This window comes from Crotalus tigris, unplaced genomic scaffold, assembly GCF_016545835.1.
Source record: "Crotalus tigris isolate CLP2741 ecotype Arizona unplaced genomic scaffold, ASM1654583v1 scf7180000020968.1038771, whole genome shotgun sequence".
Classification (NCBI taxonomy): domain Eukaryota; kingdom Metazoa; phylum Chordata; class Lepidosauria; order Squamata; family Viperidae; genus Crotalus; species Crotalus tigris.
Window position 1 is genome coordinate 473319 of NW_024098284.1, and position 70925 is coordinate 544243.

General features: G+C 46.3%; 2 protein-coding genes across 2 annotated transcripts in view; one reads left to right on the forward strand and one right to left on the reverse strand.

Moving 5' to 3' along the window:
• Positions 1–7928: 7928 nt before the first annotated feature.
• Positions 7929–39759, reverse strand: CLDN1 (claudin 1). The gene is made up of 4 exons (XM_039369098.1): positions 39309–39759; positions 15678–15842; positions 14866–14950; positions 7929–9795 (listed from the first exon to the last, which is right to left on the reverse strand). The coding sequence occupies exons 1-4, from the start codon at positions 39529–39531 to the stop codon at positions 9633–9635; spliced, it is 636 nt and encodes a 211-aa protein (XP_039225032.1). The 5' UTR covers positions 39532–39759; the 3' UTR covers positions 7929–9632.
• A 21297-nt stretch (positions 39760–61056) lies between these two features.
• The window catches only part of CLDN16 (claudin 16), a 14717-nt gene continuing 4848 nt past the window's right edge, over positions 61057–70925 (forward strand). Inside the window, exons 1-3 of the mRNA XM_039369106.1 lie at positions 61057–61179; positions 66257–66359; positions 67839–68003. Of these exons, the coding sequence (XP_039225040.1) occupies positions 61066–61179; positions 66257–66359; positions 67839–68003 (382 nt within the window). The 5' untranslated portion in view covers positions 61057–61065. The remainder of the gene's footprint in view (positions 61180–66256; positions 66360–67838; positions 68004–70925) is intronic.

Here is a 70925-nt window from a genome sequence, read left to right on the forward strand (position 1 = left end):
GACAGATACATAAATGGGATGGATGGATGGAAGGATGGATGGATGGATGGGATGGACAGACAGCCATAAATGAGATGGCTAGCTGGATAGATGGACGGATGGACAGACAGACAGATACATAAATGAGATGGATGGATGGATGGATGAATACATAAATGGGATGGATGGATAGATGGATTGATGGATGGACGGACAGACGGACGGACGGACAGACAGACAGACAGATAGATATAGACAAGTAGCTAGCCAGATGGGTAGATGGACGGATGGATACATGATAGATGAATTCAACAGCCATGAGGGATGCCAACCAGGCCAATCCAAGCACCCTCATCAAATGCAAGAGTCGGGGTGGTGGGGGTGCCCTTCCAGCCATCCCTGGGGGAAGGGGCTGGGCGTGCATTTGGCCCAGAGAAGGGTGCCCCATCCCATCTCACCAGGGAGGGAGGAGGTGCTTAGAAGGGAGGGGTCTGCAACATTCCTCAGCCCTCCCACAGCGATGCTGGGGGGGGCGTTAACAGGTTTCCTGGATTTTATTTTCTGGGGGTGTCTGGACGCAACCCAGTTGCCAGCTTCTCCGCTCACTCCAGTTTGGTCCCGCTTGTGTGCCTTTCCCAGGGAGGGGAGGGGAACCCCTCTGACAGACAGAGTCCTGCACCTGTCCCCCCCCACCCATTACACAATTTCCCCCCCCCACCTCTCTGCTGGCTTAACAAGGATGAAACTCTCATTAAACCCGTTTAATGTTGCCAGCCCTGGCTTTGAACCCCAGCAAACGGCCACTCGGCCAGCTCTTGACAAGAGCCCAGATGGCGGGTCCTTAAATCCCCAGTGAAGCCCCCTTTGACGATCCCCCTGCCTCCCCCGTCCTTACATTTCCACCTGCTGCCTCTGTGTGTGTGCATGTGTGTGTGTGTGTGTGTTTGCGCGCGCCCACATGCATGTGGCGGGTCCCCTGCTGCCTTTTGCAAGCTGGCGGAAACCAAGGGCTGCAGCTTCCCTGCTTGCTGAGCAGACCAGGACACGCAGATTCGACAAAGTGTGTGTGTGTGTGTGTGTGTGTGTGCCAAGAGAGCGTAGTAGAACCACATGCCCACATTTGCACATGTCCCCAGAACGCTGCTCGGGAAATCCCCAACTGAAATTACCGCCGACAGATCCGGCTGTGTGTCACTCTGCTAAACTTCCTGGGAGAAGATGCGAGTTTTGGGGGTGACGCACACATGTCCCTTTGGGTTCCCTGCCCTGCCTGCTTCCCTGTTTGCCGAGCCAGAGTTACACAACACACCAACTCTCCTTGACTTGCCCTCTGGGGTTCAAGGGCTTTGAGGAAGCGGGAAGCCAATTCTCTGGGTCTGGAGAAACTCCCTCTTTGCATCTGCACCGATCTCTGGCCCTGGGTTGGAAAAGCATTTGGGGACTTCGGATGGTGGACAGTGGTGCTCCCAATGGAGGTCAGAGGTCAGCCTGCAGATGGGTTCTGGAATTCCCTGGGAGGGTGGGACCCATGATGCACACATGTCTCAACGCTGGTCATTGGGAGAGGTGTGGATTCCCAGAATTCCCCAGCTTGGCGACGTTAAGGTATATGGACTTCAACTCCCAGGATTCCATAGCTAGCTCAACCTTGGCAAGGCTAAGATATATGGGTCTCAACTCCCAGAATTCCCCAGCCAGCTCAGCCGTGGCAACTTAAAGACGTATGGACTTTGACTACCAGAAGTCCCTAGCTAGTCAATTCTGGCACTGTTATGGACTCCAACTCCCAGGATTCAATAGCTAAATCAACCTTGGTAACTTAAAGATGCTTGGACTTCAAGTCCCAGAATTCCTTGGCTCAATCTTTGTCAATGCTAAGATGGATGAACTTCAGCTCCCAGAATTCTCCAGTCAGCTCAGCCTTGGTAAAAATTAACCAGTGGAACCACCTGCCTCCAGAAATGGTGGATGTTCCAACACTGGAAGTTTTTAAGAAGAGACTGGACAGCCATTTGTCTGAAATGGTATAGGGTTACCTGCCTGAGCAGGGGGTTGGACTAGATGACTTCCAACTTTATTACGATGATGATGATGATGATGATGATGATGATGATGATGATGATGATGATGATGATGATGATGATGATGATGAAGGATCAGGGGTGACAGGATAGCAGTCTTCCAATATTTGAGGGCTATTCTCCAAAGCACCTGAAGGCAGGATAAGAAGCAACGGATGGAAACTCATCAAAGAGAGAAGCAACCTGGAATTAAGGAGAAACTTCCTGGCAGTTAGAACAATTAATCAGTGGAACAACCTGCCTCCAGAAGTGGTGAATGCTCCAACACTGGAAGTTTTTAAGAAAAAAACTTTAATGAATGGGTTCCATTAGATACTTGGGAGATTATTTGGGTGAGGAATGTTAAATTTACACAAGCCCAAAACTTACGGGAAAACTTTTATAAAATGTTTTATAGATGGCACCTTGATCCACAAAAAATGTCTTGTATGTATTCAAACTTGCAGCCTAAATGTTGGAGATGTGGTTGCTTGGATGCTACTTATTATCATATTTGGTGGTTATGCAAAAATATAAAAGCTTTTTGGATTAAGATATGGTGGAATATTCAAAGAATTTTTAAAAGAAGGATAAAATTTACTCCACAATTATTTTTGTTGGGTATTGTTTCTGACTGTGACAGTAAAGAAACTATATTAATGTTAAATCTAATTACAGCGGCTAGGTTGTTAGTAGGGCAATACTGGAAGAAGGAATCTTTGCCTACTTTGCAAGAATGGTTTTTTAAAGTTTCCTATTTAGCGGAAATGGCAAAGATTTCGGCTTTTTTGAAAGATCATTCGCATTTTTGGTATGGAAAAGATGGATAAATTTTATACAATACAAGTATGATATAAAAATACTATTTAGTTTTTGAATAATTTATATTTAAAGTTTAAGGTATTTTTTAGATATTTTTTTTTTCTCTTTCTAATTTCTTTTTTTTTTTTTTTCTTTTTTCTTCTTCTTCTTGTTTCTTTTCTTTTTCTCTTTCTGTTTTTTAAGTATTGGTGTTAAAGTATTTTATGATTTGTTTAATTATTGTAACCAAATTTGTATATGGTTTATTTGTGTTTAAAAAATTTTCTTTTAAATTTTAATTAAGCCTGTATTCAGCTCTGGGAAGGTTGGGGGAGGGTTGGGGTGGGTTGGGAGGGTTTGGGGAAGGGGACTCTTTTTTTTGTAAAATTTTAAAAATTTTCAATAAAAAAAAAAAAAAGAAGAAGAAGAGACTGGACAGCCATTTGTCCGAAATGGGATAGGGTTTCCTGCCTGAGCAGGGGGTTGGACTAGATGACCTCCAAGGTCCCTTCCAACTTATTATTATTATTATTATTATTATTATTATTATTATTATTATTATTATTATTATTATTATTATTATTATTATTATTATTATTATCTTGGTCGTATGGACATCAACTCCCAGAATTCATAGTGGGCTGGGGAATTCTGGGAGTTGAAGTCCACATGTCTTCACCTTTTAATGAAAAACAGGCAAGAAACGCACATGCTTCGAACACCAGACCGATGGTCTTCTCTGTAACCTACAGTCAAAACAGGAAAACTATAATTTAGTCATCTTGATGATACACAGGATATATTATTGCCCAGAAACCACTGATGATTATTACCAAACAATAACATATCATGTATTGTGTACTGTACTCTGTCTTATTATGACTGTTCCCTATTAGTTCCTCTTGCATTTGTCGTTGACAGAGACGATATTGAAAAGCAGAATCGGTATAATGGTGAATTCTATTATTTTTATGGAGTGAAGGGAGCGAGGACCCTCTCCTCCCACCACAAAACTGGAAGGCCAAATTCGGTAGCACAATCCCTTCCTCTCCTGTGTGGTTGTTGCCAGCCTTTTAAAGGACATCTTACTACTCCTAGATACGACTTTCAGGTGGTTGCAAACTCAGATGGTGCGCCTGGGCTCCGAGAAGGCTGCTCAAATCTCGGTAAATTATTGCAGCAGCCCCTGAAACGGTTTGCAAAAGTCTGGGGGGATCCTGCAGGATGCCGAGTGAAAAATGTTGGCAGTCTTAAATCAAATTGTGGGTCACTCGAGGCTTTTAAGAAGAGACTGGGCAGCCATTGGTCTGAAATGGTACAGGGTCTCCTGCTGGAGCTGGGGGCTGGACTAGATGACCTCCAAGGTCCCTTCAATTTTGTTATTCTGCTTAATGGTTATTCTGTTGTCCTTCCTTCCTTCCTTCCTTCCTTCCTTCCTTCCTTCCTTCCTTCCTTCCTTCCTTCCTTCCTTCCTTCCTTCCTTTCTTCCAAGTACTGGATGGTTTGGAGAGGAGGAGGAGGAGGAGGGGGAGGAGGAAGAGGAGGAGGAGGAGGAGGAGGAGGAGGAGGAGGAGGAGGAGGAGGAGGAGGAGGAGGAGGAGAAAATGGATTGTGGGGTCCTGGGTGCTCTCTGAGCTGGGTGGTTTTCTTGCAGACATTTCATTACCCAACTAGGTAACATCATCAGTGTTAAAAGGAAGTGGGGTTTGTGGAGGGGAGGAGGAGGAGGAGGAGGAGGAGGAGGAGGAGGAGAAAATGGATTGTGGGGTCCTGGTGCTCTCTGAGCTGGGTGGTTTTCTTGCAGACATTTCATTACCCAACTAGGTAACATCATCAGTGTTAAAAGGGAGTGGGGTTTGTGGAGGGGAGGAGGAGGAGGAGGAGGAGGAGGAGGAGGAGGAGGAGGAGGAGGAGGAGGAGGAGGAGGAGGAGAAAATGGATTGTGGGGTCCTGGTGCTCTCTGAGCTGGGTGGTTTTCTTGCAGACGTTTCATTACCCAACTAGGTAACATCATCAATGTTAAAAGGGAGTGGGGTTTGTGGAGGGGAGGAGGAGGAGGAGGAGGAGGAGAAAATGGATTGTGGGATCCTGGTGCTCTCTGAGCTGGGTGGTTTTCTTGCAGACGTTTCATGACCCAGCTAGGAAACATCATTAGTGCTAGAAGGGAAGGGGGTTGTGGGGAGGAGGAGGAGGAGGAGGAGGAGGAGGAGGAGGAGAGGAGGAGGACGCCAACGACTATGGGGTCCTTGGTGCTCTCTGACCTTGGCTTTCATGCGGATGTTTCCTTACTCAGCTAGGGAACATGATCGGTGCTAGCAAGGAGTGGCGTTTGTGTTCATTTACGACATAACCCCACTTCCTTGTAGCACATGCCATTACCCAGTTGAGCAATGAAAGGTCTGCAAGAAAACCACCCAGCTCGGAGAACACGGAAGATTTAGAATCAGAAAACATGTCGAGCTGGGAATGACCCCAAGGATCATCTAGCCGAACGCTCTGCCAGCTGTCGGAAAAGCAGCTGGAAGCATCACGAGACGCTATGTTCCAGTGGCTTCTTCAAAGCCTCCACAGATGGAGACCCTTCTCAGAGGCCTTTGAAGGTCAGCCTTTCCGCCAATGGACGGATCTTCTTCTCAAGATGTTTTTCTCCCATGTAGCGCGATCAAAGGGAAGCCAGAACAGGTGGAAGCCACCTTGGTGTGCAATTCATCATGTGTGTACCCATCACGTCCTGTGTGTTGGCATTGGGCCACCTGTGGAGGCGCCCAGGGAGGAGACCCCACCCTCTCCGGGCAACCTTGCTGAAATCCCCTTCTCCTTGGGGAGAGAGAGAGACTTCCAAGGCAGATCTTCTTCCGACACGTTGAGCAAGACGGGGTAAACAAAGGCTGGCGAATTTGACGGCCTCACATTAAGCCACACGTACTTTTTAATTGCACGATGCTCCCCCTCTTGGGATGAGTATCCTGGAAGGAATGTGGCAGAGGTTGGCTTCCTTCGGAAACCGGCTGAACCGGCCTGCCTGCATGTTCCTTAATATGCTCATCTCCTTGGGAAGATTGGTTTTGGGAGACTGTCTCAAGGAGTGCGTTGCAACACAATTGCCCTGTTTGTGCAAGCTGCAAGTGGGTGGTGAAGTGATGGACCTGTGAGTAACTCCCATTACGTTTTCTTGAGTGAGTGAATTAACGCTAACCTAAATCAGTGGTTCTCAACTTAGGCAACGTTAAGACATGTGGACTTCAACTCCCAGAATTCCCCATACCGACTGTGGAATTCTGGGAGCTGAAGTCCACCCATCTCAAAGCGTGCTGGCTGAGGAATTCTGGGAGTTGAAGTTCACCCATCTTAAAGCATGCTGGATGGGGGATTCTGGGAGCTGAAGTCCACCCATCTTAAAGCCTGCTGGCTGGGGGATTCTGGGAATTGGTCCACCCATCTCAAAGCCTGCTGGCTGGGGGATTCTGGGAGTTGAAGTCCACCCATCTTAAAGCTTGCAGGCTGGGGAATTCTGGGAGTTGAAGTTCACCCATCTTAAAGCATGCTGGATGGGGGATTCTGGGAGCTGAAGTCCACCCATCTTAAAGCCTGCTGGCTAGGGGATTCTGGGAATTGAAGTCCACCCATCTCAAAGCCTGCTGGCTGGGGGATTCTGGGAATTGAAGTCCACCCATCTCAAAGCAAGCTAGCAGGGGTATCCTGGGACTTAAAATCCAGCCATCTTCAAGCCACCCCGGTTGAGAAACATTTTCCTAAACTGCCCTCTAACACACAGGCTGAGTTCACACGACACACAAAGCATGCAAAAACTTTAAAAACTAAAGTTTTCTGCTGAACCCGAATTCCTGTGCCATTCCACCCACTGCATTGTCGTTAAAAGAGTAATTTTGCACTACCGTTCTCATGTTTGTAAAAAGTTGCCTCTTCGGGCAGAAGTACCAAATGAAGCAGCAACATGGAAACGCGTCTTCTTAAAAAAAAAAAAAAGGAAAAGGTACATTTATTGAAAACAGTTAACACTTTATACAGTTTCTTCTCCCAGAATTGTGCGTCCCTCCCCACCCCACCCCCCACCCCACCCCACCCTGGATGAAGTTTAGCCAAGGGGCATGCATGCCCCCATGATTGACAGACTGAGTTGGCAAAATTGTTCCAGATTCACCAACAATCTCAGTCCATTTAAAAAAAAAAAACCTTTTGGATCCTGTGCAGGTTCGCGCAGCAGTGCCCTAGGACTGGTGAGGTCTAGCCCCCAGTAAAGCGTTGGCAACTTTGCAATCAAAGCCACACCGTGAAAACTTAGGGAACCCACCTTGGAACGGACAGGTGCATTTGTGTTTGTGCATTTGTGTGTGTGTGCGTGTTTGTGTGTGTGTTTCACAGCCCATTTCTGCAGCAAGAGACGTGGAAAGCTTCTATGTTTACACCAAAGCAGGGGTAGGCAACCTTGGCTCTTTTACGACTCGTGGACTTCAACTCCCAGAATTCCAGTCTGGCTTAGGAATTCTGGGAGTTGAAGTCCACGAGTCATAAAAGAGCCAAGGTTGTCTAGCCCTGCACCAGGGGGACCTTTGCAACAGGGATAAAAAAAAAAAAGGACTTTTCCCCCCTTTCCACTTTGACCCGCGGAGGTTTCTCAAAGATTATTTTTCCATCTCTGTTTTCTCCCGATTGGCTTGGCTCGCCCGCCAGATGTTTTGCACCGCGGGGCTGCAAGCCAACACATCTGGATGCCTCCAAGCTGAGGCGGTTCTTGTATATTCAAGACTTTGATAACAAGAGGACGAAACGGTGTGTATGTCTGTCTGTCTGTCTGTCTGTATGCATGTATGTATGTCTGCCTATCTCAATCTAATCTAGTGAAAAGAAGGACTGGGGGGGGGGAGACATGACAGCCATCTTCCAGTATTTGAGGGGCTGCCCCAAAGAAGAGGGAGTCAAGCTATTCTCCAAAGCACCTGAAGGCAGGACAAGAAGCGACGGATGGAAACTCATCAAGGAGAGAAGCAACCTGGAACTAAGGAGAAACTTCCTGACAGTTAGAACAATTAACCAGGGGAACAACCTGCCTCCAGAAGCGGTGAATGCTCCAACACTGGAGGTTTTTAAGAAGAGACTGGACAGCCATTTGTCTGAAATGGTATGGGGTGTCCTGCTTGAGCAAGGGGCTGGACTAGATGACCTCCAAGGTCCCTTCCAATTCTGTTATTCTGTGTGTCTCTTGCTTTCTTTCCAGCGGTGGGGAAGAAACAGTTAATGGATCTGCAGAACAGCCCAGGCTACAGCAGCTGGTCCAATTGGGGGGGGGGGCTAGGAAATCGGTGTGTGTGTGTGTGTGTGTGTGTGTGTGTGTGTGTGTCCCTAACCATGCTTCTTCTCAAGGGCTGACACTTCCCTCCCCAGCTATCCCCACCTTTTATCAAAATATGTGGCTTTTTGACGGCCCTCCGGCATTCAACGGCAGCCCACAATCGTGACAAAAGCTGGCAAACAGATTGAGCGGTTTTTGGAAGTGAAACGGGGTGGGTGTGTGCTTGGGCATGCCCTAACACGTATGTGCAGGCACACGGCTTCTCCGGGGAGGGCTCCCCAGCACTCCTAATCCAAACTGCCTCTTTGCACCAATTCTCTCTCTCTTGTTTTTTTTTCCCTTCTCCTTAACCCAGTCGCGGTGGGAAAGAATAAAAGATAGAAAAAAAAGGAGGGTGGGGGGCAGGACCCACGGCCGTGGGGAATTGATGGGAGTCCATGCAGAGTTTGGCACAGAAGGAATTGGGCAGCCTAAGCCACGTGTTTTTGTGTGTGCTGTGTGTGTGTGTGTGTGTGTGTGTGCGCGTGCACGTGTCCTGGGTTCTGCCTTTAAAAGGGGGCTGCAAAATCCCACCCACGCTGACGGTGGTCCCAGTAGCCCTGAGCAATATTCCTCACACTTTGGGCGTCTCTGGGGAGGGAGGGAGGGATCCTCCAGCATATTCAGGCGCAGAGCACGGCCAGTCCTCGGCTTACAAACAGTTCGTTTAGTGACCGTTGCAAGTCATCATGTTTTTCACACGACGGTTGCAGCAACGCCCCCGGTCACGCGATCCACATTCGGACCGTGCTTGGCCCCTGACTCCTATTTATGACGGTTTGCCCTGTCCCATGGTCCCCCTTTTGCTGACAAGCAAGGAGGGGGGGAGTCAGAGTCGCTTAGCGACCGGGGGACTAACATAACAAATGCAGCGGTTCGCTTAACGACCGTGGCAGGGAAGGTGATAAAATGGGGCAAACAGCTGTCCCAGCCACAAAAATGTGGGGCTCACTTGTGATCGTAAGTCGAGGACTGCCTGGGGGTTCCTCAAGCGGACCTTCCTCTGGGAGACCGCCCCCCCCCTCTGCCCGCTTTGGTGTTCCCTCCTGTCTTCTGGCCCTTCACGAGGAATCTACTACGAGGTTGCAAAGAGAGAGAGAAGGAGACCGTCCGTCGTCATTAAGAGAGAGAAGAAAGAGGGTCCGAAAAGGGAATGGCTGCCTTGTCGGCTCTCCCATCCGGGGAGGCGTCTGATGTTCCCTACGTCTGCGGGCTTGATTTTGGGGTGAATCCCTTCCTAGCTTTCCTATCGGGCAGAAGAGCAGGACCCGGCCAGGAGCAGAGAGGGGTGCAGGGGTACAAAGAGGCACAGTTCACATGTGGAGGTTGGGCGAAGGCGGTGTGCCAAAGCGGGATCGCTCTGCTCAGCGCAGGACAGGAGTAAAGCAGTGTCCCTCGGGGTCGTCCGATGCCAGCGTCTCGTCTCGTCCTTCTCCGTCGTATTATACGTAATCCTTCCCGGTGGAGATGGCAGACTTGGGATACGACCGAGTCTGGGGGTAGGAGGTCTCTTGCCGGGGGCACCAGCAGCAAAGGAAGGCGCCGCCCAAGATGGCCAGGGACGAGGCTGCCCAGCCGATGAAGAGCGCCTGGCCAAATTCAAACCTGGGAAGGAAGGAGACGGTCTGGTTAAGTCCAAGCATGACGTGGAACAATCCACCCAGGGCCCAGTTCTTTATTTGGTCCCACTCAGTAAGACTCAGAAGAACAGAAGAACAGAGTTGGAAGGGACAGGAACTGCAAGAGGGATCTCGGAGTCCTAGTAAACAATCCCTTAACTAGGAGTGTGCTGCAGCTGCCAAAAAGGCCAACACAGTGCTGGGCTGCATTCACAGAGAGACAGAATCAGGATCCCGTGAAGTGTTAATACCACTTTACAAGGCCTTGGGAAGGCCACACTTGGAACACGGCATCCAGTTTTGCTCATCATGATGTAAAAAAGGATGTTGAGAGTCTAGAAAAGAGTGCAGAGAGGATCATCAAAGATGATTAGGAGGCGAAAACATATGGAGAACGGTTGCACAAATTGGTTATGGCCGGTCTAGAGAAAAGAAGGACTGGGGGGGGGGAGTGACCTGATAGCAGTCTTCCAGTATCTCAGGGGCTGCCCCAAAGAAGAGGGAGTCAAGCTATTCTCCAAAGCACCTGAAGTCAGGACAAGAAGCAACGGATGGAAACGAATCAAGGAGAGAAGCAACCTGGAACTAAGGAGAAACTTCCTGACAGTGGAACCACCTGCCTCCAGATGCGGGGAATGCTCCAACACTGGAAGTTTTTAAGAAGAGACTGGACAGCCATTTGTCCAAAATGATATAGGGTTTCCGGCCTGAGCAGGGAGGTCGGACTAGATGACCTCCCAGGTCTCTTCCAGCTCTGTTAATCTGTATCCTTTGACTCCGCCTTCCATCCTTCCCAGGTTGGTAAAAGGAAGACCCAGATTGTTGAGGGCAATGGGCTGACTCTGTAAACCGCTTAGAGAGAGTTGCGAAGCGGTGTGTAAGTCTAAGTGCTAGTGCTAGTGCTGTTGTGTTATTCTGTAATTCTGTTAATCCAACTCTGTGCTCAGGCAGGACACCCTATAAAGTCCACCTATCTTAAAACTAGCCAAGGTTGAGAAACACTTGATCTTTCTCCCAGTTGTGACCCCTTTGTCTCCAAACTTGTCTAAACTTCCCCGCTTGTGAGTCTGACACTGTTAGAATCTGCCATTTCCTCATTCATGGCCTTTGACTGGTTCCCAGATTCCACACACACAAACACACACACGACCCACAGGTTTCAGCATGCGCTTCTTGGCTGCCTTCCTTGAAGTTGCAAGGATTAAAATGGGAGAAGTGAGGGTGGGAAGTACATCAAGTCTTCGGTTAGAACGGGCCTTTCCCAAGACGCAGATACAGCCTGATGAACATTGCTGATCTGTAAAAGGGTGGTTGGAGAGCCTCACAATGCCCCAGATTGCTCACAGGCCTGCTTGGAAATTAAGACTTTCTCTAACTGTCTCCGGCAACCTAGAACTAAGGAGAAACTTCCTGACAGTGAGAACAATTAACCAGTGGAACTCCTTGCCACCAGAAGCGGTGAATGCTCCAACACTGGAAGTTTTTAAGATGAGACTGGACAGCCATTTGTCCAGAATGTTACAGGGCAGTGATGGCGAACCTTTTAGAGACCGAGTGCTCAAACTGAAACCCAAAACCCACTTACTTATCACTGGGTGCCAGGTGGGCATGGCCCACTGGGTGGGCGTGGCTGTGGTGGTCATGGCAGAATGGGTGGGTGTGGCCAAGGTGGGCGTGGTCACCTGGATGTTGCTTGTGGGGAGGGATGCCTATGGGGGCCGGGCAGGGTTGGGGGAGATCCAGGGGGTCTCTGGCAGGTGGGGCGGTGGGCGGGAGGCTCGTCCTGTGGGTGTCAACCCTGCAAATATTGTATATTCTTGCTTTTGACAATATGCAGAATTGTCTGCTAAATATGGGGTTAATAAAGAGCAGAAGGGGCGTTGGGGGTAAAGCCCGGGGAAAGAAAGAGGAAGAAAACCTTTGACCTTCACACTAATTGGATAATGTGAGATATGACGGCTAATTTAGGGAGGGAACATGCTGATAATTTAACTGCTCAGAGGAAGAGAACTTAGATCCTAGCATCCCTCCGTTGTGCCTGTGCCGACATTTTGTAACAATAAAAGACTTTTAGGAAAATAAATGCCTGGAAGTTCTTTGGAATGTTTCATTAGCCGGAACCACAACAGTGGGCTGAGGGGAGGCAAGGCAGGGCAGGGGTACCATTGCTATGGGGCAAGGCGAGGCAGGGGGCAGGGCGGTTGCTGCCTGACACCATCGCCCCCCCGCACACAGAGGCTAGCAAGTGCATGGGGGCTGACGGTGTCCGTCAGCAGCCACAGCCTACCGGCCCCTCGACCGGCGCACTCTGGGGCTCCAGAGCCCGCTGCCAGCAGATCAGAGAAGCTGCCTCTGAGCTGGACGGTGGGCGGACAGCTGAGGAGGCGATGAAGTGGGTCGTGCCCACGAAAAGGAGAGCATGCGAGGCCAGGAGGGATGGGATGGGGGGGGGAGGGAAACCAGCCATGCCGGGATGCATCCGTCCACATGGGACCTCGGCGAGTTAGCAGGTAGCTGCTTCAAGAGGCATGGTTTCCATCTCTGGGGCATGGTGCGCGTGCCCACAGAGAGGGCTCTGAGTGCCGCCTCTGGCATGTGTGCCACAGGTTTGCCACCACTGTTATACGGTCTCCTGCTTGAGCAGGGGGTTGGACTAGACGACCTCCAAGGTCCCTTCCGAGTCTGTTATTCTACTATTCCATCAGCAGAGGGTCAACCATAATAATAATAATAATAATAATAATAATAATAATAATAGTAGTAGTAGTAGTAGTAGTAGTAGTAGTAGTAGTAGTAGTAAAGTTGGAAGGGACCTTGGAGGTCGTCTAGTCCAACCCCCTGGTCAGGCAGGAAAACCTACACCATTTCGGACAAATGGCTGTCCAGTCTCTACTCAAAAACATCCAGTGTTGGAGCAGCCACGATTTCTGGAGGCAGGCTGTTCCACTGATTAATTGTTCTCACTGTCAAGAAGTTTCTCCTTAGTCCTAGGTTGCTTCTCTCCTTGATGAGTTTCTCCATCCGTTGCTTCTTGTCCTGCCTTCAGGGGCTTTGGAGAATAGCTTGACTCCCCCTTCTTTGGGGCAGCCCCTGAGATACTGGAAGGCTGCTATCATGTCCCCCCTCGTCCTTCTCTTCATTAAACTAGACAAAGAGTCAAAGGTTTTCCTGCCCCACTCCATCAGCTGAGTCTAGACCAGGAGTCTTCAAATAATAGTAGTAGTAGTAAAGTTGGAAGGGACTTTGGAGGTCATCTAGTCCAACCCCCTGCTCGGGCAGGAAACCCTACACCATTTCGGACAAATGGCTGTCCAGTCTCTTCTTAAAAACTTCCAGTGTTGGAGCATTTACTGCTTCTGGAGGCAGGCTGTTCCACTGATTAATTGTTCTCACTGTCAAGAAGTTTCTCCTTAGTCCTAGGTTGCTTCTCTCCTTGATGAGTTTCCATCCGTTGCTTCTTGTCCTGCCTTCAGGTGCTTTGGAGAATAGCTTAATTCCCTCTTCTTTATGGCAGCCCCTGAGATATTGGAATACTGCTATCATGTCCCCCCTTGTCCTTCTCTTCGTTAAACTAGATCAGGGGTAGGCAACCCAAAACACTTAAAGAGCCACTTGGACCCGTTTCCCACCAAAAACAAAACACCGGGAGCCGCAAAACCCTTTTGATATATAAAATGAAGATAACACTGCATATATCCTTTTTTACCTTTATTATAGGTGTGTGTGTGTGTGTGTGTGTGTGTGTGTGTTTGTGTATGTATGTGTGTGTGTATGTATATATACACACACACATTAAAAATAAAAGTAAAAATATAACTCTTGGGAATATCCATACTATTAAAACAATGATCACCAAGAGAATGCTTTAAGAGAATAAAATTACATACACACACAGGTAAAAAAAGGATATATGCAGTGTTATCTTCATTTTAGATGTCAAAAGGGTCTCTCTCTCTCTGTCTCTCTCCCTCCCTCCCTCTCTATCTGCCCTTGGTCTGCCACTCCTCTTCCCCCACTCTTTCTCTTTCTTTCTCTCTCTCTCTTTCCTCTCTCTCTCTCTCTCTCTCTCTTTCTCCCCCCCTCCTATCTGCTGCTCACCTGGCAAGCTTCAAGCTGTTGTCCAACAAGCTCAGGGGTAAGCAACCTCGTCTCTTTTATGACTCATGGACTTCAACTCCCAGAATTCCTGAGTCAGCCTAGCTAGCTCTCTCCTGCCCTTCCTGCTTCCTGCAGAGACGCAGCAAAGGGAGGAGCTCCACCCAGTAAGCTTTTCAGCTCCTCGGAGAACACTGTGAGCGCATTCTCTTTTACACACACACACACACACAAACACACACACACACACACACACACACTCTCTCTCTCTCTCTTTTACACACACACACACAGAGAGAGAGAGAGAGAGAAAGAGAAAAAGAGAGAGAGAGAAAGAGAGAGAGAGAAGCAGGGAAGTGCAATTGCCTCTCTCTGTCTCTGTCTCTCTCTGCAAAGGCAGAGGAGGCTGGGAGCCACAGGGAAAGGCTCAAAGAGTCGCATGCGGCTCCGGAGCCGCAGGTTGCCGACCTGTGAACTAGACATACCCAATTCCAGCAACCGTTCCTGATATGTTTTAGCCTCCAGTCCCCTAATCATCTTTGTTGCTCTTCTCTGTATTCTTTCTAGAGTCTCAACGTCTTTTTTACATTGTGGTGACCAAAACTGGATGCAGTATTCCAAGTGTGGCCTTACCAAGGCATTGAAGAGTGGTATTAATACTTCACGTGATCTTGATTCTCTCCCTGTTAATGCAGCCTAGCACTGTGTTGGCCCTTTTGGCAGCTGCAGCACACTGCTGGCTCCTATGTAAGTGATTGTCTACTAGGACTCCGAGGTCCCTCTCACAGTTACTGCTATTGAGCATGGTGCCACCTATACGGTACTTGTGGCCCTTTGATGACTTGTGGACTTCAGTTCCCAGAATTCCTCAGCCAGGCACGCTGGGAGTTGAAGCCCACAAGTCATAAAAGGGCCAAGTTGGAAGACCCCTGCTCTAGAGATTCATTGAGATGTGACTTACCTGGTGTTGACAGGCGTGTAGGGGTTGAAAAATTCCTGCGCGACAACGTTGCCATACCACGAGGTAGCCACTAAGGAGGCAAAGCCTATGGGAAGGAAGGAGAGAAGGAAGAGGTTGTGAAGTCAACACAACTTCCAAGAAGGAAGGACTGCTTATGGTCCTCCAGTAAGCATGGCTGCTTATGACACACCAGCTCACACCAAGACGGCCCCTTCCAGATATGTTGGAAGCGATCGGAGAACTGACGTTCAACACATGTAGAGTAACAGAATTGTAGTTTGGGACGCACGAGCGGGACCATCTCGTAGAGTGTTTCTCAGGATTGGCAACTTGAAGATGGGTGGACTTCAACTCCCAGAATTCCCCAGCCTCTTCTTCAAAGCCTCCAGAGAACTATCACAACTCCGCAGACATTACTCCACTGTTTACAGAACTGGAGGATCCTACTTTGAGGAAGGCTGGCCAACATCTGGCATGGCTGTTGGTGTGAGACCATGAATTGGTCAGATTTGCACCTGGCTTATCTTCTCTCTTGGGTTTCAGATCTTTCAAGTCATCCCCAAGTCAGCCGCCGTTCACCCATCGGCCTTAATTTCAGCAAGGCTGACAGATTAGGGACCTTCGTCCCACCCAGACCCTACCAATGGTTGGTGGTCCACTTTGTGTCCCCCTGTTTCCCAGGACTCCAACCTAAGGGCCCATCTCTGGTGGTTTCCGTACCGACGTCTCTTTGCAAGACTGCAAAATAATAGCCAGGCCTAGGCGGACCCTGGTCCATAAACATGGATTGGCAGAAGAAAGACCTTCTTCACCTGAGATTATGAAGATGACACCTCCAAGGATGGCCATCCTTGACTTCTTGACCTCATCATCTTCCAAGCACTTCATGCATTTCATGCCAATCATGGCGACAAAAGCTCCGATGAGACCCAGAAGGATGCTGGACACCATCAGGGCCCGGGTGGCTTGTAAGCTGCCTGAAAACGAGAGGAAGAACTTGGTTTTACAATCCCATGGATGGAAGGACCAATGATGTAATCGGGCGGGATGCTATTTCTAATGTCCCAGACTGAAAGAAACGTATTTGATCATGTTCTACTACAGGAGTAGGCAACCTTGGCTCTTTTATGACTGGTGGACCTCAACTCCCAGAATTCCTCAGCCAGCATGGGGGAACTGTGGCCCCTTCATGATTTGTGGAGTTCAACTCCCAGAATTCCTGAGCCAGCATGAGGGATACTTTGGCCCCTTCATGACTTGTGGACTTCAACACCCAGAATTCCTCAGCCAGCATGGCTCAGCTTGGAAACCTCTCCCTTTCCCCTCAGCATGGCTGGCTCAGGAATTCTGGGAGTTGAAGTCCACAAGTCATAAAAGAACCAAGGTTGCCTACCCCTGTTCTACTAGGACACCCTTAAAGAGGATCATACTTGTCTTTTTTTTAAAAAAAAAAAACAACAACTATGAAGTTGAATCCCTTTCCTTAAAGGACTCCTGAGCAGATGCCTAATCTAGGATTGGATAGTCTACAGCTTTGTTTTACGGCATTGTGGTAACTATATTAGCCCACCAAAGGGTTTATTTCTTTATGTCTCTTGCGTGTGGTCCTTGGTGCTCTCTGAGCTGGGTGGTTTTGTTTTAGACGTTACATTACCAAACTAGGTAATATCATCAGGCTAGTAGTGAGCGGGATTATAATGTACATAAACAGAGAGCAAGCACCACACCCTTCTAGGACTGATGATGTTGCCTAGTTGGGTCATGAAACATCTGCAAGAAAATAGCCAAGATCAGAGAGCACCCAGGACCCCCCAGTTGTCCTCCTCCTCCTCCTCCTCCTCCTCCTCCTCCTCCTCCTCCCTTCTAGCACTGATGATGTTCCCTAGTTGGGTCATGAAACATCTGGAAGAAAACCACCAAGCTCAGAGATCACCAAGGACCCCACAGTTCAACCCTCAGCTACAAATAGTCTCTTTTATGTTTCTTGTGTTGTACATAGACATTGCGTTCCCAAGACGTGGCTTGGGGTTTAGGCTATTCCACGAACCTAATTGTACATTCACACAATATATTTAACCTGGTTATGGAGTTAGACTATTTTCTGTTCTGGCATCGTAGGCTGTTGCATCAACTCACGAAAAGGGCTGCTTAAGCACAACTTGATGAGTAAATAATAATAAGATTGATCAAAGTTTACATGTTGTGTTAATGCCTCTGTTGGGTCTTCACTTGACCTGCTTCATTGGATTGAGTGAACTCAACCGCCCTTTCGTAGAAATTCTTCCTTAGTGCATTTAACTAACAACACAATACCTAAGCGTCCCTCCCCATGCCCATAACCAGTGTCCTCCAGTTGCATTAGACTACAAACCCCACCATTCAAAGTCAAAACAGAGGGAGGATTATGGAAACTGAAGTCCAACTGCAAAAAGTATCAGACTGGCCGTATTTCACTGTCAGCCTTTAAGATAAGCCAGCATCAACTCTTAGTTGCAAACAATTTTTTTTCTATGAGGGACGTTTAAGAGGGCTTTATGTCACAGATGAAGACAATTCTAAAAATCCCAATTAAAATTAGCCTCAATCACCACACCTTGCCGGGAGACGGGTGGCAAATAAGTTTAATAAGTAAGTAAATAAATAAAACCTTTTTTATAGTTAGAGCTGAGAGATTAGCCAGGAGCTGCATCCACACAGCACGCTAAACCTAGTTAGCGTTAACTTTGCCTAGACGTTTTGGGTCTTCACAGGCTGGGCAAACCAATGTGGGTCTTAGCCAAGGGCCAAAAGCTCTGTGCCTCAGTTATTTGTTCTTTAAAATGGGAAGACCGACGCAACTCGCAGGACCAGTGGGAAGATGTAATTCCCACCCCAAACTGGTTTATCTATCGACTCCATAGTCACAAATCTTACTCATAAGCCTACTGCAGGATTTGGAGTGCCTTTTACTCAGGCTATCCTTTACTCAACTGTAATCAAAACAACTGACTTGATGACTGGGCTAACTCATTTTCTTGGTGGTGACAAAACCAACAGCAGCAAACCAGAGATACAGGATTTGGGTTATTTTTCTTCACAATTCTTCTGCGTTTTACTTTGCTATCCTTTGCAAGTTCTTGAGAGCCCTTTGGGGACTGCAGGCGTCTAGACGTGGTTTTAGACTGTGGTGTTACATATTCAATGCATAGGACCCTTAAAACTGGACAAAGCATTACACCAACATAGTAGGAATTGTGTTTTCTTAAGCCAGGTGTCTTGGTTGGGGTGCTGTATGAAACCAGTGCGAAACAACAGCCTGATCAAGAAACAACCAAGAACATTTCCAGCAACTCTTGACAGGGCAAGCCAGGAGTATATAAAAGCAGGAGCAAACCCCTTTCGCTTCTAGCACTGATGGTGTTCCCTAGTTGGGTCATGAAACGTCTGCAAGAAAACCACCCAGCTCAGAGAAGAGCAAGGACCCCACAGTTGTTTTCCTCCTTCTCTTTCTCTTTCTCCTTCTCTTTCTCTTTCTCCCCCTCCTCCTCCTCTCCATAAACCCTACTCCCTTCTGGCACTGACGTTACCTAACTGGGTCATGAAAAGACTACAAGAAAATAACCAAGCTCAGAGATCACCATTGACCCCACAGTCCTCCTCCCTCCACTCCACTCCACAACACACACACCCACTCCCTCCTAGCACTGATGATGTTCCCTAGTTGGGTCATGAAACGTCTGCAAGAAAACCACCCAGCTCAGAGAGCACCAAGGACCCCCCCCCAGTCCTTTCTCTTTCTTTCTTTCTTTCTTTCTTTCTTTCTTTCTTTCTTTCTTTCTTTCTTTCTTTCTTTCTTTCTCTCTCTCTTTCTTTCCTTTTCTTTCTTTTTCTTTCTTTCTTTCTTTCTCTCCTCCTCCTCCTCCTTTCTGCACACCCCTCTCCCTTCTAGCACTGATGATGTTCCCTAGTTGGGTCATGAAAAGTCCGCAAGAAAACCACCCAGCTCAGAGAGCACCAAGGACCTCACAGTCCTCCTCCTCCTCCTCCTCCTCCTCTTCCTCCTCCTCCTCCTGCTCCTGCTCCTCCTCCTCCTCCCATGAAACCCCACTCCCTTTGAGCCCTGATTATGTTACCTAACTGGGTCATGAAACATTTACAAGAAAGCAACCCAGCTTAGGGAGCACCAAGGATCCCACATACTCTACATTCCTCGGGATTATCCCTTTACTTAATCTCTCAAGAGTGAAGCTCTGTCTCCTCTTGTTCACCCTTAAACGGCTACAAGACATGAATTCCCAAGGTGAAATTTCACAACCAAAGTCTCTCCATGTGCCCAGGCAGACAGAGAATCCTGGGGTCCTCCGCTCTGGACAGGAGACCCTATCGCTGGTGGACAGCTAACCAACCTCTGGAAGATGTTTAGGAGTCCCAGATGAGGAGAAACTTCCTGACAGCGAGAACAATTAACCAGTGGAACAGCTTGCCTCCAGAAATCGTGGGATGCTCCATCACTGGAGATTTTTAAGAAGAGGCTAGAGACAGTCACCTGTCTGAAATGGTATAGGTTCTCCTGCTTGAGCAGGGGGCTGGACTAGAAGACCTCCAAGGTCCCTTCCAGCTTCTATTCTATTCTATTCTATTCTATTCTATTCTATTCTATTCTAGTGACTGTCCAGCCTCTTTGTAAGTAAGTAAGTAAGTAAGTAAGTAAGGAAGGAAGGAAGGAAGGAAGGAAGGAAGGAAGGAAGGAAAGAAGGAAAGGAGGGAGGGAGGAAGGGACCTTGGAGGTCTTCTAGTCCAACCCCCTGCTCAAGTAGGAGAACCTATACCATCTCAGACAAATGGTTGTCCAGTCTCTTCTTGAAAACCTCCAGTGATGGAGCACCCACAATTTCTGGTGGCAAGCAGTTCCACAGTTGATTGTCCTCACTGTCAGGAAGTTTCTCCTTAGTTCCAGTTTGCTTCTCTCTTTGGTCAGCTTCCAACCATCGTTCCTCGTCCTGCCCTCTGGTGCTTTGGAGAATAATGTGACCCCTTCCTCTTCTTTGGGGCAGCCCCTCAGATACTGGAATATCTGCTATCATGTCTCCCCTGTTTCTTCTTTTCTTTAGATCAGCCAAACCCAAGTCCCACAGCTATTCTTTGTATGTTTTGGCCTCCAGGCCTTGGATTATTGTGGTCATAAGTCGAGAACTACCTGTATCTAGGCAGGCCAAGAGTTAAGCCTCTCTTGTTTCCACCTGGACGTAAACCAGGTTTGGGAGCCTCAGATCTTTGCAAATTCTCCCTCAGTTTTTGTCTGTATCTCCACACTGGCTAATGGATGTCTGAATCAACCCTCTTTCCCCGAAGGCATTCAAACAACAACAAACACAATTCAAGGTATTAATGACAGGCACCTGCAGGCTTCAGATGTAAAGCAAGGGGTCTGTGTACACACACACCCCTTCCTTCCTTTGCATGTTTTTGTTGTTGTGATCTGCTGTTTGGTTTTATTTTATAGGCAAGCTTGATGCATCCCATCCCTCCTGGAAAACAGCAGGAAAGGACTTTCTCTGGCATGTTTTCGCAACTTCTTCGGTGGTCTTGCTTTCAAGTCTTAATCCAGCCCAACCCAGGATTCATCAGGGAGGTGCTGTTCACACCCCAAATTTCTTCTCTGGAGGAAGAAGAAGCTGAGACACACCTATGTTTAGCCTCTCACATAGATCTGATCCTTATTTTTCAATCCAGTCTGAACATCTGGCTGACTGTGCGATGATCGATAATAATAATAATAATAAAGTTGGAAGGGATCTTGGAGGTCATCTAGTCCAACCCCCTGCTCAGGCAGGAAACCCTATACCATTTCGGACAAAGGGCTGTCCAATCTCTTCTTTAAAACCTCCAGTGATGAAGCATCCACAACTTCTGGAGGCAGGTTGTTCCACTGGTTAATTGTTCTCACTGTCAGGAAGTTTCTCCTTAGTTCTCCTGTTAAGAAAGACTGGGCCAATCTATTGATAAGCCAAACACCTTCAGCCCCCCCCCAGCAGCTGATGGGATTAAGAATTGACATCCCCCCCCCCTCCAAATTCTAAGGACAGGACCGGACCTTTAGGGTGTAATAGGATTTCCCCTCCACCGTTAGAATAGCAAAAAAACCCCACAAGGCTCACTACATTGCACAACCCCCTGGAGCATCTCGACCAGAACCCTAGAAAGATCCATCCACTCACTCAACCATTTTGTCAGCTGTCCCAGAACTGTGTGCTGTTGCTGGTTCTGCTCATCAATAAGCAGGAACCTTCTTTCCTAAGCAGCCTCCATTTTATTTCCAGCGTCTTTCTCCCGGCTTGGAACTGGAGCTGATTTTTCTTTCCAACAAGCACAGATCAATGAAGGAACTGGATTTGCTCAATGACCAGGTGATTTATTTAACAACCTTAACAAAAACATCCTAAAATAGAAACCCGTCTTGTCTACGGAAATGCTCAGTATCCAGGTCATAGTCGTCCCAAAGATGCTTCTTCCATGAGGCAACTGGACTTTCTTGTTTTTTTCCTTTGAAGACGTTTCGCTTCTCATCCAAGAAGCTTCTTCAGCTTTGAAGAAGCTTCTTGGATGAGGAGCGAAACGTCTTCAAAGGAAAAAACAAGAAAGTCCAGTTGCCGCGTGAAAAAAAGCAACTTTGGGATATCTCCCATCTTACAGAAGGATAGAATGAAGATCACGTGTAATGTTAGTCGCGCTTTATAAGGCCTTGGCAAGACCACACTGGGAATACGGCATTCAGTTTTGGTCACCATATTATAAAAAAAGATGTAGAGAGACTCTGGAAAGATTGCAGAGAAGAGCAACAAAGATGACTGAGAGAAGAACAGAGCAGGTCCTCTGAAGAACGGCTGCAGGAATTCGGTGTGAAGAGAATGAAGAGAAGGACCAGGGGTGACAGGATAGCAGTCTCCCAATATTTGAAGGGCTGCCCCAAAAAAGAGGGAGTCAAGCTATTCTCCAAAGCACCCACCGCAACGGATGGAAACTCATCAAGGAGAGAAGCAACCTGGAACTAAGGAGGAATTTCCTGACGGTGAGGACAATGGACCCGTGGAACGACTTGCCACCAGAAGTTGTGGGTGCTCCACCACTGGAGGTATAAGATAAGATAAGATAAGATAAGATAAGATGAGATGAGATGAGATGAGATAAGATGAGATGAGATAAGATGAAATGAGTTGAGTTGAGTTGAGTTGTTGAGTTAAGTTGTTGAGTTGAGTTGAGTTAAGATAAGATAAGATAAGATAGAGATGAGATGAGATAAGATAAGATGAGATGAGATGAGATAAGATGAAATGAGTTGAGTTGAGTTGAGTTGTTGAGTTAAGTTGTTGAGTTGAGTTGAGTTGAGTTAAGATAAGATAAGATAAGATAAGATAGAGATGAGATGAGATAAGGTAACCTTTATTGTCATTTTTTTACTGTGGGCACAATGGCACACATCAAAAATGAAATTTAGTTGCCTGCTCTCAAAGTGAAATACATGCATGACACACACCTAAACATACTATATACAACATATGTATAGACCAGGGGTAGGCAACTTGGCTCTTTTATGACTCATGGACTTCAACTCCCAGAATTCCTGAGCCAGCAGGAATTTTTATGACTCATGAAGACCATGAGTCATAAAAGAGCCAAGGTTGCCTACCCCTGGTATAGACCCACACCCCTACATATACATAACAAATAAATATTAAATATTAAATTTTCAAGAAGAGACTGGACAACCCCTTGTCTGAAATGGTACAGCATCTCCTGCTTGAGCAGGGGGTTAGACTAGAAGACCTCCAAGGTCCCTTCCCTGTTATTTAGCAATGGAAATTTGCGTCCCCAGTGTGATTTTAAGTCAAGGACTACCTATATACCGTCCCGATTTTGACTAAATCAGCGCAAGATTCAGCACTGGGAGGCCACCAGCCCGAGTGAGATCTGAGGGATATAGCTTAAAAGAAGGAAAGTAGAACAGGTTATGGATTCATGGACACCACACACACACCCTTTCCTCAACGGGGAGCAAAGCTGCTCGGCTCCCGTGGAGTTGAGTTTGCCAGGGGGCTTCAGAAGCTGCCTTAGATCTCAGCAACAGACTCTTCCTGTCAACAGCTTCCGTGTTGTTCAGGGTGTTGGTTTTAAATTAAGTTCAGAGTCGGGATGAGAGAAGCGGAGAAGAGCCCTCCTGTTCCCAGTGGGAAGTGGTGTTTGTGCACGCTCCACTGTGCAACTGAAGTCCTCAGGAAAAAGAAATGCGATCACCAGCGCTGTTGTCATCTTTGGAACGGGATTCTGACCCCCCCCCCCATTGCATTCTTCGTCCCCTCCCGCCCTTCGTGGTATTCTCCCAAGAACGTTTTTTCTCAAAGGCTGTTGCTCATTTCTTACTATGGAGGGGAAGAGGAACTTGCCCCGTGAACAATTAGATGCTCGACATTCCCTGGCAGAAGTAGTAGCCATCTTTCTCCAGCAGATCCTTCAAAAGACCTTACTGGTCCTACTACCATTCTTTTTAGGCCTTGACATTTAAAAATTCTTGAAAGGGAGAAGGAGGAGAAGGAGATCTGGTGCTGGAGAACAGAATTCTATTCTATTCTATTCTGTTCTGTTCTGTTCTGTTCTGTTCTGTTCTATGCTGTTCTCTGCTGTTCTATTCTATTTTATTCCATTCTATTCCATTCCATATTTCCTATTCTATTCTATTCTGTTCTGTTCTGTTCTATTCCTTTTCTCTATTCTATTCTATTCTATTCTATTCTATTCTATTCTATTCTATTCTATTCTATTCCTTTCCTTTCCTTTGCTCTATTCTATTCTGTTCTGTTCTCTGCTGTTCTATTCTATTTTATTCCATTCTATTCCATTCCATATTTCCTATTCTATTCTATTCTATTCTATTCTATTCTATTCTATTCTATTCTATTCTATTCCTTTTCTCTATTCTATTCTATTCTATTCTATTCTATTCTATTCTATTCTATTCTTTTGCTCTGTTCTATTCTGTTCTGTTCTCTGCTGTTCTCTGCTGTTCTATTCTATTTTATTCCATTCTATTCCATTCCATATTTCCTATTCTATTCTATTCTATTCTATTCTATTCTATTCTATTCTATTCTATTCTATTCTATTCTATTCTATTCTATTCTATTCTATTCTAAACCTGCAGAGGGAAGAAGCTTTTCTTAGAAATGAAGTTGGATTTCAATTTCAACCCCCCCCCCCAGACATTTCCTCCACCACCCATAGGAGTAAAACTAATTTTCCAAATGCTGGCTATTCAAAAAACACACACACATACACAGGAAATGAGTTATGGGGCAAAAAAGGCAGTAATTTGCCTTAAAAAACACGGGGAGGCCAAACCTAATACTTATCTCCCAAAGGGGTCATTTGCAAGGGTGGGAAGTCCTGGATTCTCCCGCCTGGTTTCCTGCACCACCTTTGCAGCCAAGAATAGCAGCAATAGGTCCCGGTGGGGGGAGATATGTGTGAGACCCTCCTCCCCCCCAAGGGCCACACCGGCTGCAGGTCTTTAGCCTGGCTGGGTGGAGGGTCCCGATGTGCAAATGCCACCTAGGCAGATGTGCAAGTTATAAAGGGACTGTGGGGTCCTGGGTGCTCTCTGAGCTGGGTGGTTTTCTTGCAGATGTTTCATGACCCAACTAGGGAACGTGATCAGTGCTAGGAGGGAAAGGGGTATGCAGGGAGGAGGAGGAGGAGGAGGAAGAGGAGGAGGAGGAGGAGGAGAACTGTGGGATCCTAGGTGCTCTCTGAGCTTGGTGGTTTTCTTGCAGACATTTCATGACCCAACTAGGCGACATCATTAGTGCTAAAATTGAGGGAGGCTTGCGGAGAGGAGGAGGAGGAGGAGGGAAAGAAAGAAAGAAAGAAAGAAAGAAAGAAAGAAAGAAAGAGAGAGAAAGAAAAAAGAAAAAAAGAACAAGGAAGGAAGGAAGGAAGGAAGGAAGGAAGGAAGGAAGGAAGGAAGGAAGGAAGGAAGGAAGGAAGGAAGGATTGTGGGGTCCTTGGTGCTCTCTGAGCTGGGTGGTTTCCTTGCAGACCTTTCATGACCCAGGTAGGGAACCTCATCAGTGCTTTTATCTTTACATACTTGCCCTATCAGTGTTTTTAAAACCTTTTGGGGCCTATGCACTTTAATCTCAATGAGGATCGTGCAAGAAAGCAGTTGGCTGGAGGGACCTTAAGAGCAACTTGGGGGGTTTCATGCTGCCGAGCCCTGGATTCGGATCTCCTCCCCCCCTCCCCCCTTTTAGAGCCCGGAGCACTGATTGGGGGAGGCCGAGGTTTCCCGCAATCCTGGCCTGCTTGATCCTTCCCCACGGATCCCCCATGCACCTAAGCAGAATCAGAGGTCCAAGGGGTGGTATTCATACAATGGATGGGAAGAGAAGAATCCTAAATCAGAGAATTTATCCTAGGAACAACACAAATCTTCCTTTTCGGGGGGGGGCACAGGCTCGCAGACTCCCACCCCCAGGTTGCACGGAGGGGCTTCTGCAATCCAGGATGTGGATGTTGCTTTTGGCCCATGGGGGGGGCCACTATTTATCTAGCCCCTCAGACCCCCTGGAGCTATTTCTGAAGCGGTATCTGGTCCCGCTGGACGGGCTTCCGGCTGCACCCTCTTCCCCGCCCTCGCAAAGCCACGGAGGGCACATTCCTGACCCACTGACAGCCGTCTCCTCTCCTGGCTGGCTGTTTTTGGAACCGGGGAGAGGGTGCAGCTTTTGCAAAACGGAATGCGCAAGGACCTCGCCCTCTTTGAGGCCTCCAAAGGTTTCCAGGAACAATACGCGCTGTGGGGTTGGGGCCAAAAAGTTGCAGAACAATCTCAGGGGATCATCCAGATGGAGAGAAGAGCAGCCAACTGGTCAGGGGGAGATGAGGCCCCCTGGCTGTCCATCACCCAAGGTCCAACTCCCAGTAAGGGTCAGCCAGGAGTCCCATCGGTTGGGACTTTGGTCCCGACTGTTGAGACGTTCCATCTGAATGTGGGTGCTGTGCTGCCTACAAAGGATGAACTCTCTCCTTCCTTCATGGTCGAAGAGCTTTGACACCCACACGTGGCCCTGATGGAAGAGATTCTTACTAGCACAGGGTTGAACCGTGGGGTCCTTGGGGCTCTCTAGGCTGGGCTGTGTCCTTGCAGACATTTCATTATCTCACTAGGGAACATCATCAGTGCTAGAAGGGAAGGGGGTTTGTGGAGAGGAGGAGGAGGAGGAGGAGGAGGAGAAGAAGAAGGAGAAGGAGAAGGAGGAGGAGGAGGAAGAGGAGAGGAAGAGGAGAAAAAGAAGAACAAGAGGAGGAGGAGAGGAGGAAGAGGAGAAGAAGAAGGAGAAGGAGGAGGAGGAAGAGAGGAGGAAGAGGAGGAGAAAAAGAAGAACAAGAGGAGGAGGAGGAGAGGAGGAGGAGGAGGAGAAGAAGAAGGAGGAGGAGGAGGAGGTGGGGGAGGAGAGGAGGGAAAAAAAGAAGAACAAGAGGAGGAGGAGAGGCGGAAGAGGAGGAGGAGAAGAAGAAGAAGAAGAGTAGGAGGAGGAGCAGGAGAGGAAGAGGAGAAAAAGAAGAACAAGAGGAGGAGGAGGAGAGGAGGAAGAGGAGAAGAAGAAGGAGAAGGAGGAGGAGGAGGAGGAAGAGAGGAGGAAGAGGAGGAGAAAAAGAAGAACAAGAGGAGGAGGAGAAGAAGAAGAAGGAGGAGGAGGAGGAGGAGGGGAAGGAGAGGAGGGAGAAAAAGAAGAACAAGAGGAGGAGGAGAGGCGGAAGACCAGGAGGAGGAGGAGGAGGAGGAGAAGAAGAAGAAGAAGAGGAGGAGGAGGAGGAGGAAGAGGAGGAGGAGGAGGAGGAGGAGAGGAAGAGGAGGAGGAAGGAACAGGAGGAGGAAGAGAAGAAGGAAGAGAACTGATAGGCTCTAATTTTCTTGCAGATGTTTCATGACCCAAGTAGGGATAGTCAGTGCTAGAAGAGAGAAGGGTTTGCTAGGAGGAGGAGGAGGAGGAGGAGGAGGAGGAGGAGGAGGAGGAGGAGGAGGAGGAGGAGGAGGAGGAGGAGGAGGAGACGGAGACAGTGGAACCCTCGGTGCTCTCTGACCTTGGTGGTTTTCTTGCAGATGTTTCTTGACTTCCCCCTCCTATGTTTAGCACATCGTGTGAAGGTATCTGCTCAGAATTTGCCTGATTCGGCTAAACGGGCTAGGTGGACCTCGTAATGGGCCGTGAGAATAACCTTGGGGGACAGGTGGAAGAATTGCAGACTAGACAATGGCCCGATAAAAAAGAAATCTTGAGTTCAAAACAGGAAGGTAATTGGAGAAGGGACCCTCCCTAATTCTCCCAAAAGTGTAGGCAGGGCAGCGAGACGTTGCTTCACGCTTGCGGGATTCTGTTACTATAATCAAGGTAATATTAGTATGTTCGTGATTTTGGTTGCCTTATCTGAGCCTGATCATGTTCTAAACCCTTTCCACACACCCCCTCTCCATCTCTGTTGAACCCTGGGTCTCACTAATGCCCAACCAGCACGCTTATTTGCCCAGGTTGACTATGGAACCAGGGCAGGGGTAGGCAACCTTGGCTCTTTTATGACTTGTGGACGTCAACTCCCAGAATTCCTGAGCCAGCTGGCTCAGGAATTCTGGGAGTTGACGTCCACGAGTCATAAAAGAGCCAAGGTTGCCTACCCCTGAACCAGGGTATCCTGGTAAAAAAAAAAACCTCAAGACAATGGTGAAGAAGACTTTCACGTATCTGCGGTCCAGGTCCCGTCAACTCTTGGCTGCACCCATGCACTTGAAAGTCCATCTCCCGTTGAACCCTCACAGCCCTGGATTTCTTGGGCCTCCCCCACCGATGCCTTTCTGTGGATGATGGGCTTTGCGACCCAACACCGAGGCCTCGAGAGGGGCGCCCATGTTTACGATGCGCCCTTGCTCTCCTTTCATAACAGGAGAGGCCTTTGATGTGCTTCCAACGAGCAAACTGAAGACGCCCAAGAAGCACAACGACGACGTCACGGCCTCCAACAGGGCGTGAAGAACCCTAGAGGCAGGTGGGCTTTCCGACATGACGCAGAGGGAATGGAGCGGAGGTTGAGGAACATTTGCAAGAGCCGAAATTCCAGCGAGAGGAACTGCAGGAGAAAGGAAGAAGGCCCTGTGTCTCGGAAACAAGCCAAGACTTGTCTAACTTCACACTGCATTCGTGAAAGTGTCCGACTCTTGCAGACAGCAAAGGGAGAGACATTTTGGCGGAGCCGCGCAGAGCTGACGCACCGAAGGACATCTAGGTTGGGTCTTTCCCACACCTGGCCCAGTTCCCCACCCAGTGCTATTCCTCTGCTTGTTGTTGTGTTTGAACACCCTCGATCCAAGCAGACCACACACCACGAGGTAGCCCAGAATATGTCCGGGCATCTTCAAAAATCTTGGGAAGCCCCTGAAAGCAAGGGGTCTCCAAACCTGGCGATTTTGACTTGTAGAGTTGAACTCTCAGAATTTCCCCAGCCATCCATGCCTCTTTCTTTTCTTCCGGAGCGGAGGGGGATCGCAAAGAAAGGGATTAAAGAGAGTAAGCAGGCCACGATGGGGATACACATCAAAAGCAGTGCAGAAGTGCCAGGGAATTCTGGGAGTTGAAGTCCACAAGGCTTACTGTAGCCAAGTTTGGGGACCCCTGGCCCAGAGATAGATCAAACCCCTTGAAGAGTCTTCCATCAAGCAGAAATGCCACCCCGGACGTGGTCCTCAAGAGCTCTTCAGTTAATGGGCAGGTTCAGCCCATCACATGTCCTGCTGGGTTCACATTGAAGGAACGGCTGCTGGAATTGGGGATGTCTAGTTTAATGAAGGAAGATGGTAGAGGACAGGAAGACCTGGAGGAACGTTGTCCATGGGGTCGCGATGGGTCGGACACGACTTCGCAATTAACAACAACAACGAGTTTAATGAAGAGAAGGACGAGGGGGGACAGGATAGCAGTGTTCCAATCTCTCAGGGGCTGCCCCAAAGAAGAGGCAGTCAAGCTATTCTCCAAAGCACCCAAAGGCAGGACAAGAAGCAACGGATGGAAACTCATCAAGGAGAGAAGCAACCTGGAACTAAGGAGAAACTTCCTGACAGTGAGGACAATTAACTAGTGGAACCACCTGCCTCCAGAAATGGTGAATGCTCCAACACTGGAGGTTTTTAAGAAGAGACTGGACAGCCTTTTGTCTGAAATGGTGTAGGGTTTCCTGCCTGAGCAGGGGGTTGGACTAGATGACCTCCAAGCTCTCTTCCAACTTTACAATCATTATTATTATTATTATAACCCATTCTCTGAGTTTCCAAATTCAGATGAATATAAAGCCAGATGAGTGGATAATGCCAGTGGCCCAGCTAGGTCTTTACCCACCCTGGTGAAGAAATGGAGGCAGCCTTTACAGCACAGAAGTTTTGGCAACTTTAAGACTTGTGGACTTCAAATTCCAGAATTCTCCAGGCAGATTCCTACTCCTAAAAAAGGGTGGAGACCAGTCAGGGCCATGGGATGGATAAAGAAGCTCCTGGAAAAAGGGGTGCAGAGTGGGCGTGGTCAGGGGACGGATAAAGGAAGCTCTTGTTCCGGAGAAAGGGGCAGAGACTGGGTGGGGGCCATAGGATGGATAAAGGAGCTCCTGGGAAAAGGGGCGGAGACTGGGTGGGGCCATGGGACGGATAAAGATACTCCTGGGGAAAAGGGCGGAGACTGGGCAGGGTCATGAGATGGATAAAGGAGCTTCTGAAAAAGGGGTGGAGACTGGGCGGGGGCATGGGATGGATATACTCCTGGAAAAGGGGCGGAGACTGGGCGGGGGCATGGGATGAACCAAGACACTCCTGAAAAAAGGGGTGGAGACTGGGCGGGGCCATGGGATGGATAAACATACTCCTGGGAAAGGGGCGGAGACTTGGTGAGACCATGAGATGGATAAAGGAGCTTCTGAAAAAGGGGCGGAGACTGGGCGGGGGCATGGGATAGATATACTCCTGGAAAAGGGGCGGAGACTGGGCGGGGCCATAGGATGAACCAAGACACTCTTGAAAAAAGGGGTGGAGACTGGGTGGGGCCATGGGATGGATAAAGATACTCCTGGGAAAGGGGCGGAGACTGGGCGGGGCCATAGGATGAACCAAGACACTCCTGAAAAAAGGGGTGGAGACTGGGCAGGCAGGGGAATGGGACGGATAAAGATACTCCTAGCAAAGGGGCGGAGACTGGGCGGGGCCATGGAATGAACCAAGACACTCTTGAAAAAAGGGGTGGAGACTGGGTGGGGCCATGGGATGGATAAAGATACTCCTGGGAAAGGGGCGGAGACTGGGCGGGGCCATAGGATGAACCAAGACACTCCTGAAAAAAGGGGTGGAGACTGGGCAGGCAGGGGAATGGGACGGATAAAGATACTCCTAGCAAAGGGGCGGAGACTGGGCGGGGCCATGGAATGAACCAAGGAGCTCCTGCTCCTGAAAAGAGGGCGGAGACTGGGCGGGGCGATGGTGTGCATAGGAGCTCCTGGTTGGTCTCCAAGCTGGAGGCAGAGCTGCCAATTCTGCCCCAGGGACTCCCGGCGTAGATGGAAAGCGATACGGTCCTCCCACTTCTCCGCCTGTTGTGACCCAGTTGCCAAATATTCGGACTATTTTGCAACCAGATTCAGGATGTTGTTCCCTGCCATCTGCTGAGCCTGAAGTTCAAAATTTCCTCCTTTGGTACAAAATGGCACAAAATTTCCTCCTTTTAGGATTAGAATTAAAATAATAGAGCTGGGAGGGGCCTCGGAGGTCATCTAGTCCAACCCCCTGATTCTTTGGGGACAATCAGGACGATAAGAAGATTGGGGGCATTTTTAACAGCTTGCCCAAAAGTCCTGTGGGACTTTTTAGTTTCTGTTTTTTTGTTTTTTAAATAAACTTAAGCTTATTAAACTTAAACAACTTTCACCGTATAAAGACCCCGATGGGCTCTTTGGCGCTAAGAACATCCAATGGCGAGCTGGGCAAATTTAATCAATAAAATAAAAAATAAATTAAAATAGTACCGAGGGAATGAAGCGTTGGCAGCCGTTCTGTAGCAGATCCCCAACGATTGTAGCCGATTCGGTTACTTACCGCTGTCCTTAAATACCACTAGATTTCAAACCAACCTCATTAAATACGTTCCTTCTATCAAGGAAATGGGTAAGGTCATTCCAGTTTTCAGGAAAAGACCGGACGTCCATTGGTCCAGGATGGTATAAGGTCTCCTGCATTGAGCGGTGGGGTTGGACTAGATGACCTCCGAGGTCCCTTCCAATGCTAGAAATCTAAGTTGGAAAAAAGCTGGGCTGGATGCCAAAATGATTGATTTGAGGACCGGAAGGGGTTTCAGTGGGGCAATGGGGGACGCTCTTGGTTTTGGGCCCTCTTAATCCGGGGGTTTCTTCCAGGGGCTGCAAAATGAGGCTGGGGGGGGGGCGGTAGCCCTCTTGAAAAGAGGAGGGACAGCTGCAGAAATGCAAGACGCTATTTATCTATTTATTGCATTGCACCTTATTTCACAGTTAGTCTTCCACTTAAGGACATGTTTGAAGTGACAGCAGCACTGAAAAAAGGGGACTTACGGCCATTTTTCACACCTACGACCGTTGCCGGATCCCCAAGGTCACGTGATCACAATTAGGACACTCGGCAAGTGGCTCCTATTTATGACGGTCGCAGCATCCCGGGGGGGGGTTGTCATTTCATCTCCTTTCACGACCTTTTGACAAGCAAAGTCAATGGGGGGGGGGGAAGCCGGATTCGCTTAATGACCATGTGCGGCCTAACTGAACAAATGCAGGGATTCCCTTAACAACCGTGGCAGGAAAGGTCGTAAAATGAAGCAAAACTCACTTAATAAATGTCTCGCTTAGCCGCAGAAAGTTTGGGCTCACTTGTTGTCGTAAGTCGAGAATTACCTGTATTTGTTTTTTATTTTATTTTATTTTATTATTTTTTATTTTACTTTATTATTTTTTAAATATTTTTTTAATTTTTTAATTATTTTATTTTATTATTTTTTATTTTATTTTATTATTTTAATTATTTTTATTTTTTATTTTATTTTATTATTTTTGATTTTATTTTATTATCTTTTAAATATTTTTTTTTTACTTTTTTAATTATTTTATTTTATTTTATTATTTTTTATTTTATTTTATTATCTTTTAAATATTTTATTTTATTTTTTACTTTTTTAATTATTTTATTTTATTTTATTATTTTTTATTTTATTTTATTATCTTTTAAATATTTTATTTTATTTTTTACTTTTTTAATTATTTTATTTTATTATTTTTTATTTTATTTTATTATTTTAATTATTTTTTATTTTATTATTTTATTATTTTATTTTATTATTTTTATTTTATTTTATTATTTTAATTATTTTATTTTATTTTATTTTTTATTTTATTTTATTATTTTAATTTTTTTTATTTTATTATTTTATTTTATTATTTTTATTTTATTTTATTATTTTAATTATTTTTTATTTTATTTTATTATTTTTTATTTTATTTTGTTATTTTAATTATTATTTTATTTTATGTTGTTTTATTTTATTATTTTTAAAATATTTTATTTTATTATTTTAAAAATATTTTATTTTATTGTATTTCATGAAATCTGTAGACTGTCCATCTCGCCACAAAGGCGACTCTGGGCTGGGTATAGACATTGATTAAAGTGCACTGTAAAACACGAAAGCAATAAATTAAAACCTTCCATTTGTTATTTATTTATTTATTGAATTTAATTATTTATTTGAATTGAATAAATTGAATTGAATAAATTATTCGAATTTATTTATTTATTTATTTGAATTTATTTGCAAACGACTCTGGGGGGGGGGGTGTTGTTTCACCTCAAACTCGCTCAGGAAGAACCGGTCCTGAACGCAGCATTAAAACATGGAAAAACCTAAACCAATCAATATGTTTAAAAGAGTAAAAAAAAACAAAAAAAAACAGAAATTTAAAAATGCCATGGGAATGAAATTAAGCAGGAGAGAGAAGGAGGCATGCACGGAGCGGAGGTGGGCATTCTCCACTCCATCAGACACCTCCAGAGTGCCATTTCCCAGCTGCTGGCTTGGGAAAAGGGTTCAAGCCGAGGCTTTTCCTGACAGGAACAGGAGCTGTCTGGGTGTGTCTGCCCCATGAGGGAGGGGCAGCCGTGCAGGACAGGTTCTTCCTGAGACTGAATTTGGGGTGACACCCAGCCCAAGGAGGCTCCCCGTTGATATGAATCAGGCTGGCATACCAAGCCTTGCTCAAGTGTCCCAGAGAAACGTGTGCTGGAGTCCTAAAAAAAAAGCGTGGTTGCTTCTCGGATCCTCGCACAAGTCTGCCTCTGGTCATGCGCAGAGTGCATTTGCTGCATCTCGAGGACCAATTCCCCCCCCTCCCATGATCGGTCGTGGAGGTTTGGGGTTGAAATTTATAGCCAGGAACCGGGAGAATTAAGGCTCTTTTTCCTGAAGAGTTCCCAACTTTCCGTTTCAAAGCTCAGTGTTGGAGCAAGGACGGGCGGGAAGAGGGAGCCTCTGAGCATGTTCAGAGGGCCTCTCCAGGACTTAGTCCGCCTGGGCTTCCGACTTCCAGGAAAGGTGCTAATAGGAGGGTCTATATAACCTAGCATTTCTCAGTCTCGGCAGCTTTCTGATGGGTGGACACCAACTCCCAGAATTCCCCAGCCGGCCAGCTGGGGAATTCTGGGAGTTGTAGTCCACGCATCAGAAAGCTGCCGAGACTGAGAAACACAATTGTTTTGGCTGTCTCCTTGTTTTAACAGTCGGGTGTGACCCAATTGTGAGTAGGTGATGTTTTGACTTGAAGCCAACCCAAACACCACTGTTATGCCCTATCCTGGTTTGTGGCAGGCAGGGGGTTGGACTAGATGGTCTCCCAGACCCCTTCCCGTGCTTATTATAATCGTAGGAATACCCCTTCCGTTTGCCGAAATCACTGCTTTTCTATCCATCGCAGCTCAAGATAAGACTTGGGTGCATCTGCACACACAAACGCAGCCCGTCACGTGGGGAAGCCATGGAATCGAATCCAGCTCTAGACGTGAATCAGATCTTTGCTGATTCAACCGCAACCTAAATATTTCTGTCCCTGGGAAAGGGACTCCTTTCCAAGCTAATCTACTCGCTGTCTCCTAGATTATTTACGAATAAAACTTCCTCTGAGGCCATAGTTATTGGGGTTCCTCCAGGAAAAAAAAGGGGGAATAATATAAGGGCGGGGGGGGGGAATACACGAGAACAGGGAACGTAAAACAAAATCTCAGCTCGCTGATTTGAGCAACTGCATTCTAGTTTGGTCCATAGGATGGTTATTTATTATCTTTTTATTCCACTCAGAAAGGGAGAAGACGTTCGGGAAGATTTACGAAGCTATTTCAAAGAAGACACCGAAAATTGCACACAGCTTAGAATTGCACACAGCTTAGAATTGCACACATCAGAGAAAGGAGGGGGGGGGAAAGAATGCAACCGATAAAAACAAAAAACAAAAAAATGCCAAGTCCAGCTTTAAGGTGAGGGAGAGAAAAAGAACTGAATTTGGTTTCAGCATGAACCTTCAAAGTTGACTAGTCAGCTTTCGCTCTTAAACCAGCAGTTTCAGTTAACTGAGTGTTTCTCAAACTTGGCAACGTTAAGAGGGGTGGACTGCAACTCCCAGAAATCTCTACCCAGCACAGTTTGCGAGAGACCATGAGTTCAAATCCTGCACTAGACATGAAAGTCAGCCGGGTGACTTTGGGCCAGTCACTAGGAGATGGTGAGATCTAGTCCCGCCCTTAGCCGTGAAAGCTGACAGGCTAACTTTGAATCAATCACCAGGAGACGGTGAGTTCTAGTCCCGCCTTAGGCATGAAAGCTGGCTAGGTGATCTTGGGCCAATCACTAGGAGACGGTGAGTTCTAGTCCCACCTTAGGCACGAAAGCTGGTTGTGTGACTTTGGGCCAATCACCAGGAGACGGTGAGTTCTAGTCCCGCCTTAGGCATGAAAGCCAGCTAGGTGACCTTGGGCCAATCACTAGGAGACAGTGAGTTCTAGTCCCGCCTTAGGCACGAAAGCTGGCTGGGTGACTTTGGGCCAATCACTGGGAGACGGTGAGTTCTAGTCCCGCCTTAGGCACGAAAGCCAGCTGGGTGATCTTGGGCCAATCACTAGGAGACAGTGAGTTCTAGTCCCGCCTTAGGCATGAAAGCCAGCTAGGTGACCTTGGGCCAATCACCAGGAGACAGTGAGTTCTAGTCCCGCCTTAGGCATGAAAGCTGGCTGGGTGACTTTGGGCCAATCACCAGGAGACAGTGAGTTCTAGTCCCGCCTTAGGCACGAAAACTGGCTGGGTGACTTTGGGCCAATCACCAGGAGACGGTGAGTTCTAGTCCCGCCTTAGGCACGAAAGCCGGCTGGGTGACTTTGGGGCTAGTTGCTCTTTCTCAGCTCCGCCCACCTCACAGGGCTGTTGGGCTGGAGAAAATGGGAGAAGGAAGGAACATTAGACGTGTTGTCTCCTTGAGTCATTTGTAAAAAACGACGCAGGCGATATACAAATAAATAAAGAGTTTAAGGTGTATTTAAGGAGACTTTGACTTCTATAATTCCCCCAGCCGGCACTGAAGCCGATCCATCTCAGAGTTGCCGAGTTTGAAAAATTTTGGCTACATCGAGAGCAGCTCGTGTGAACTCAGAGCAAAATAAATAAATCAATAGATCTTCCTTGTCCTTTTGGGGGGGGAGGCAGATGATCAGCTGTCCCCCCCCCTTAAGCAAAGATAACCATTGTGCTCTCCTCCTCCTCATCCTTTCCCAACGCCAACCAAACGGCACCAGATTCCCACCAGGTCCCGGATGCCAGCCGTGCGGATAAAAAAGGCGACGCCCCTTGTTCCGTTTGGTTTCTTTCGTTCGTGTTTCCAAATGGAGCGTTTCAAATTCCAAATTCCAATTTGCGACCTCCCTTTGGGAGCCCGCGTAAAGAGCCAGGAAGGACCCTGGAGGTCTTCTAGTCCAACCCCCTGCTCAAACAGTAGACCCTTACAGAATCAGAGAATAACAGAGCCAGGAGGGACCCTGGAGGTCTTCTAGTCCAACCCCCTGCTCAAACAGTACACCCTTACAGAATCAGAGAATAACAGAGCCAGAAGGGACCCTGGAGGTCTTCTAGTCCAACCCCCTGCTCAAACAGTAGACCCTTACAGAATCAGAGAATAACAGAGCCAGAAGGGACCCTGGAGGTCTTCTAGTCCAACCCCCTGCTCCGGCAGGAGACCCATACAGAATCGTGGCCTAGCCCTTTCTCTCACATGTTTTGACTTGCCTATCGCACGCCTGCTTTCTTCTTTTTAAATTTATTGATTTATACCAGGGGTAGGCAACCTTGGCTCTTTTATGACTCCTGGACTTCAGCTCCCAGAATTCCTGAGCCAGCACAGGGGAACTATGGCCCCTTCATGACTGGTGGACTTCAACTCCCAGAATTCCTCAGCCAGCACAGGGGAACTATGGCCCCTTCATGACTTGCGGACTTCAACTCCCAGAATTCCTCAGCCAGCATGGGGAAACTAGGGCCCCCTCATGACTTGCGGACTTCAACTCCCAGAATTCCCGGAGCCAGCATGGCTCAGCTTGGAAACCTCTCCCTTTCCCCTCAGCATGGCTGGCTCAGGAATTCTGGGAGTTAAAGTCCACGAGTCATAAAAGAGCCAAGGTTGCCTACCCCTGATTGATACTGATTGATTGATTCCGTTTCTGGAGCTAACCCTGCCTTGCTACCCTTTTCACTGATTTGAAGTAAGGTCTCATAATGCAAGAGGGGCTGCCAGACAGGAGTTTTAAAACTTTTGGGAATAACTTCACCAAGACTCCTAACGGTGCTTTTTTTTTTTCCAAAAGGCAACTAGATTTTCTTGGGGTTCAGTTCAATACACAGATGTTTACAAGAATTGAAGAAGCTTCTTGGATGAGAAACAAAATGTTTTCAAGGAAAAAAAAGTCCTAGAAACACCAATTACCTTTTGTGGGGGGGGGGAGTGGATGATGGAGAATCTCCTTAGATCAGAGGTTCTCAACCTGTGGGTCGGGACCCCATTTGGGGTCAAACGACCATTTCATGGGGGTCGCCAAACAACGCAGTCCGCCATTTCCCCCCCCCCCTTTTCCTTAGCTGTGCTCCTCCCTTTTATTCTATTGGCTTTTGAAAGCCAATAGAATAGACTCTCTTGAATAGGGTCTAATTGTATTGGCTTTCAAAAGCCAAGAGGAATTGTCCAGGCTGTCTCTGCCCTGCTGAGCCCGCCAAAAGTCCCATTCTGCAAACGGTGCTGTACCAGTTGAGTAGTCCTCGACTTACGACCGGTTGAGTAGTCCTCGACTTACGACCGGTTGGGGGTCGCGGCATTAAAAAGGTTGAGAGCCACTGCCTTAGAGATTCCTAGAGACTCATAAGCACACACAGTGTGTTTCTTTACAACCACGTCCCTGTTTCTCTTGCGTGTGGGAAAAGGACCAGAAATAAGAAGGAAGTATCTTTTGGGGGGGGGGTCCCTGCCCACCGAATGGAAAACCATCTTTTGCAAAGCAAGCCAAAGAAGTATTTCTCCGTTCACACAGCGTGCAGAATCATGCATTGGGCTTCACAAACCACGGCTTGCGACGCTTCTATCCTTTGCGGTGGCCAAACAAACAGACAAGTCCAAATTCAGTCCTAGGCAGATGTTCTGCTCCGTTCAAGCAACGGGCAGAATCACGCACGAGGCTTCACAAAAAACGATTCCAGGTTTCTAATCCTTTGCAAAAAGCCCGACAAACAAACAGAGAAACAACCTCTAATTCAGTCATACCCGAACTACATCCCAAACTACACAACCCTGTTTGTTTGGAACGTGGCTCAAGATCCCAAAACAAACAAACAAACAAACAAACTTACTTGGAATTCCAGCCACAAAGATTTGTTCAAAATAAAGCGGTTGCAAAGGCCTGGTGGACTGAAACACACACACACAGGAGTTCAGCCACACCTTAAAGAGCTGTTTTGACACATTTTTATATCCTACCTCCGACACAGATTCCCCCCCTCCCCATCCTATCACACTCAACCCCTTCCCTAATCATCCGATAAACTATCCAGAAGCCCCTTTTTCCATATCTTATCTTTCACCATCTTTCTGTTAATACAGTTCGTCTCCTATAGTTATTTCGATATTTCCTCTGGTTGCAATTTCAGTTAGCTAGCAACTTCTGCTTTTCACATTTGTACCTGTCAATACTTAGATAATATATATATATAGATAGATAGATATAGATATATAGATATATAGATATATAGATATATAGATATATATTCATTAGAAATTTCTGAATAATACTTTATTGCTTTCACTGTCTTAACCCAAGTTTAGCAGTGCTGTGTTGTGACTCCAGGGAGTGTATCTTTGGATGAAACAAAACGCAACAGTGTGCCTTTGTCAATTCACCACCATGAATTTAATTTGGCCTTTCCCGTTGCCAGCAGCATTTACTTTTCAAAAGCGTGCGCTCTTACGATTCGGATTTAATCAATGCAACGTGTGAACTTCGAATGTGATGCTTAACTGTCACTCTGACTGTCAAATGTTGCATTTCCAGATCTATCAAGGGTTCTGCATTTTGTGAGAGCAGAAGTTCCCCGTTGCTCAGTCCCTACGTGCCGTTGCATGTCAGCCTGCGAGCCTTCGATACTGGAAAACGATTGCATGACACGAATGCGTCACTGGAGGAATATTACGAAGAAGATAATTACAGAGACTTTTTTTCCCCAGTTGCGTAAAACTTTTGCCTCTGGAAGAGGCGGATTCACATACGCAGAAATTTCGCGGGTGGGCTCTATGTCTTCGGAACGCTTGTGTTTTTCATAGTGGTCAACCCACCCGCGGAATTTCAGAAAATTTAACTATTGGCTGTGGCAAACTAGAACGGGATGAGCCCTGGCTGGAGAACTCGCAAACTTAAAACTTTGGAAAGTTAAACTTAACTACGGAAAGATTCAGCAGCACACATTCAAATGGACAAATATTCTCTTTTATCTGAGGGTCTTTTGACTCACCCAAAGAGACCCTCACCCAGAGGGTTCACCCCACACATTCACGCCGAGAAGATCTAGCCCTTGCACCGAGTTTGAAGATCCAAGCAGACCCCAGGTTGGTCCTGCATTCTGTAGAGGTTGTGCGAAGGGGGCTAGTTTGGCGAACTAAAAGCGGAGGGATGGCACTGTTGGAGCCCAGAAAGTGGGCTCGTTCAGCACCTCTAGCAAATGTGTGGTGTGAAGGCAGCCACACTTCTTCTACCCACCCATCCCAGGAAAGGCGTCCCGGCGGAGGCTTACCTGGCAACTTGAGAAGGGAGTCGTACACTTTACACTGCATTTGCCCCGTGCTTTGCATGACGCAGGACATCCACAGGCCCTCGTAGATGGCTTGGGCCGTCACAATGTTGTCCCCCGCGTAGGAGGAGATCTTCCACTGGGGCATGGCCGTGCTGACCACGATGCCGATCCAGCCGATGAAGGCCAGGATGAAGCCCAACATCTGGAGACCCGCGTTGGCCATCCTTCTTCCACGACGCAGCTGCGAGGCACGGGACCCAGTTGGAGCAAGCGAGAGAAAGAGAGAGAGAGAGAAAGGCAGCGGCTGGCCGGAGAAGGAGCTTGGAGCAAAGCCGGTGGGCTCTTTCAAAGCAGAGAGACTGCGCTGAGTCAGGAGGCTCTTCTTCGGGGTTTGTAATCCAGGCGTTTCTCCCGAGCGCAGCGGCTGGATTCAGAGCAAAGAGTGAAGCTGCCAACATCTGTTCTGCCTTTTAAACCAGGTGCCACCCAGCGCCCCCTGGTGGTTTCACTGGGCCATTTCACTGAAAGTTCCTCCCCGGCACATCTGGGTCACATCCTCAACAAAACCCTCCTTGTTATTGTTATTAGCAAGAAGGGCCTTTTTTTGTTGTTTTTTTAAATTCTTTTTCCAAGTCATTTTTGTTGGGTTTTTTTCCGCTTCCTAATCTCGCCCGAAGCCAACAGGCGCAGATCTCAGGTTGACACTTGTCGAATTTGCAGGACGTTTCAGGCTGGCGCCTCCCTTTGGCAAGGCAGCCTGTCCCCTGTACCTGGCCACAGGTAGGTATATATCACCTGCGCAGGTAGAGCGGCAGCTTCGGGCGAGAGTGGATGTAATCGCATGTCGAAATGGGTTCAGGAGGCACCTCTTGAGCGACGTTCGGCTTCAGGCAAAACCCATTATTTATTCATGCGTTTATTAACGAGCGACCATTTATGATTAATAATTAATTTACCAATTAATAAATCCAGGTATTTATGAATGATTTGCAGGCAAGTCCCCCAGCTTACGACCACCAGCTGAGCCCAACATTTATGTCGCTAAGTGAGACAGCCGCTCAGTGAATTTTACCCCATTTATTTTTATTTATGAGACTTATATACCGCTTTAAGTGCAAGCACTCTCTAAGCGGTGTACACCAGTAAGCAATGTATATATATATTTACATTGCCCCCAACAATCTGGGTCCTCATTTTACCTACCCCGGAAGGATGGAAGGCTGAGTCAACCTTGAGCCGGTGAGATTTGAACCGCTGACCTGCTGAACACAGTCAGCTAAAGTGGCCTGCAGTACTGCACTCTAACTGCTGCGCCACCTCGGCTCTTTTGGTTTTGCTACTGTCATTAAGTGGATCAGCTGTTAAGTGAATCTGGCTCCCCCCCCCCCTTTGACTTTACTGGTCAGGTTGCAAAAGGGGATTGCATCACCCCAGGGGATGCTGGAGCCGTCGTAACTATGAGCCAGTTGCCAAACGTCCGGATTTCGATGACGTGACCGCGATGATCCCACGACCGGATGCTGTGACGGTCCTAAGTGTGAAAAAAGGGTCCCAATTCGCCTTTTTTTTTTCCTTTTTGCTGTGGCCACTTGGAATGGTCACTAAAACGAACTGTTGTAAGTGGAGGATCACCTGGGTTGAGTATTATTTTTTTCATGCCCCCATCCCCACTACAAGTGGGCGGCTTGCAGGTTATCACATAAGGACAAACCAGTGAAAAGGTTAAAACTACACAGATTAAAATATGATTAAAAAGGGCGTTAATTGCGCAGATCGGAGGCTGCCTGGGGGGTTCTGGGTCAGCTGGGAGGGTTGTGTGTCTATGTGTCTGTGTGGGAGATGGGCCGCCCTTCTTTATTTTTATTTATCCGCTGACTTGTTGAACCTGTCGCACTCCTAAGGGCCGAGAGGGGCATGCAAGCTCATTGAAAACACTCGGCTGCAAATTAAAAACCAACATCCTAAAAGTCCACCCCCCTGTACGTAAGCCTTAACCAGGATGCAGCCACTCTGATCTTAATACAGCTAGTTCGTGACTTACCACGACTCGTTTAGCCATTCAGAGTTAAGACTGCAGTGGAAAAAAATGGCTTAAGGCTGGTCGTCGCACTTACGACCGTTGCAACTTCCTCACTAGTCACGTGATCAAGCTTTGGATGCTGGCCTGGATTTACGACGGTTGCAGCATCTCAGTGTGTGTGTGTGTGTGTGTGTGTGTGTGTGTGTGTGAGACGTGATTACCATTTGTGACCTTCCCAGGCAGCTTCCGACTAGCCAAGCCAATGGGAGAAGCCAGATTCACTTAACAACTGCACGATTCACTTAACAGCCAAGGTTGCAAAATTAGGTGTGATTCCCCTCTCACTTGGCTGCAAAGTAACAACCAACTTCCTAAACCAGCGGTTCTCAACCTGTGGGTTGGGACCCCATTTGGGGTCGAACGACCATTTCACGGGGGTCTCCAAACAATGCAGTCCGCCATTTTTCCCCCCTTTTCCTTAGCTGTGCTACTCCCTTTTATTCTATTGGCTTTCGAAAGCCAATAGAATAGACTCTCTTGAATAGAGTCTCATTCTATTGGCTTTCCAAAGCCCATAGGAATTGTCCAGGCTGTCTCTGCCCTGCTGAGCCCGCCAAAAGTCCCATTCTGCAAACGGTGCTGCACCAGTTGAGTAGTCCTCGACTTACGACCGGTTGAGTAGTCCTCGACTTACGACCGGTTGGGGGTCGCGGCATTAAAAAGGTTGAGAACCACTGTCCTAAACCCATGAGCCACGCGGTCCCAGGAGAGGACTAAAGCACAATACAGAAATGTCCTCCACTTATGACTGTTCGTTTAGCGACCGTTCACAGTTACAGCGGAAAAGGTGGCTGAAGACGTTCTCACACTTACGACCATCACAGCATTTCCCCCAACGTCACAGGATCAAAATCCTTGGCCACCGGCGTGCACAGGTAGTCCTCGACTTACGAGCACAACTGAGCCCTAAATTTCAGTCGTTAAGAAAGACATTTGTTAAGGGAGTTTTGCCCCACGTTACGACCTTTCTTGACGCTGTTGTTAAGTGAATCGCCACAGTTGTGAAGCTAGGAACACGGTCATAAAGCGAATCCAGCTTCCTCCCACTGCTTGTTGAAAGATTGCAAAAGGGGATCATGTGATCCCCCCGGGGATGCTGCGACCGTCATAAATACGAGTCAGTTGCCAAGGGTCTGAATTTTGATCACCTGACCGTGGGGATGCTGCAACGGTCATAAGTGTGAAAAACGGTCATAAGTCACTTTTTTTCAGTGTCGTCGTAACTTCAAACGGTCGCTAAATGAGGACTACCTGTATTTATGACGATTGCAGCATCCCAGGGTCATGGGAGCACCATTTGTGGCCTTCACAGTGGGTTTCCGACAAGGGGGGGGAGAAGCTGGATGCACTTAATGACCATGTGATTCACTTAACGACCAGAGTGATTTGCTTAACAACCGTGGCCAAAAAAGGTTGTAAAATCAGCCAAGACTCATTAAAGCAACTCTCTTCAGCAACTGTCCCTGCTTAGCAACTAAAATTCTGCTCCTAATGAGAGTCGTAAGCCGAGGACTTCCTACGTGAGCCAAATTCTTCTCTCTTCCATCCCCTGCCAATATCTTACCACTTCGTTAACTTACCTTTTCCTACTAACATCGCCAAAAATGTTCCTTTTCATGCTGTTCGCTTGTGTGAAGCGTCTTTGTGCTGTTTTTTTTCTTCAGGAATTTGCTACTTCAATCAATCAATCAATCAATCAATCAATCAATCAATCAGAACAGAGCTGGAAGGGACCTTGGAGGTCTTCTAGTCCAACCCCTTGCTCAACCAGGAGACCCTCTACCATTTCAGACAAATGACTCTTCGGTTTCTTGCTAGTAAGATTTTTTTTTTTAAAAAAAAGTCAGATTCTCCCTTGAAATTTTTAAGAAAAGATTGGACAGCCATTTCTCCGGGATTTTATAAAGACTCCTGCCTTGAATAGCTAAGATGATCCAAGGCCTGGAGACTAAAACATGCGAAGAACGGCTGCGGGACTGGGGTCTGGCTAGTCTAAGGAAAAGAAGAAATAGGGGAGACAGGATAGCAGAGTTCCAGTATCTGAGGGCCTGCCCCAAAGAAGAAGAGAGGGTCAAATTATTCTCCAAAGCACCAGAGGGAAGGAGGAGAAACAATGGTTGGAAACTGATCAAAGAGAGAAGCAACCTGGAATTAAGGAGAAAGTTCCTGGCAGTGAGGACAATTAACCAGTGGAACAGCCTGCCACCAGAAATTGTGGGCGCTCCGTCCCTGGAGATTTTTAAGTAGAAGCTAGACAGTCACTTGTCTGAAATGGTATAGGGTCTCCTGTTTGAGCAGGGGGCTGGACTAGAAGACCTTCAAAGTCCCTTCCATCTATCCTATCCTATCCCATCCCATCCTATTCTATTTTCTATTCCTTTTTCTATTCTATTGTACTCTATTCTATTCCACTAATTTTCTATATTCTATTTTATTCCATATTCTATTCTATCTGTTCTGTTCTGTTCTATTCTTATTCTGTTCTATTTTCTATTCCTTTTTCTATTCTATTCTGTTCTGTTCCGTTCCGTTCCATTCCATTCTATTCTACAATCTGTTTATTCTATTCTGTTTTCTATTCTGTTTTCTATTCTACTCTACTCTATTCTGTTCTATTCTTATTCTATTCTATTTTCTATTCCTTTTTCTATTCTATTCTATTCTATTCTGTTCTGTTCTGTCCGTTCTGTTCTATTCTATTTTCTATTCCTTTTTCTGTTCAATTGTATTCTATTCTATTCCACTAATTTTCTATATTCTATTCTATTCCTATTCTATTCTATTTTCTATTCCTTATTCTATTCTATTCTATTCTATTCTATTCTATTCTATTCTATTCTATTCTATTCTATTCTAATTCTAATTCTAATCCATTCCATTCCATTCTATTCTATTTTCTATTCCTTTTTCTATTGTATTGTATTCTATTCTATTCCACTATTTTTCTATATTCTATTCTATTCCATATTCTATTCTATTCTATTTTATTCTATTTTCTATTCCTTATTCTATTCTATTCCATTCCATTCCATTCTATTCTATTCTAATTCTAATCCATTCCATTCCATTCTATTTTCTATTCTATTCTATTCTATTCCTATTCTATTATATTCTATTTTCTATTTCTTTTTCTATTCTATATTCTACTCTATAGATATTCTATATTCTATTCTATTCTATTCTATTCTATTCTATTCTATTCTATTCTATTCTATTCTATTCTATTCTATTCTATTCTAAATAAGTCCCATGTTTGAAAATATTCTGTGTTTTCTTTTTCTTGGATCCTCAATGTAAGTCTGTCCATTTCCGAACAGTCCAGTATTTCCTTGATTGTCTCTTCCTCCAACGGTGTTTCTTCATTTTTCCAGTGCTGAGCAAATGCTATCCTCACTGCTTTTAATACGTGTAACATTAAATATGCACTTTGCTTATCAGATTTTTCTGGAATTATACCTAATAAAAAAAGTTCAGGTTTAAAGTCTGTGTGTTTCCCTAACATACGATCTTGAGATGAAGGTCAACTCCCCACTTATCCCAAAAGCAACCTCGGGCCTGTCATGATCCTGTGGGAAGAAAGCAAGCAAGCAAGCAAAAAAAAAAAAAAAAAAAAGTTGGGGTTGACTCAAATGTACCGTGAAACCCTTGGAAATCAGTTCTTTGTCATCAAGAATTGCAAAACGAGCGATTGCAAATTTGAGCCAAGTTTCACTCCTTCCTCCGAGCCAAATATGGGATTCCAGGGAAGCCAATTGCAACAAAAAGGAGAGAGGGCTACCGAGTAGGATTCCGTGCAAGAGGGAAGATTGGAAACTTTGCAAAAAAAAGCGGAATCCCGGAAGGATAGTCGGGCGTTCTTTCCAAGAGAAAAATTAAAATGTGGCATAATTTAGCAAGCCATTGTAGATGCAAAGCCGGGGGTGGGTGGGTGTTTGAGGGAGCTAGGTATCGAAAGGGACATGTCTGGGAAAAGGAAGGATCACAGAACTGCAGAATTGTACAGTCGTAGGACCGGAAGGGACCTTGGAAGTCATCTAGTCCAACCCCCGCTCGAGCAGGAGATCCTATACCATCCCAGACAAGTGGCTGTCCAGTCTCTTCTTAAAAACCTTCAGTGATGGAGCACCCACAACTTCTGGAGGCAACTTTTGTTCCACTGGTTCATTGTCCTCCCTGTCAGGAATTTTCTCCTTAATTCCAAGTTGCTTCTCTCTTTGATCAGTTTCCAGCCATTGTTTCTTGTCCTGCCCTCAATTTCACCAATGGCTAGAAAAACGGGGTAGAGGGTAAGAATTTAACTTGTATTACTAAGCAAAACAAATCAGCCCAACACGTTGTTCGTTAAGCAGTAATGCAGTGGTTCTCAACCTTTTTAATGCCGCGACCCCCAACCGGTCGTAAGTCGAGGACTACTCAACTGGTGCAGCACCGTTTGCAGAATGGGACTTTTGGCGGGCTCAGCAGGGCAGAGACAGCCTGGACCATTCCTATTGGCTTTGGAAAGCCAATAGAATTAGACTCTATTCAAGAGAGTCTGTTCTATTGGCTTTCAAAAGCCAATAGAATAAAAGGGAGTAGCCCAGCTAAGGAAAAGGGGGAAAAAATGGCGGACTGCGTTGTTTGGTGACCCCCGTGAAATGGTCGTTCAACCCCAAATGGGATCCTGACCCACAGGTTGAGAACCACTGCACTAATGAAATGTAACAATAGAAAATTAATAAAGTATTTTAAAAAAAAAGATTGTGTTTTTCAGTCCAACAATCCTTTGCAAAACAAAAAAATAAAAAAAACAAAAAACCACCGGCTGTTTGTTTATCCTGCTGTATTGTGGGAAGTCTCTGGTGTTGTTTGCCTCCCTGCATATAATCTAAATAATCCGGAACGAGATAATTTTCAGACAGGGCTTGCCCAAACGTTTGGCAAACAGACCACAGCAGCTGAAAAACAGAGAGGCTTGGAGCACCAGATGTTCTGAATCCAGCCCCTTCTCGGACATTGCCTCATCTTGATGACTTGGGAGATTTTTTTTATTTATATATACAATATATACCTGCTTAACCTGGAACAATTTGCTTTGCAAGTTGGCTACTGGGCGATAACGGTGATTATTAACTCAGTGCGGGGAGCTCAACCGCAAGGAGGATCACAAAGAGAGAAACGAGCCCCGTCAGGGAGAAAGGGTAAACAAACATTCAACCCTCACTCCGAAAATAAGGGCATTAATTATTGCCTTTGCCACGACTTCTGCTGAGCTTGGAGATTTCTGCCAATGTCTCCCCGGGTTTTGCAATCCTGAAGGGAAGCTTCTTGCTCCTAATCTGGAATTTCTCAACCTCAGAAAGTTTAAGAATTCCCCAGCCAGCATGCTGGAAGATGGGTGGACTTCAATTCCCAGAATTGTGTATCCAGTCACACTTAGCCTATGAAGAATTCTATTCTGTTCTATTCTATTCTATTCTATTCTATTCTATTCTATTCTATTCTATTCTATTCTATTCTATTCTATTCTATTCTTATTTTCTATTCTGTTCTTATTTTCTATTCTATTCTATTCTTATTTTCTATTCTATTCTATTCTATTCTATTCATATTTTCTATTCTATTCTATTCTATTCTATTCTATTCTATTCTATTCTATTCTATTCTATTCTATTCTATTCTATTCTATTCTTAATTTCTATTCTATTCTATTCTATTCATATTTTCTATTCTACTATTCTATTCTTATTTTCTATTCTGTTCTTATTTTCCATTCTATTCTATTCTATTCTATTCTATTCTATTCTATTCTATTCTATTCTATTCTATTCTAATATCTCAGGGGCTGCCATAAAGAAGAGGGAATTAAGCTATTCTCCAAAGCGCCCGAAGGCAGAACAAGAAGCAACGGATGGAAACTCATCAAGGAGAGAAGCAACCTGGAACTAAGGAGAAACTTCCTGACAGTTGGAACAATTAACCAGTGGAACAACCTGCCTCCAGAAGCGGTGAATGCTCCAACACTGGAAGTTTTTAAGAAGAGACTGGACAGCCATTTGTCTGAAATGGTGTAGGGTTTCCTGCCCGAGCAGGGGGTTGGACTAGATGACCTCTAAGGTCCCTTCCAACTTTACTACTATTACTATTATTTTCTATTCTATTCAAAATTTTCTATTCTATTCTACTCTACTCTATTCTATTCTCCTCCCCTTACAAATGGAAATCTGTAAAATACCTCCTTATTCTCTTCTTCTCCACCACACTCCTTCTTTTTCTCCTTCTCCTCCTGTTCCACTCCATCATTATTACCAGCATCACCCTTCTCTTTTTTCCACAATGTTTTCTCTTACTTTGCCTCCTCCTCACCACCACCCCTTTTCCAACCTCACCATCACTCTTCTTCAACCTCCTCCTTCTCCCCTTTCTCCCTCTCTCCTTCTTCTCTCCTCCTCCTCCTTCTCCTTCCTCTTCTTTCTTTCTCCTCCGTCTCCTCCTGCAGTTCTCCTTCTCCAGTTCTCCTTCTATCCCTTCTTCTCCTTCTCTTTCTCCTTCTCCTCTTCCTTCTTCTCTTCCTCTTCTTTCTTCTCCGTCTCCTCCTGCAGTTCTCCTTCTCCAGTTCTCCTTCTATCCCTTCTTCTCCTTCTCTTTCTCTCCTTCTCCTCCTTCTTCTCTTCCTCTTCTTTCTTCTCCGTCTCCTCCTGCAGTTCTCCTTCTCCAGTTCTCCTTCTATCCCTTCTTCTTCCTTCTCTTCTCCTCCTTCTTCTCTTCCTCTTCTTTCTTCTTCCTCTTCTTTCCTTCTCCGTCTCCTCCTGCAGTTCTCCTTCTCCAGTTCTCCTTCTATCCCTTCTTCTCCTTCTCTTTCTTTCTCCTTCTCCTCCTTCTTCTCTTCCTCTTCTTTCTTCTCCGTCTCCTCCTGCAGTTCTCCTTCTCCAGTTCTCCTTCTATCCCTTCTTCTCCTTCTCTTTCTCCTTCTCCTCCTTCTTCTCTTCCTCTTCTTTCTTCTCCGTCTCCTCCTGCAGTTCTCCTTCTCCAGTTCTCCTTCTATCCCTTCTTCTCCTTCTCTTTCTCCTTCTCCTCCTCCTTCTTCTCTTCCTCTTCTTTCTTCTCCGTCTCCTCCTGCAGTTCTCCTTCTCCAGTTCTCCTTCTATCCCTTCTTCTCCTTCTCTTTCTCCTTCTCCTCCTCCTTCTTCTCTTCCTCTTCTTTCTTCTCCGTCTCCTCCTGCAGTTCTCCTTCTCCAGTTCTCCTTCTATCCCTTCTTCTCCTTCTCTTTCTTTCTCCTTCTCCTCCTTCTTCTCTTCCTCTTCTTTCTTCTCCGTCTCCTCCTGCAGTTCTCCTTCTCCAGTTCTCCTTCTATCCCTTCTTCTCCTTCTCTTTCTCCTTCTCCTCCTCCTTCTTCTCTTCCTCTTCTTCTTCTCGTCTCCTCCTGCAGTTCTCCTTCTCCAGTTCTCCTTCTATCCCTTCTTCTCCTTCTCTTTCTCCTTCTCCTCCTCCTTCTTCTCTTCCTCTTCTTTCTTCTCCGTCTCCTCCTGCAGTTCTCCTTCTCCAGTTCTCCTTCTATCCCTTCTTCTCCTTCTCTTTCTCCTTCTCCTCCTCCTCTTCTCTTCCTCTTCTTTCTTCTCCGTCTCCTCCTGCAGTTCTCCTTCTCCAGTTCTCCTTCTATCCCTTCTTCTCCTTCTCTTTCTCCTTCTCCTCCTTCTTCTCTTCCTCTTCTTTCTTCTCCGTCTCCTCCTGCAGTTCTCCTTCTCCAGTTCTCCTTCTATCCCTTCTTCTCCTTCTCTTTCTCCTTCTCCTCCTCCTTCTTCTCTTCCTCTTCTTTCTTCTCCGTCTCTTCCTGCAGTTCTCCTTCTCCAGTTCTCCTTCTATCCCTTCTTCTCCTTCTCTTTCTCCTTCTCCTCCTCCTTCTTCTCTTCCTCTTCTTTCTTCTCCGTCTCCTCCTGCAGTTCTCCTTCTCCAGTTCTCCTTCTATCCCTTCTTCTCCTTCTCTTTCTCCTTCTCCTCCTCCTTCTTCTCTTCCTCTTCTTTCTTCTCTGTCTCCTCCTGCAGTTCTCCTTCTCCAGTTCTCCTTCTATCCCTTCTTCTCCTTCTCTTTCTCCTTCTCTTCCTCCAGTTCTCCTCCCTCCTCCTTCTCCTTCTCTTCTTCTTCTCCGTCTCCTCCTCCACTTCTCCTTCTCCAGTTCTCTTTCTATCCCTTCTTCTCCTTCTCTTTCTCCTTCTCCTCTTTCAATTCTCCTTCTCTGTTTCTCCTCCTCCTCCTCCATTTCTCCTTCCCTTCCCCCCTTCCCCCTTCTCCTTCTCCTGGGTGGCTTTTTTCCTTCTGCGTTCCCTTTGCTTAAAAGATGTACAGTTTTTCATTCCCCCTGCACTTTCTGTCCATCACGCCGGACCACAAATTACAGTCTCCGGCAGCAACCACAGACACTCTCGCCCTGGGAGCCTGCAAAACGCTGACCTCACGCAGGCAACCCGTGTTTGGGGTGGCTGCAGAGAAACTGCTGCGGACCTGCTCAAAACCGCAGCCTTCAAAGTCAGGAGCTTGTTTATGTCAAACCAGGCAGTCTGGGAGAAAAGCAGCCCTAAGCCAGCTAGAAGCCAAAATAATTGAGGCTCTGCCCCCTCCCTTAAGTAAAAAAAAAAAGAGAGAGAGAGAGAGAAAATGAGGGGAGGGGTGGGGTGGGGTGGTTTGAGGAAAATGCAAAAACAAAAACAAGAGTACAGCCAGGGAAAGCTGGAATAACAGAACTATTTCGTCCTGTTTTACTCTGGCAGCTTCGTGGGTTCCTTTAGCACAGTGGTTCTCAACCTTTTTAAGGCCGCGACCCCCAACCGGTTGTAAGTCGAGGACTACTCAGCCGGTCGTAAGTCGAGGACTACTCAACTGGTGCAGCACCGTTTGCAGACTGGGACTTTTGGCGGGCTCAGCAGGACAGAGACAGCCTGGACAATTCCTATTGGCTTTGGAAAGCCAATAGAATTAGACTCTATTCAAGAGAGTCTCTTCTATTGGCTTTCAAAAGCCAATAGAATAAAAGGGAGTAGCACAGCTAAGGAAAAGGGGGGAAAAAATGGCGGACTGCATTGTTTGGCGACCCCCGTGAAATGGTCGTTCGAGCCCAAATGGGGTCCCGACCCACAGGTTGAGAACCACTGCTTTAGCAGAAACATCTGGGTAATCTTAATTATTTTGAGGAACTTTTAGGAAAGACGCCGGCTGATCTGTAGGTCAGTGTCTCTCCGTCGTCCCTTGGCGCAGAGGGTCCTTGAGTTATGATGAGGAGCGAGCCCCAAAACCTCCGTTTGCTAAGCGAGACAGCTGTCAAGTGAGCTTCGCCCCATGTGATGGCTTATCTTGCCACCGTTGTTAAATGAATCGCTGCAGTAGGCTCCGTTAGTAAGCGAGTCTGGCTTCCCCCATTGACTTTGCTCTTCCGAAGGGGGGATCGCGTGACACACACACCCCGGGACACTGTGGCCGTCGTAAATACGAGTCAGTTGTCAAATGTCTGAATTTGGATCACGTAGTGCAGGGAGGCTGCGACGGTGCGAAGAGTGAAAAACGGTCCTAAGTCATTTTTTTTTCAGTGCCGTTGTAACTTCAGTCACTAAAAGAATTGTTGTAAGTCAAGGACTATCTGTATACCCCAAAAATATTTGGACAGGCCATTTGTTGAGGCAGCACTCCACCTGTCCTGTCTGGAAAAAAATGCTAAGTGGTGACAGGCCTGGGGATTATTTGGGTGGGTGACGTCGTGGGACTATCAAGGCCACAAAAATGGGAACAATTATCCCAGGATAATCAGGAAGGCAACAGTAGCAGCTCACTTCTCTATCTTACATGCAAAAATCCATGAAGTTGCTACTGTATTTCCTTAGTTTCTGCTGGTGCTCTCTGAGCTTGGCGGATTATTCTTGCAGACGTTTCATGACCCAGCTAGGGAACACCATCAGTGCTGGGAGGGGGGTTTGCGGAGAGGAGGAGGAGGAGGAGGAGGACTGTGGGGTCCTTGGTGTTCTCTGAGCTTGGTGGTTTCCTTGCAGACGTTTCATGACCCAACTAAGGAACATCATCAGTGCTAGAAGGGAGGGGAGCTTGTGGAGAGGAGGAAGAGGAGGAGGAGGAGGAGGGGGGAAGGAGGAGGAGGAGGAGGAGGAAGAAAAGGATTGTGGGGTCCTTGGTGCTGTCTCAGCTTCCTGTTTTCTTGCAGACGTTTCATAACCCAAGTAGGGAATATCATCAGTGCTAGAAGGGAGAGGGGTGTGCAGAGAGAGGAGGAGGAAGAGGAGAAGGAGGAGGAGGAGGAGGAGGAGGAAGAAGAAGAAGAAGAAAAGGATTGTGGCGTCCCTGGTGCTCTCTGAGTTTGGCGGGTTATTGTTGCAGAGGTTTCATTGCCAAACTAGGGGACACCATCAGTGCTGGAAGGGGGAGGGGTTTGTGAAGGAAGGAGGAGGAGGAGGAGGAGGAGGAGGAAAGGTTTTCCAAAAGAGACAGCCATTTGTCTGAAATGTTATAGGGTTTCCTGCCTGAGCAGGGGGTTGGACTAGAAGACCTCCAAGGTCCCTCCGTAATTCTGTTACTCATGGAAACCCTTCGCCCTGAAGCCAGGCAGACCTTCACCCTTTTAGCCCTCTGTAAAGTCTTAAAGATCATGATTTTCCTCCAAGCGCTGGGATCCGATCGGATAATTGCACATTAGGACTTGACTTGGCGCCAGGACGGTGTTGTTTTTAATGCTTTAATGTTTTAATCTGTTTCATTTTATAGCTTTAATATGATTTTACAAGTTGTTTTAACTTTGGATCGGGAACCGCCCAGGGTTGCTTAGAAGACGGGCGGCTACATAAATACTTCAAATAAATACAGGTAATCCTTGATTTACAACCATTCATTTAGTGGCTATTTGAAGTTAGAACAGCACTGAAAGAAGTGACTGGTGGACGTTTTTCATACTTACGACCATTGCAGTGTTGAAAGAAAAATCAGCTCCAGTTCCAAGCCCGGAGAAAGACGCTGGAAATAAAATGGAGGCTGCTTAGGAAAGAAGGTTTCTGCTTATTGATGAGAGGAACCAGCAACAGCACGCAGTTCTGGGACAGCTGACAAAATGGTTGAGTGAGTGGATGCATCTTTCTAGGGCACAGCTCCCTAACCTTTCTGGAAAGGGAGCAGCAGCGAAATGTGCGTGTATACAGCCCCACGTGTGCATGCACAACAGCGGCGCTAGCACACGCATGTGCAAACAGGCTGTGCACGCCCACGGCGTGCACACTGGCATCCGTGGACATGTGCTAGCGGGCCGCTGGCACCCACATGACACTGTTGGCACTGCTAGCGTCCCTGCACATGTGCAAATGGGGCCGCTAGCTCTGTTCTAGGCCCAGTGCTCTTCAACATCTTCATCTACAATTTGGATGAGGGAATAGATGGGGAACTCATCAAATTTGCGGATAATAATAATAATAATAATAATAATAATAATAATAATAATAAAGTTGGAAGGGACTTTGGAGGCCATTGAGTCCAACCCCCTGCTCAGGCAGGAACCCTACACCATTTCGGACAAATGGCTGTCCAGTCTCTTCTTAAAAACTTCCCCTTGCTCAATAGTAGTAACTGTGAGAGGGACCTCGGAGTCCTAGTGGACAATCACTTAAATATGAGCCAGCCGTGTGCTGCAGCTGCCCAAAAGGACAACACAGTCCTAGGCTGCATTCACAGAGGGAGAGAATCAAGATCACGTGAACTGTTAATACCACTTTACAAGGCCTTGGTAAGGCCACACTTGGAATACGGCATCCAGTTTTGGTCACCACGATGTAAAAAAGATGTTGAGACTCTAGCACAGTGGTTCTCCACCTGTGGGTTGGGACCCCATTTGGGGTCGAACGACCATTTCACGGGGGTCGCCAAACAACGCAGTCCGCCATTTTTTCCCCCCTTTTCCTTAGCTGTGCTACTCCCTTTTATTCTATTGGCTTTTGAAAGGCAATAGAATAGACTCTCTTGAATAGAGTCTAATTCTATTGGCTTTCCAAAGCCAATAGGAATCGTCCAGGCTGTCTCTGTCCTGCTGAGCCCGCCAAAAGTCCCAGTCTGCAAACGGTGCTGCACCAGTTGAGTAGTCCTCGACTTACGACCGGTTGAGTAGTCCTCGACTTACGACCGGTTGGGGGTCGCGGCATTAAAAAGGTTGAGAACCACTGATCTAGAAAGAGTACAGAGAAGAGCAACAAAGATGATTAGGGGACTGGAGGCTAAAACATATAAGGAACGGCTGCTGGAATTGGGTCTGTCTAGTTTAACGAAGAGAAGGACAAGGGGGGAGAGGATAGCAGCCTTCCAATATCTCAGGGACTGCCCCAAAGAAGAGGCAGTCAAGCTACTCTCCAAAGCCCCTGAAGGCCGGACAAGAAGCAATGGGTGGAAACTAACCAAGGAGAGAAGCAACTTAGAATTAAGGAGAAACTTCCTGACAGTGAGAACAATTAACCAGTGGAACCACCTGCCTCCAGAAGCGGTGGGTGCTCCAACACTGAAAGTTTTTAAGAAGAGACTGGACAGTCATTTGTCTGAAATGGTACAGGGTTTCCTGCCTGAGCAGGAGGTTGGACTCGATGACCTCCAAGGTCCCTTCCAACTTTATATTATTATCGATTATCGCACAGTCAGCCAAATGTTCAGACTGGATTTGGCATTTTGTCTATCGATCGAGTCCTTACCCAGGACCTGGGATAGGCAGATGTGGATGTTTGATGGTATTACAGATATCGTCGCAGGATGGAAGCCGTTCCTAGTAAGGCTGCCTTTTGCAACTGACTAATGGCGAATTTATCAATGCCGATGATGGTGTCCAAGTGGTGCTCCACTTGTTTTGGGATTGCACCCAAGGAGCCTATGACTATTGGTACTACCCTTGTTTGCTTTTGCCAGTCTTTTTATTTCTATTTGTAGGTCTTTGTATTTTGTTATCTTCTCCAGTTCTTTCTTGTCTATTCTGCTGTCTCCAGGCACTGCCATGTCCACTATCCAGACTTTTTTGTCTTTCTTATCGACAATTGTTAAGTCTGGGGTGTTATGTTGCAGGTGCTTATCTGTTTGAATTCTGAAGTATTATTATTATTATTATTATTATTATTATTATTATTATTATTAGTTGGGGGGCTTGCCAGCTAAGGCATTTTGCTTATGAATAGATTGGCCCAGTCCTTCTTAACAGAAACAAAATATCCATCTGTAAAAACTTGAGGCTTCTGCTTGAGGCTATTAAGAAAGACTGGGGCTGCTTTCTGCCTTTGTTAAGATGTTTCTCCATTTCTCATTTGGGGAAATATAATATTTTGCCTCTTTTAATGTTAAGAATAAAGAATATTTTAGTCTAGACAGGGGGAGGGCTTCCTACAGCAGCATCCCCAGGGTCACACAATCAAAATTCAAACGCTGTGTATCTGACACATTTACGACGATCGCAGTATCCTGGGTTCATGTGATCCCCTTTTGCGATCTTCCGACAAGCAGCCATTTGTCTGAAATGATATAGGGTTTCCTGCCTGAGCGGGGGGTTGGACTAGATGACCTCCAAGGTCCCTTCCAACATCATCATCATCATCATCATCATCATTATTATTATTGATCATCGCACAGTCAGCCAGATGTTCAGACTGGATTTGGCATTTTGTCTACCTATCGAGTCCTTACCCAGGACCTGGGATAGGCAGATGTGGATGTTTGATGGTATTACAGATATCGTCGCAGATGGAAGCAGTTCCTAGTAAGGCCGCCTTTTGCAATTGACTAATAGTGAATTTGTCAATGCCAATGGTGTTCAAGTGGTGCTCCAGTTGTTTTGGGATTGCACCCAAGGCGCCTATTACTATTGGTACTACGCTTGCTTGCTTTTGCCACAGTCTTTCTATTTCTATTTGTAGGTCTTTGTATTTTGTTATCTTCTCCATTTCTTTCTCATCTATTCTGCTGTCTCCAGGCACTGCCACGTCCACTATCCAGACTTTTTTGTCTTTCTTATCGACAATTGTTAAGTCTGGGGTGTTATGTTGCAGATACTTGCCTGTTTGAATTCTGAAGTCCCAGAGCAGTTTAACTTTATCATTTTCTATGACTTTCTCTATTTTATGATCCCACCAGTTTTGCTTACAGGCAAATATTTTTTGCAGGTCTTCCAATGCACCATTGTTGCTACTCTGTCATGCCGCTGCTTGTAGTCAGTCTGTGTGATATTATTATTATTAATAATAATAATGATGATGTGTGATATTATTATTATTGTTGTTGTTATCGATCATCGCACAGTCAGCCAGATGTTCAGACTGGATTTGGCATTTTGTCTACCTATCGAGTCCTTACCCAGGACCTGGGATAGGCAGATGTGGATGTTTGATGGTATTACAGATATCGTCGCAGGATGGAAGCAGTTCCTAATAAGGCTGCCTTTTGCAATTGACTAATAGCGAATTTGTCAATGCCAATGGTGTTTATTATTATTATTATTATTACTATTATTATTATTATTATTATTATTATTAGAATCATCATCATCACACAGTCAGCCAGATGTTCAGGCTGGATTTGGCATTTTGTCTACCTATCGAGTCCTTCCCAAGGACCTGGTAAGTATTATTATTAGTATTTGTATTATAGTCAGTGGGGAAGCAAGATTCACTTAACAACCAGGTTCCTAACTAGATTTACTTAACAGCCATATTACTAAGAGCTGCAAAGATTCATTTAACAACTGTGGTGTGGTAAGAAAGGTTGTTGAATGGTGCAATTTTTTCTTAACAAATGTTCCACTTAGCCACACAAATTCTGCTCTCAACTGCGGTCGTAAGTTGAGGACTTCCTGTAAATAAAATTTGGGGGGTTAAAACAACGAGTGCTGACGAGGCTATTAAAGGTGGAAGCGAAGGTCCAATTCCCATCATTTGGTAAACGTCTCGGTTTAACCTTGGCTATGAGTCAACCAGGATATCTATATTTCTGAAAACCTGTGCTTCGGCTAAGCCCTGGTACAGAAAACAACTGCAAAATACAGCTGTTATTTGTCCACTCTAACTAGAGTTATATTTCTCCTGGATTACTACTAAGTGCAGGCTTTTTTTCTGCACCCAAGTGCCATCGACCTCGTTACTATCTTTAGAGAAATGATTCAGCGCCAGCAAAACAACATTGTCCAGAGAAACCGAATGAGAGAAACACAACAATTGCTCTCCAGAAATTTGTCTGAACTTGTTCAAAGGAGGAAAGAGACAAACATCATTGGTGCATGTGTGTGTGTGTGTGTTCCAAATTCCAACACTTTCCAGTGTGTGGGTGGCTGAAGCTGAGTGTTTTGACGGGGGGGGGGGGGGGAGAGACAGAGAGAACAACACAACAGTAATTTTGAGTCAAAACTGCAATTCAGCCACCAACGGTTTTCGTGAACGATCCTCGGAGGGTTTAAGGCTGAAGAACAGAAAGCTAAGTTCGGACCACCCTTTCCCAAACACCTACCTCGTGCAACTTCAACAGCAAACAAACACACATACACACAGACGCCCAACCGACAATGTTGTTCGCTGCATATGCACGCCTTCATTAATTTATTTCAAAGGTTCTGCCCGGCTGCCCTTTCTTAAAAAAGCAGAATTCTGGGTGGTTCGCAACAACCGTAAAAAAAAAATTAAAATTAAAATGATAAAAGCCCTAATAAACTTATAAAACGAAACCCCAAATTGCCGTTTCCGTCCTTCCCTTGGGATGCCCCAGCAACCATGCCAAGATATGTTGCGTAATCCAGCAGGGGTGTTTGTGAGTCTGTTGGGTATCTGGCGGGAGGGAAGGAGGTGAGGGAGGGGATGTGGGGACCCTCCATCCTCCAGGTCAAAGGTGCTTTTTCCAAAAGGCAACTGGGGTTTCTTGGGGGGGGGAGGGGGTTGTTTGAAAAGGTTTCACTACTCCTCTCAGAGGCTTCCTCCGTTCAAACGGAAGCTAGAACGGAAGAAGCTTCTCAGAGGAGAAGGAAAATGCTTTCAAGGAAAAAAGAAACCCAAGGAAGTCCAGTTGCCTTTTGGGGAAAGCACCTGTGGCCCAAGGGAGGGGCAATGACAGAAAGGCACACACTTCTGGGGTCCCAGCGGTGGGCAGGATTTTAGGAAGGGAGCCTGGAACGTGGAAGGACAGGCAGATGCCCTCAAGGAAGGAAGCTCCCGCAGGTAGCCGGGTCCCGGGCTGGGTAGGGCTTGGAAAGGGACAGGCCTGAATTGCCCCTGGAAGGATGCTGGGAGCCCCAGAGAGATGTAATGTAGGTCAGCCTAGAAGTGCCTGAGGATTCTGGACCAATGGCAGCTTCTGAGAGGTTTCTAGAACCTTCAAGGGCAGTCCCAGGCGGAGTGCATTGCAGTCATCCAGATGGGAAGAGCCCAAGGTGTAAGTATAATGTCAGTCGCCATATGTAATTTTCTTTTCTTTCTTTAATAGTAGTAAAGTTGGAAGGGACCTTGGAGGTCATCTAGTCCAACCCCCTGCTCGGGCAGGAAACCCTACACCATTTTGGACAAGTGGCTGTCCAGTCTCTTCTTAAAAACTTCCAGTGTTGGAGCATTTACTGCTTCTGGAGGCAGGCTGTTCCACTGATTAATTGTTCTCACTGTCAGGCAGTTTCTCCTTAGTTCTAGGTTGCTTCTCTCCTTGATTAGTTTCCACCCGTTGCTTCTTGTCCTGCCTTCGGGTGCTTTGGAAAATAGCTTAATTCTTTATGGCAGCCCCTGAGATATTGGAACACTGCTATCATGTCCCCCCTTGTCCTTCTCTTCGTTAAACTAGACATACCCAATTCTAGCAACCGTTCCTTATATGTTTTAGCCTCCAGTCCCCTAATCATCTTTGTTGCTCTTCTCTGTACTCTTTCTAGAGTCTCAACATCTTTTTTACATCGTGGTGACCAAAACTGGATGCAGTATTCCAAGTGTGGCCTTACCAAGGCATTGTAGAGTGGTATTAATACTTCACGTGATCTTGATTCTTTCCCTCTGTTAATGCAGCCTAGCACTGTGTTGGCCTTTTTGGCAGCTGCAGCACACGGCTGGCTCATATTTAATTTAATTTCTTTCTTTTTTTCTTTCTTCTTTCTTTTTCTTTTCTCTTTCTTTCTCTTTCTTTTCTCCCTGCCTCCTTCATTTTCCCCTTCCTTCTTTCCTTCCTTTCAAGTTTTCTTTCTTTCTTTCTTTCTTTCTTCTTTCTTTTCTCTTTCTTTTCTCCCTGCCTCCTTCATTTTCCCCTTCCTTCTTTCCTTCCTTTCTTCTTTTTTCTTTCTCTTTCAAGTTTTCTTTCTTTCTTTCTTTCTTTCTTTTGTCTTCCTCCCTGCCTCCTTCATTTTCCCTTTCCTTCTTTTCTTCTTTCCTTTCTTTTCTTTTTCACATTCTTTCTTTCTCTTGTTCTTTCTCCTATCTATCTATCTATCTATCTATCTATCTATCTATCTATCTATCTTATATGTTGCCCATCTATCCATCCACTCATCCTCTCTCCCCATCATATTCATTCTTTCTTTCCTTCTTTCTTTTTTTCTTTTTTTCTTTCTTTCTTTCTTTCTTTTTTCTCTTTTTCTTTTTCTCTCTTTCTCTTCTATTTGTGCTTTAATTTGGCTTTTACTGTATGTAAAATTCTTAATAAATATAAATACTAATAAAGAGGAAAGAAAAGTAAAAATGTATAAAGTCCTTCAATCACAGCTCCAGGAGATATTATAGACGCCTCCCTGCAGAGTATTTGCTGTTATAAAGGTGGAATATCTTGGCTTTATTCCGAGGATTCCCCGCATCCCTTCTCTGTCTAGGCGTTTCTCAACCTTGACCATTTTAAGGCATGTGGACTTCAACTCCCAGAATTCCACAGCCAGCATTGCTGGCTGTGGAATTCTGGGAGTTGAAGTCCACATGCCTTAAAATGGTCAAGGTTGAGAAACACTAGCCTGTAACCCTGAGATCTCTCTGTGGTCTCCCATCGAACCACATGTAATCATCCATTGTTTAATCTCAGCCAAAGGGGAGAAATGTGGGTCCCTAATAAAGAAACGAGGGAGATCATTTTTTAAAAGGGAATTGCAAAAAGTTTGCTAAATGGCAGGGAGGCAACGTGGGGTTCAGCCCCTTCTCCAAATTTCACATCCAGCTGTTGTTCCCCAGTTCCAACATCCGTCCTGAGCAGGAGGAATGAGCCCATCGCCACCTGCTGGAGAAAACGCAGAATGCAGGCCAGGGATGTGTCCGCAGGGGGTCAGGAGGCATCCATAACAATATGCCCCTGGTGACTTCATGCCTGCTGCGTCCCAAATGGCCCTTTAAGAAGCAACAGATGGAAACGAATCAAGGAGAGATTCAACCTGGAATTAAGGAGAAACTTCCTGACAGTGAGGACAATTAACCAGTGGAACAGAAGTTGCCTCCAGAAGTCGTGGGTGCTCCATCACTAGAGGTTTTTAAGAAGAGACTGGAGAGTATAGAATAGAATAGAATAGAATAGAATAGAATAGAATAGAATAGAATAGAATAGAATAGAATGGAATGGAATGGAATGGAATAGAATAGAATAGAATAGAATAGAATAGAATAGAATAGAATAGAATAGAATACACATAATTAGAGTAGAATAGAAATAATTAGAATAGAATAGAATGTAGAATAGAATAGAATATAGAATAGAATATAGAATAGAATAGATATAATTAGAGTAGAATAGAATAGAAATAATTAGAATAGAATAGAATATAGAATAGAATAGAATAGAATAGAATAGAATAGAATAGAATAGAATAGAATAGAATAGAATAGAATAGAATAGAATAGAATAGAAAATATGGAATGGAATGCAATGGAATGGAATACAATACAATACAGTACAATACTGATGAATAGAACAGAACAGAACAGAATAAAGAATACAACAGAATAAAGAATAGAATAGAATAGAACAGAACAGAATACAATACAATACAATACAATACAATAATGATGAATAGAACAGAACAGAATAAAGAATAGAACAAAATTAAGAATAGAATAGAATCCTTATTGAGAAAGAGTAGAGTAGGATAGGATAGGATAGGATAGGATAGAATAGAAGCTGGAAGGGACCTCAGAGGTCTTCTAGTCCAGCCCCCTGCTTAAGTGGGAGAACCTATACCATCTCAGATAAGTGACTGTCTATTCTCTTCCTAACAACCTCCAGTGACAGAGCATCCATGACTTGTCTGGAATGGTCTCGGGTCACCTGCTTGAGCAAGGAGCTGGACTAGAAGACCTTTAAGGTCCCATCCAAACTCTTCTGTTATTCTGTTTTATTCTGTTAAGGTTGGCGATGCCCGAGCTTGGCCAATGGCTTGGGGGCATCTGCTACAGTTGACCTGCCCGTGCCAGCATGGCCCAAACCTTTCCTGGAAGCTGCCAGCCCTTCTCCAGCAAAATCCTGGATCCAAGTGAGTCCACCTGAGGCTCAGCAAAACACGGGGCAATTAAGGAGGGCTTTAATGCAGGCGCATGCCTGGGCTTGCCCTCCTCCTGGCTGCCCAGCACCCCTGCCACAGCCCTCCTCCTCTTCCTCCCAAGCACTGGACCGTGGGGGCCATTGGCCATCCGCAGGGAGGCGGAGGGAGGCTTTGCCCTAGAGCCAGGCCAGCGAAGGGGTCAGCCAGGTCTCCCTTGCAGCGAACATGAGGCCTCTGCTCCAGTACCTGGGCTGCTTCTTCGCCTTCTTCTCTCTGGGGTTTCTCATTGTGGCCACCTGGACAGATTGCTGGATGGTCAACGCCGATGACTCCCTGGAGGTAAGGCCCGTGGCAGCACCTGGGGTGTGTGTTTGTGTAGGCGTGTGACCCCGAAGCTGGATTCTCAGATGTGCTGGCTGGCAAAGGAACATCCAGATGCTCGGTGCTTTTTCCCAGGTGCAAAAGGAAAAGCAGCCGCCAAAGGAAACGTTACCAGTTGGGTTTCAGCCTGCCGTGCAGGTGTCAAAGGCACAGGGACCGTCCCAGAAAGCATAGAGGTGAGGCCGTGGGTTGAGAGCCGGGCTTGCTTTATTCCATGAAGTCCTCTGGGTTTTGTTTTGTTTTTAATTGGGCAGGAGTTTTTGGATTTTGTGCTATTTTGTTTATGGTTTTAGTTTATATCGTTTTTATTTTATTTTATTTGTTTATTTTTATGATGGTAAGCTTCACAGAGTTTCCTTGAGGTAAGATGGGGGGATACTATACATTTTATAGATAAGAAAGAAAGAAAGAAAGAAAGAAAGAAAGAAAGAAAGAAAGAAAGAGAAAGAAAGAAAGAAAGACAGAGAGAGAGAGACAGAAAACTTGAAAGAGAGAAAGAAAGGAAGGAAGGAAGAGAACAAGAAAGAAAGAAAGAAAGAGAGAACTTGAGAAAGAAAGAAAGAAAGAAAGAAAGGAGAGAAAGAGAGAGAACTTGAGAGAGAAAGAAAGAAAGAAAGAAAGAAAGAAAGAAAGAAAGAAAGAAAGAAAGAAAGAAATGGAAAGACAAAGAGGGAAATCAAATAGGGCATTCTTATTGGCATTGATCTAATGCAGTGTTTGTCAAGCTTAGCAATTTGAAGATGGTGGACTTCAACTCCCAGAATTCCCCAGCCAGCTAAGCCCTACCCCACCCCAACTTCTTAAAGTTGCTAAGCTCAAGAAACCCTGATCTAAAGGACCGTTTATCTTAGATTTCTGCCCGTTTATTGTCTGTCTCTGCTTTGGGAGCTATTGGAGCTATTGTGTTTCTTTCATAGAAGGTGAATAATAATAATAATAATAATAATAATAATAATAATAATAACAACAACAACAACAACAACAACAACAACAACAACAACAATACTACTACTAATAATAATAATCCACATCTGCCTATCTCAAGTCTTTGGGAAGGCAAAAATACCAAATCCAGTCTGAACATCTGGCTGACTGTGCAATGATTAATAATAATAATAATAATAATAATAATAATAGCAGAATAGAAGAGAAAGAACTGGAGAAAATAACAAAATACAAAGACCTACAAATAGAAATAGAAAGACTGTGGCAAAAGCAAGCAAGGGTAGTACCAATAGTAATAGGCTCCTTGGGTGCAATCCCAAAACAACTGGAGCACCACTTGAACACCATTGGCATTGACAAATTCGCTATTAGTCAATTGCAAAAGGCAGCCTTATTAGGAACTGCTTCCATCCTGCGACGATATCTGTAATACCATCAAACATCCACATCTGCCTATCCCAGGTCCTGGGTAAGGACTCGATAGGTAGACAAAATGCCAAATCCAGTCTGAACATCTGGCTGACTGTGCGATGATCCATATATAATAATAATAATAATAGTTGGAAGGGACCTTGGAGATCTTCTAGTCCAACCCCCTGCTCAGGCAGGAAACCCTATACCATTTCAGACAAGGGGCTGTCCAGTCTCTTCTTGAATGCCACCAGTGTTGGAGCATTCATAGCTTCTGGAGGCAGGTAGTTCCACTGGTTAATTGTCCTCACTGTCAGGAAATTTCTCCTTAATTCCAGGTTGCTTTTCTCCTTGATCAGTTTCCACCCGTTGCTTCTTGTCCTGCCTTCAGGGGCTTTGGAGAAGAGCTTGACTCCCTCTTCTTTGGGGCAGTCCCTGAGATACTGGAATGTTGTTATCCTGTCCCCACTCGTCCTTATCGTCATTAAATGAGACATACCCAATTCCAGCAACCGTTCCTCATATGCTTTAGCCTCCAGTCCCCTCATCATCTTTGTTGCTCTTCTCTGCACTCGCCTGGGGTCTCAATGCCTTTTTTGTATCATGCTTTTGTATAGTTGAACAGGGATGACTATAGACCTTCCGGTATTTAAGAGGCTGTCACAAGGAAGAAATGGAGGTAGTGACAGATTTTATTTTTCTGGGCTCAAAGATCAGATGGGGACTGCAGCCAAGAAATTAAAAGACATTTGCTCCTGGGGAGGAAAGCTATGGCAAATCTAGACAGCATACTAAAAAGCAGAGACATCACCCTGCCAACAAAAGTACGTATAGTCAAGGCCATGGTTTTCCCAGTTGCAATGTATGGCTGTGAAAGTTGGACCATAAGAAAGGCTGAGCGCCAAAGAATGGAGGCCTTTGAACTCTGGGGCTGGAGAAGACTCCTGCGAGTCCCCCAGACTGCAAGGCGATCCAACCGGTCAGTCCTAGAGGAGATCAACCCCGACTGCTCTTGAGAAGGCCAGATCCTGAAGTTGAAACTCAAGTACTTTGGCCACCTAATGAGAAGGAAGGACTCCCTGGAGAAGAGCCTGATGCTGGGAAAGATGGAGGGCAAGAGAAGAAGGGGACGACAGAGAATGAGATGGCTGGATGGAGTCACTGAAGCAGGAGGCGTGAGCTTCAATGGACTCCAGAAGATGGGAGAGGACAGGAAGGCCTGGAGGAATGTTGTCCATAGGGTCGCGATGGGTCGGACACAACTTCGCAATTAACAACAACAACAACACAAGGAAGAGGGGGTCAACTTATTGGATGGAAAGTGACCAAGGAGAGAAGCAACCTGAAATTAAGGTGAAACTTCCTAACAGTGAAGACAAGTAACCAGTGGAATAGAAGTTGCCACCAGAAATCATGGGTGCTCCATCAGTGGAGGTTTTTAACAAAAGACTGGACAGTCACTTGTCTGAGATGGTATAGGTTCTCCTGCTTGAGCAGGGGGCTGGACTAGAAAACCTCCAGATTCTATTCTATTCTATTCTATTCTATTCTATTCTATTCTATTCTATTCTATTCTATTTCCATTCCTTTCCATTCCTTCCTTTTAAAAAAAAATCTATATTTTTTTATTCTATATTCTCTAAGGAAGCACAAAGAAATTGCAGACCCGCTTGGGGAGGTGTGAGGTGACGATCTTTGGAGTCCACAAAGGTTTTTTCTTTTTAACCTTGGCTTCCTGGCAGAAGGGCTCATGTGATGCCAGTCACCCTCTTCCAGCTTCATTAACATGCCCTCGAGGTTGTCCGCCTGCGCATTTCACACTTCCCTGGTCAAGTGTGAACGCTAAACGGGCATCACAAGGGCCAACGGTGTTAATTCCTGACAGATTGAGTTACTTTTCTCACTTCCCCAGCCCATTGCTTCTCTAAAGATCGCGGGCCGGTGTTGACCTCAAGTGCCTTCAGAGTGGGCAAAAGAGGGCAGCCCAGGAGAGGCTGGGGGGGGGGGAGAAGGGAGATTCCCCCCCTCATGTTCCCCTCTCCTCCTTATCTAGCTGCTGCTGCTTCTTCTTCTTCTTCTTCTTCTTCTTCTTCTTCTTCTTCTTCTTCTTCTTCTTCTTCTCCTTCTTCTTCTTCTTCCTCCTCCTCCTCCTCCTCCTTCTTCCTCCTTCCTCCTCCTCCCCTTCTTCTTCTTCTTCTTCTTCTTCTTCTTCTTCTTCTTCTTCTTCTTCTTCTTCTTCTTCTTCTTCTTCTTCTTCTCCTCCTCCTCCTCCTCTCCTCCTTCCTCTCTCCTCTCCTTCTTCTTCTTCTTCTTCTTCTTCTTCTTCTTCTTCTTCTTCTTCTTCTTCTTCTTCTTCTTCTTCCTCCTCCTCCTCCTCCTCCTCCTCCTCCTCCTCCTCCTCCTTCTTCTTCTTTACAAGATTTTCTTGATTTTTTTTCTTACATACATATAATAATTTTCCAACCAACGTGCTGTCTGGATTTAAAAACACTAATACCTATTTAATTCCTAATCCTTCAATCTTTCCTCTAGCCATCAATAAAATAAGTCCCAGGTTTGGTAATATTCTGCTTCTTCTTTTTCTTCAAACTCATAGTCAAATCTGTCCATCTCTGCACATTCCAGTATTTTTTTAATGATTTCTTCCTCTGGTGGAGGAAGACATTTTTCCAACATGGCGCAAATATTATTCTTCCTGCTGTTGTGACATGTAAAATCAAATATAGGCTTTGTTTGTTCATCTTTTCTGGCATTATACCTAGTAAGAAAAATTCAGGTTTAAAGTCTACATGTTCTCCCAATACCTTTTCTAATCAAGTATGTATCTTTTTCCAATAGTTCTTTGCTTTCTCACATGTCCACCAGACATGATAATATGTGCCTGAATTATGTTTACATTTCCAACATCTATCTAACATATTTTTAAAGATTTTTGCTAAGCTTGCTAGTGGCAAGGGCCATCTATAAAACATTTTATATAGATTTTCTTTGTATGAAGTTGACATTGTCAAGTTATAATTTCTCTCCCATAACTTTTGCCATTTTTCTAGTTCTAGATTATATGCACTTCTACCTGCTTAACAAATTTGGAAAAGACATCTGAATTAATCAAGCAGAAAAAAGCTGGAAGGGACCTTGGAGGTCTTCTAGACCAACCCCTTGCTGAACCAGGGGAAGCCATACCGTCATTGGAGGTTTTTAAGAAGAGACTGGGCAGTCACTTGTTTGAGATGGCATAGGTTCTCCTGCTTGAGCAGGGGGCTGGACTAGAAGACCTCCAAGGCCCCTTCCAGATTCTATTCTATTCTATTCTATTCTATTCTATTCTATTCTATTCTATTCTATTCTATTCTATTCTATTCTATTCTATTCCATAATTCTATCCTATCCTATTCCATATTTTCTATTCCATTCCATTCCACATTTTCTCTATTCTATTCTATTCTATTCTATTCTATTCTATTCTATTCTATTCTATTCCATTCCATCCATTCCATTCCTATTTCTATTCCATAACACAATTTTCTACCTTGACTAGGAGATGCTTTCACACGTTAACTTTGATTAACATTTGGGAAGGGGAAGTTGGTTGTGTGAAGGCCACACTTGTTTCCCAAACAGTGGACTTTGTACAGCCCTGTAACAGCCACAAGAATAACCACGGCTTCCTCTCCTCCAGCTGAGTGCCACGTGCCGTGGCCTCTGGTGGGAATGCGTCACCAATGCCTTTGATGGGATAACCACCTGTGACGAATACGATTCGATCTTCGCTGATCACCCAGGTAGGCGGACTTGCGCAGAAGGTGAGGATTCATAGGGACCCAGGAGATCATCTAGACAGGTAGTCCTCGGCTTATGACCACATTTCCGTTGCTAAGCGAGACAGTTGTCAAAGCGAGATTTGCCCCATTTTTACAACCCTTCCTTGCCCTAGGGCAGGGGTGGGGAACCTTGGCTCTTTTATGACTTCAACTCCCAGGATTCCTGAGCCAGCATGGGGGAACTATGGCCCCTTCATGAATTGACTTCAATTCCCAGAATTCCTCAGCCACTGTGGGGGAACTATAGCCCCTTCATAACTTGTCGACTTCAACTCCCAGAATTCCTCAGCCAGCGTGGAGGAACTATGGCCCCTTCATGACTTGCAGACTTCAACTCCCAGAATTCCTCAGCCAGCATGGGGGAACTATGGCCATGACTGGTGGACTTCAACTCCCAGAATTCCTGAGCCAGCCATGCTGAGGGGAAAGGTAAAGGTTTCCAAGCTCATAAAAGAGCCAAGGTTGCCTACCCCTGCCCTAGTTGTTGAGTTAAGCAAATCACCGCAGATGTTAAGTGAGCCACATGGTTGTTAAGTGAATCAGGCTTCCCCATCGCCTGTCGGAAGGTCGCAAAAGGGGATCAGGTGTCCCCTCCCCCGGGACCCTGCGACCGTCATAAACGTGAGTCAGCTGCCAAGTGTTCACATTCTGCTCCCGTGACCCTGGGGATGCTGCGACAGTCGTAAGTGTGAAAAATGGTCGTAAGTCACTTTTTTCAGAGCCGTTGTAACTCCATGATTTTACGTCATAGAATGTTATAGGAATTCCTCTTTCCTTCTTCATTTTGTCGTGTTAAAATATCCCGGCCGAATGGTTTCCGGGGGACCTCAGATGCGGTCCTGCCTTCTCCTTGATACCCCACTGGTCTAGACCAGTGGTTCTCAACCTTTTTAATGCCACGACCCCCCAACTGGTCGTAAGTCGAGGACTACTCAACCGGTCGTAAGTCGAGGACTACTCAACTGGTGCAGCACCGTTTGCAGAAGGGGACTTTTGGCGGGCTCAGCAGGGCAGACACAGCCTGGACAATTCCTATTGGCTTTGGAAAGCCAATAGAATTAGACTCTATTCAAGAGAGTCTATTCTATTGGCTTTCAAAAGCCAATAGAATAAAAGGGAGTAGCACAGCTAAGGAAAATGGGGGGAAAAATGGCGGACTGCATTGTTTGGCGACCCCCGTGAAATGGTCGTTCGACCCCAAATGGGGTCCCGACCCACAGGTTGAGAACCACTGGTCTAGAAGGTCCAAGTCCATTCTTAGCAGCCCTGGTGTTTGTTTGTTTTTTGAAGAAAATCTGGGAAGATTCACCCAGAGTTCTTCTTCCAAGCTAGAGAACATCAAGTTCAGGAGCTGCACCCAGAGTCTGTGTGTGTGTCTGTCTGTGTCTGCGTGTGTGCCCCCCATCTTCCTTCCCCCACCCCACCCTGCTTCTTTTGCAGTGAAGCTGGTCCTGACCCGGGGTCTGCTGATCACCGCTGACCTTCTGGCTGGCCTTGGATTCGTGTTTCTTCTCCTTGGCCTGGACTGTGTGAAGTTCCTCCTGGATCAACCAGGGATCAAAAACCGCATCTGCTTCTTCTCTGGCTTGGTGCTCTTAACTGGAGGTAGTTTGGCCCATGGGATCTGGTCCAGAGGGGGCTGTGGGGTAGATATGGGGAGGCTTAGCTGGGGCTACACCCCCAGAAGTTCCTTCTTCCTTTCATGGCATTGTGCCATGGACCTTGAATCAGCTGCATGGCTTCTGAGATGCCCCTTAGACGGGGGAGACCAGCCTCTGAAGGACGTCAACACCTTCTCTCACCTTTGGACCCATGAGAAGATGTAGTCTTCAAGGTTTCTCCTGGGCTTTTTTAGAATAAGGAGGAAACCTACCATTTTTCTTTCAGAGTACGGTCTGAAGAGTATGGTCAAAGTCGGTCAAGATCAGGGGTCCTCAAACTTTTTAAAGAGGGAACCAGTTCATAGTCCCTCAGACCGTTGGGGGCGGGCCAGACTATAGCTTGCAAAAAAATTAATGATTATGAAATGAGAAAAATGAATGGGTTAATTATTTGAATGAGTTTTTAAGTGAAGAAAATATACATTTCCAGTGAATCCACCCGACTTTTGTTTGGGAATGCAACTGCTGGCTTTTCCACAAATAGCTTTTTGAGTTGTGGGAAGATGGCAGACGTTGTCCTCCCTCACATGTTTAATGAGTAGGTCCAATTTTACTTCAGATGCTTTCGCACGAGAATGCATATCCACAGATGGGCTTCCCCTTTCCTCAACGTTGCCCATGGAAACTGTTGAGTAGTTCTGTTACATCAGTGGTTCTCAACCTTTTTAATGCTGTGACCCCCAACCGGTCATAAGTCAAGGATTACCCAACCGGTTGTAAGTCGAGGACTTTCCCTGCCCAGGAGTGCCACGCATGCGTGGTGCCGCCCCCTGCGCCAGCCGAAGCATAGCTGGCAAGGGGCAGCAACGGCGCAGGGCGACCACTGGCTGGGCCACCAGCTGGCCCAGCCCAAGGGAGGTGAGGCACCCGCCGGGCCCCACGCGTGCCAGCAATCCTCCCTGTGCCCGCCGGCCTCCCACCTCCCACCCCTGGCCCTCTTTCCTTACATTTTTAGTAGTTGCTCAGCAGGGAGGGGTGGAAGCTTCCAGACAGTTCGCCTTCGCTGCAGACAACTTGCAGCACCGTTTGCAGAATGGGACTTTTGGCGGGCTCAGCAGGGCAGAGACAGCCTGGACAATTCCTACTGGCTTTCAAAAGCTTTTGAAAGCCAATAGAATTAGACTCTATTCAAGAGAGTCTATTCTATTGGCTTTCAAAAGCCAATAGAATAAAAGGGATTGGCACAGCTAAGGAAAAGGGGGGAAAAAATGGCAGACTGCATTGTTTGGCGACCCCCGTGAAATGGTCGTTCGACCCCAGATGGGGTCCCGACCCACAGGTTGAGAACCGCTGCATGATACTAATAAGATCCCTCCCCTACTATCCTATATCAATTCTAGAGGAGAGATGTCTCCCATCTTCTACACCTGTTAGATTCAGTAGGGGTACCAGGCACCAAAAGGTACTTAAAAACAATTCCTAGATGGTGACTCACACTGGGCCCCACGGTAACTCCTGTTCTCCCCCCTTCCTCCACCTGAGGCTTGTATGTTCCCTATATACTCAAAGCATCTACTCAGGCAATTGATTATACAATGATAATTATAAAATATAAAATATGATTACATGATAATACTAAAAGCATATATATTTTTATTTTTAAACTTCCCCCACACAGTCTAGGTCTTGGAGGCCTGGAGGAGGCTTCCCAGGCCTAGAACGGCACACCAGAAGTGCATGGATGCCACTTCAGGAAGTCCGTTCTAGGCCTCAGTGGCCTGGAGGAGGCCTCCCAGGCCTAGAACGACCTGCCAGAAGTGCATGGATGCCACTTCCGGAAGTCCGTTCTAGGCCTCAGAGGCCTGGAGGAGGCCTCCCAGGCCTAGAACGGCACACCAGAAGTGCATGGATGCCACTTCAGGAAGTCCGTTCTAGGCCTCAGTGGCCTGGAGGAGGCCTCCCAGGCCTAGAACGACCTGCCAGAAGTGCATGGATGCCACTTCCGGAAGTCCGTTCTAGGCCTCAGAGGCCTGGAGGAGGCCTCCCAGGCCTAGAACGGCACACCAGAAGTGCATGGATGCCACTTCAGGAAGTCCGTTCTAGGCCTCAGTGGCCTGGAGGAGGCCTCCCAGGCCTAGAACGACCTGCCAGAAGTGCATGGATGCCACTTCCGGAAGTCCGTTCTAGGCCTCAGAGGCCTGGAGGAGGCCTCCCAGGCCTAGAACGGCACACCAGAAGTGCATGGATGCCACTTCAGGAAGTCCGTTCTAGGCCTCAGTGGCCTGGAGGAGGCCTCCCAGGCCTAGAACGACCTGCCAGAAGTGCATGGATGCCACTTCCGGAAGTCCGTTCTAGGCCTCAGAGGCCTGGAGGAGGCCTCCCAGGCCTAGAACGGCCACCGGAAGTGCGCGGATGCCACTTCTGGAAGCTCTTTCTAGGCCTCGGAGGCCTGCCAGATGTGAGTGGATGCCACTTCTGGAAGTTCGTTCTAGGCCTCAGTGGCCTGGAGGAGGCCTCCCAGGCCTAGAACGGCCACCGTAAGTGCATGGATGCCACTTCCGGAAGTCTGTTCTAGGCCTCAGAGGCCTGGAGGAGGACTCCCAGGCCTAGAACAGCCACTGGAAGTGCATGGATGCCACTTCTGGAAGTTCGTTCTATGCCTCGGAGGCCCAGGCCTGCATCCAATAAGAGAATGGGTTGTTCAGTTATTTGAATCCCACCACTGCCTCAGACCCAAAACTGGCACCCCACTCCAGCAGCCCCACTCCGACCCTAATGGAGGATCAAGCCCACTCACTTGGAGCCATCGCCCTCGCCGCCGCCGGTAAGGCTGGGTCCCTCGGCGATGGCAATGTTGAGGGCCGGCAGCACCAATTTCCTCTTGGCTGGCACGGCAGCGACGGAGGCTGGGGCTCGCATTCCGTAG

Excerpts from the sequence above, each read along its gene's own strand:
- CLDN1 (XM_039369098.1), bottom strand. The coding sequence starts at position 39,531 with ATGGCCAACGCGGGTCTCCAGATGTTGGGCTTCATCCTGGCCTTCATC. Across the intron at positions 15,843-39,308 it reads CTCCCTTCTCAAGTTGCCAG|GCAGCTTACAAGCCACCCGG; the intron begins GTAAGCCTCCGC and ends TCTCGTTTTCAG. Across the intron at positions 14,951-15,677 it reads TGTCATCTTCATAATCTCAG|GCTTTGCCTCCTTAGTGGCT; the intron begins GTGAAGAAGGTC and ends TCCTTCCCATAG.